Genomic DNA, 62,655 nt, shown 5'->3' with positions numbered 1-62,655 from the left:
CCGGTGGTGAGGAGAGGAGGGAGAGCAGGTGTTTCATTGAGAAGTTCAAAATGTCCTCTCTTGTGGTGGTTGGCTGGCGCTCCCATCTCTCCGGGGCACACTTCTCATTCGGAGACACTGACACAACTCTCGGTGCTCTGCTGAAATGCACCAAGACTCATCTTTCCCACGTCTCTGTCACTGACCGGGAGCCCATTGCAAAGCATTTCTCCAAGCAATAAAACAACTCCAAGAAAATCCTGCATTTTATTCAGCCTTTTTAATGCGTGCTCTGTGACAGCAGCAAGGCCAAAGCTCTATCGGATGAGAAGCATCTCCACACCGGGAGGCGAGTGTTATGACGTCTGCCACTGACACTGGTCCCCTTTAGTAAACATCATGAACATGAATGGAATGGTTATTCATTTTTTTTAACATCTACCCTTTAAGATATTATTTGTCTTTTGTGATTGAAAATGCACTCTTGCGTTACAAATGTTTATTATCCTGTAAACAAAATGCAGAAAAAGCTCAGTTGAAAGATTAAATATTAGCCTAACAAAACTCAAAAGAATTACATCTAAACAATACACCATAGCAAACATAAATCTGCATGTGAAAATAATGCCCAGCTGAATGAATTAATTATTTTGAGATTATACATTTCATTTTGCCTACTCTATTAAAGAAGGTTATAAAAAGTACCAGATAGATCTTGGCTAATTGTTTTCTAAAACACAATATCTTTTATTTGCAACATTATTATTATTCGTGGGAATCAACCTGAAACTTGCATATGTCTGATTGTTTTGTCAGTGTTCCATGATGACTGGAAAGCATCTTCCTTATGAATAAATTAAATGAAATGAAGTGAAGTCACATTTAGGCCTATTGTTTTAAAAATATAAATTGCAATTTGTATGCATGAGATTTCCGTACCTGGGTAGGGTTAGGGTGTCAACATGAATTATTGTTCACTACATTTGGAAAGAGTTCTGTGAGAAATACCTTCTCCTCAATACTCCCGTAAAAAGGTCGGGTTAAGATCGGGTCCCTTCGGGTCCTGAGCCTATAGGACTGCAATAAAAGTTCATTTTGAGAAAAATCTTCACCAACAATGAGAGAATGTTGCAATAAATCTGAATCATGGAGTATTTGGGTCCAACCAGAGAACCCGATTGGGCTCCATTACAGCTGCAGTGAAAGTCAGACGACCCCCGTCATCTATCTGTGCCTGCTCTGTGAAGGCTGTCGGGGCCGCTCAGAGCAGGGGCCCATCAGCAGGGGCCCAGAGCCCAATCAGCAGGGGGCCATCGGCAGGGTGCCATCAGAAGGTGCCCATCAGCAGGGCCCCATCAACAGGCTACCATTAGCAGAGTCCCATTAGCAGGGCCCATCAGCTGGAACCCATCAGCAGGTTTCTGGGGCCCCATCAGATGAGTACGATCAACTGCGCCCCATCAGCAGGGTCCCATCATATAATTATAGTGACTACCAGAGTGTTGTAGCAATACGGTTTTTGTGGATGTATTAAAGGACAAGCTATCCTGCGTGCCATGTTCTAAAAGGAGACTAAAGCATCTTTTCTTCCAAACAATTGTTTTTCCTATTCACAACTTGGGGAGGGGGTGCACTTTTGTTTGGAGCCGAGGTCTTTCCCTGCAAGGTTGTGAAGTTGTGAAGCACATTGCTTAATGCAGATTTTGGGGGTGCAGTACAATTTACGAAAATGCAGTAGGTGAAGATTCTTATTGCAAATCACGTGATGAGAACCAGCAGCTGTGCCGTATGGGTTCGGGTTCGAGGCTCTCTAGTTGGAAGCTGCCTGGAGTTATTGGCAGCAGAGTAGTGGATGTCAGCTCATTCATCTACATCAGGCGATCGAACCAGCAGCCAAACGAAGCGCGCGAGGGGAGAGAGAGAGAGAGAGAGAGAGGGGGGAAAGAAACTTGGCTTTCTTCATCCTCCTTGCGCCTTTGACCAATCTCCTCTCGTTGTATGCGTTCTTTCCCTGCCCAGCCCACCCTACCTCCATCTCCATCCGACCCTCCCTCGTCTCTTTCCCTCGTCCCTCCCCCCTAGAGCCAGAATCTCCCCCTGGTTGTGTCGCGGGCGCGCGCTATAAAGCTGACAGCTCCGCCACTTTCTTCAGATCGGAGGACTCCGACCTGCTGCGCGCGCCAAGCCGTCCTCCACTCCACTGACCCCTGGATTAACCGGCCAATTGCCGCCGCCTGTCGCCCCGCTGTCCCTCTACCTCCATCGGGTGCCCACAGCAGCAGCGTCCCCCCCCCCCTCCCCCCGGCCCAAGTCTCCAACTCTCACCTTTGTTCTGCAGCCATGGGGTGCGTGGTGTCCATTTCGCCGGGGCTGCTGTGAGGCGGATAGCGGGTGGATTTATGGTCCGGAGAGCCGCAGCGACCAGCCGAGGGACGTTAGCGGAACTTTGAGCTCCGAGAGGATGCGGGTGACGCGCTGGTGCGCCGTGCTCCTCCTGCCGCCTGCACTTTTCCTGGTGAGTCTCAGCCTTGCGCACTTAAAAACAACTTTTCTTCCACTTTGCTCTGTGCTGAAGAAATAGCCTTACAGCCATTTTCTCGCGTTAACACGACTCCAATATGCGCGTTTGGTGGCGCGCGCGTTGGTGAAGCGCGCCTCCTCAATGTGGAACAGCGGTGTTTTAAGTGTTTTGCAGTAAAAGTTCCCGCAGATCCGTTCATTGTTCCCGCTGCGTGTACAGTGGAGTCCTCTCTCTTGAGTGGGGTGTCCACGCACGGGAAACGTGATAAGACAAAGGAAAGACGGTTGTTTGAATGCTGAAACATCTGATACCTGAAAGCGGGGGGTCACTGGACGGCACCGGCAGTGAGACCGTCTCACGGGGGCGCCATAACAAACCGGAGAACTCAATCCACAGCACGTGAGAGCAGCTCCCCACGACGCACTCCACGCGAACCCGCCTGCCTTTCAATCGGGGAAGGACGCATGTGTATTAGATAGAAAACTTTTGGGTTTCGTTCAATACTAAAAATAGCCAGCTGATAGGAACAAGGGTTATTCCGAAAAGACGAAACGGAACATACACTCCAATAATACTTGGTTTAGCTGAAGTACGTTCTCATGTTTTAATTCACACATCTAATGTGACGCTTATTTTAGTCTGTTATTATTATTATTACGAAATATGATATCACTTTCTCACACAAACAGAGAGAATGATAATATTAAAAGAGAGGAAATGAATTAGTTTCTCTCTCTACTATTTAGATTTCAGGCCTGAAAGCCCCGATCTATCTCTTCTTTAATTAAGAATAGCCCATCAACATTAAAAAGTACAATACTTAAAAACAACATTTTATGTGTCTTACCTGTAGTTTAAACAGTAGCCTATGTATATTTTCTAATTGGAAAAAAATTAAAAAATGGGTTTCACCCCAATGCCTACAACTGTAATGCCTTATAAAATAGAGTTATTTTACGTTTTAAAATGAATAGTAATGCCTGTAAGAATTGTATTATTATGGAGATTCTATTAACGCCTTGTGTGTGGTTAGCAGGCCTAACAATTATACTATGTATTTCAATTCAAAACACATATTTAAATGAACAAAATGCGATAAAGTAATAGTTAAAGTTGCGCTGTACAACTGTCTGCCCAACTTTCTCAAGCATTTTTTTTACAACATTTCTTTTGTAATTCTCACTGACCACAGAAATGTGTTTGTGTGTTTTAATGCTGTGCAGTGGTGATGAAATCCACTTTATCCATTAACCGCCCCCCCCCCCCCCCCCCCATTTGCTCCCCGCCCAGAGTACACCGAGTTTACGTTGCTGCGGGGATTAGAGCTGAACTCTGGTGGTTTTATTCTCCGCTTAATCCTCTTGTCTAAGAGACGCGGCTTGACCCCAGTAGAGCGCGATACGGGAGGCACCGATCACCTGCCGGTTTACCGGCATCTCTCCGCTGTACCTCAATGCAACTCAGCTACATTTAATAGAGATGCACGTTCGGGGATAAACGGGCAACGGGGTCGGGTCTAATTCGGCTTGTTGTGTTATACGTCACACAGTTCAATGATCCACAATCAAAGTCTTTCAAATTGACTTCCATTTAATTGAATTTAATACCATATTATTAGGAATCTGGTATTTTCCTCATCCAAGTTGTCAGATATTTTAGTCATTCCGCAGTGTGTGAACATCTGGCTGAAGGAGGATAAGGAGACTTTTTTCTATTCTGAATTGCCGTTTTGATTTTTTTTTTTTGCCTAAAACTCCAGTATCATTAAATTATGTTTTTATTAATAATCTTATTTTTCCCATTTACCTTTTTTACGTGTCATTTTGTGTCGTCTATTAACAGTTGTGTATGTTTGGTGTGAATCTGCTAAATTATGTTGCTCTCCTTTATTTTGCTCTAATTCAAAGATTTGAGCCGTGCTGGCAACTTAAAAAAAAAAATTAAATCTATGTGGGCCTCGATGCGGCACTGTGACTTGAAGGTCCCCCCCCCCCCCCCCCCCTGGGATGCAGTGGACCACTGGAGACACATTAAAGTGTTATTATCACACGGTGCAAATGGGGCCTGCAGTGTCACGCAGTCCGCCCGGTGGGGGGGCAGAGAAAGTCCCACTGAGATCCCCACAGCACAGCTCACACAGTGTGACCCCCCCCCCCCTCCTCTTCCCAGTTTCAGTCCCTGAGCCCATAATAATAAAAAATACTAGTTGTTTCCGTTGAGTTCTTTGAAGCTGAAATCAACAACGGGCCCGCATTCATTCAAATCCCCCCCCCCCCGGAAGAAGTGCATTGTGTGTAGTCAGGTGATATGGGGGAAGAGCATTGAGAGGGTTGGGACTTTTTCTCTCAGCACAGATGTTCAACTAAGTGAACATTTCTCTCAATTGAGCCGCGTGCTGCTCAGCTTTTAGAGCAGCATGGAGGCGTCACTTTGGAGCTGTTCAAGAGCCGAGTACAAAAGGACCCGGAGTTCAGAGGGCCACACTTCAACCCCCCCCCACCCTCCTCTGCCCGGTTGCCCGCCTCTGTCCCCGACGCCGTTCCTTCCCGGTGACTCCCGCCTCCACGGGGCAGACATGAAATATGTAATATGCAAATGCAAATATGTACATGGGGGGTTTCAAAGGGGGGGGGGGGGGGGGGGTTTGAGTGGCCTTTAAGGTGGGGTCAAGAGATTTATTTATTGAAGATAAAATTACATGGTAAACAAAAAGTATGTAATTTACATGTGATGTATATAACTATTATAGATATTCATAATAAGGAGCAAAGTTATGTTTGATGTTTGAGATGAGAGCACCAACAAGATGATTTTCAAACTATTAACCAAGTAGGTGCTCAAATAGTGTCATGATATTTTTGTTTTAACCTCAGATATCGTCACCATCACCATCAAATCTAAATTCATTCATTTTTTTTTTAATTGCTCTAAAGCAGAATTCTGAGTAAATATTATAAGGCTTTCAAAAAGAAATATGTTTGAAACTGGGGTGTCTGGTGTGAACTTTGACCTCCAATCCGAGTGCTGCTGTGAGACTGCCCAGGAAGATTGATGGTGCACAACTTTGGAATACACGTGTGAAGGTGACCTGGTCTTCTTGCACTGCTTTATAATGTAACTGTAACCTATGTGATCCTGACTCTGTGAGTCCTGGCCCCCCCTTGATCTTGGCTCAGCCCCCCCCCCCCCCCCCCCCCCCCCATGCTCCCTCAAACAACCGGAACAGCACTTGACCTTGGTGTTTGGCCATAAAGTCAATGATAAAACCCCTAACTGTGGCGCCTGGAATGGGCACTTTGGGCTCCTGGTTATTTTTCTTCGCAGCATGCATCATTGCAGGGAGGCCTATTCGGGCGTGGGGGGGGTCAGGGAGGCTGTGCTAAGGAAAATCCACCCCGGATTTGGATCTTCCATATAGGGTTTAATTGGAATTGAATCTCTCTCAAATATTCCCAGAACAACACCCAGTCCGACTTTGCAGCCTGAATGTCAGCAGAATGTGTGTGTGTGTTTGTGTGTGTGTGTGTGTGTGTGTGGTGTGTGTTGGTTGTTTGTGCGCATGGACAGTAGGTTTGAGGTGGCATTTGTGATTAATGGCCTCAGCCTCCATTCTCTCCTCAACGAGCTGCTCCACATTTTCAATCGCATCACAGTTCAGAGGTCAAAGCTGCGGATCGCTGAAAGACGTTGTTCTCTGAGAAACCAGCCCCAGCCCGCGGCCCGGGTTTGATCCTGAGGGGAACTTCCCTCCCCCCTCTCATCTTCTCCCCTTCTTGATAGTGGCACTTTGAAGTAGAGAGGGAGAGAGAAATGTCTCTGAAGCGAGTAGATAACCTCGTCCGACCTGCTTTACATCTCCAGGAAGTCCTCCGGTTCCTCATGGCTGCATTGGTGGAACAGACCTCCCTGAAAATCACCTGCATTCTTTTTTTTCAGCTTGTTTTTTATTCACATTTTATACTTTAAATCAGGAAAATTGAAAATACAGTTGAACTATTGATCTGCTTTACAATAAGAATGATTTCAATGAATGTTTTTTTTTTAAGTTTCCATAACCTGGTGGGAAGAAAACCTCCAGATTACACATCCGGGTATATTTGACTACTTTGTCTACCCGTGTCTGTGGTGGTGATATCTTATTAGTATAATTATTATATTAGTTTAATTAGCCACCCTGTATACTTGGAGTTTTTACACAATGGGTCTTTAAAGGTGTTTATCTCTTCTACACTGAACTTTTTCCTCTTTCGTTCCAATCTACATCCCAATTCAATTCATTTTATTTTGTATAGCCCAAAATCGCAAATTACAAATTTGCCTCAGAGGGCTTCCCTATCCCAAGTGGATTGGTCTTATATTATTCACGGCCTGGTTTATTTATTTATTTCACTCTCATACATGGGATGATAGAAAGAGAAACCTCTGACTCTGACACGTCTGAAACATGTTTTTAACTGGGGGGGCTTTTACAATATATAAGCCCATTGTTTTGCCCCTGCCTTTACTGGGCTGGTACTATCTCAGCACTCTTGTCAACATTTAACCTTCAACTTGAGGAACAAAGCTCTAAAAATCCCCTGCACAGCAAAGGCCAAGCACCAAAGATCAGACGGACAGTTCATTACAGCAATGTTTTCACTAAGCTTTTCTCTCAGGACTACAATAGGCAGCAATAACACTGTGTCCAATTATTCTTTTGTTTGTGCATTTTAACAAATGTTCTCACACAACACAGGTTCCATTCTTTAAAAAATGACATGTTACATATCAGCTGTACAGCTGTTATTATCCAACATGTGAGAATGAGTGAGTGTAATGGGGACCATTTGGCATTGTTGGTCTAATCAGAGTCTGGTTCACTGACTCCACTCTAATGGTGCTCCATAAAATCTGCTCCACAGCTTCTCCCAAACGGTGACATTCTGGCAGCTTCTCTTTACAATTTCAGTCCAGTTTACCCCTTATGCCTCCAATTTGCTACCTCTGATAGACATGGCCCATACGTCTGGAGCCTGAAATAGATGCTGGAGATAGAAGAGCAGACAGCAAAGGACGCGAAAGAGAAAGGAGATGAAATGCAAGCACTTACATGGTTAATAATGCGCCACCAGATGCTTTGTATTATTTATACCTGATAATATAATTCAATTCCAATTGCCCACACAACCTAAACAACAAAGAGAAAGTCCCATATAATAAGTTATTTTATTTGTGTTGGCTTAATAGTGTTCCTATTTCATTCCCTGCAGGCAGCCATACAACTGTGAGGACAAGATGCCTCATTGCCTTACCTTTGCCAATTGTTTTTATTAAATGTAATGTGAGTTCAATTCAATTCATTTTGTAAAGTCCAAAATTTCACTCCACATACTGTATATTTGATGAGGAGAAAGTCTGCAAACAACACAAGCAAATAATAATAAATACACTTTAACAAAAAAGGGAGGGGAGAGGAAAAAAGCTGAAAGGCATAAAAAAAGGGACAATTCAGTATATGATAACACAAATCAATGAAATTCAAATTTTAGGCTATGCCCCAGAGTGGCTTCAGCCCCCCTAAAATAGGGTGCACACATCTTTTTGGGATTCCGTGTTTTAGCTGCAGCGGCTCCGGCTGAAGTTAATCATTAAGTAGACGTACTGTATGTGTGAGAAGGTTAACACAGGGCAGCTTTACAGCTGTTTAGTGATGTGCTGCCCTACTCTTTGATCTGATGACTAACTGGAACAGGGCCCACAAAGATGCTGCACTCTGAAATAGTGGAAATGGAAAGGCGGAGGGCGCCTCCCTCCTCTGTGTTGGATCTGCCATTGGAGCTCACATCCGACATTCACACCTCCCGCCGGTGGGAATTAGCAACCGTGTCAATTATCTCCTACTTTGGATCTCACCATCCCGTTACGTCACAATGAGCGGCCAAGCGGCCACTAACGCCCCACTTCAGAAATCACTCCAGAGTGCTGAACCATCCAAGGTCTAACGCATATACTGGGTGTCTTTACTGGAGTATTTCTGGAGCATTGCAGTGGAATGTGGAGGGATATTACTTATTGTTCTAAAACCTGTCATGAACCCAGCTGCAGACTGTCTAAAAAGCTATTAAATAATTCTATTATCTGTATTTCGCTGGGGAGGAACACATTAAAATATGGACCTGTCCATCACATTACTAAACTAAATTACTGAACTCTGGCGTCGTGAAACTTTCTTTTCTCATCCAAGACTTGCAATCCAGTTATAAATCTACAACTAGTTTTGTCAATCATTTAATAGTTACATCAGGGCTGCTGTATATGACTCACAAAACATGGTTATTTATTTTTAATGCTTAATTTCTCTCACACATATATTGCATTCTGAGCTGTTGCCATAGTAACTAATGCAGCAGCCCAACATGGAGTCTTTTGTTGAGGCCCTTTTGACTATCAAGGTTCTAATTGTATCATCAACAAAAATGGATTTTACATTATTAACGTATTAGTTTCAATCATATTACTCCTGTTTTGTGGTTGCAGTTGAATTACATCACTAATGCAACAGAACACATGGTCAACATTTTCAATAGACTTTATTATGGAGTATGCACTTAACATCAATGCTAATGTCAGCCATAAAAAGTAGTTTTTCTTACCCAATGTAAGATTTTTCTAGATCCTATTCAATTCCAGCGTTAAAACACTGAAATGACCTCGCCACCCCCCAAAAGGTTTTGGAGATATCAAGTTGCGCAACAATTTCCCTTATTTATTTGTTATTTTGTTGAACACTGCCGTTATCTATTTGCATCTGTTCTCCTTACACAATCTCAGTAATATAGATATCAATAAATAGCAGAGAACAGCAAAATCCTGACCTTCAATCTCCCAAGTGGCGACTCTTTCCTCACTTTATTGTGCAGAACCATGGATGAATGAAATGGGAGATGTGGAACAAAGGAGGGGTAGGAGCAGAGGAGGGAGGCGTTTATGAGTGACTTTTATGCTCAGCCTGCTTTACAAGTACACTGCTCCAATTTGTTGTCAACAGCCCCATGTCTGTGAAGCCGGGGCTTTTTGTGCGGTCGCCACTCCGAGCCAACAAGCTGATACGTACATGTAATGCAGCTGAGGAGAAGCACAGATAGAAGGATGCGTATTCTTGACACACATGGGTTTTTATTGACAAATAAATAAATAGTCTAGTCAGTCTCAACTGTTAAAGTCAGGCGGCAAACTCAGTTCTGCAGAGGGAAGCCAATGCGGAAGTGTTTTAAAACCTGCAAAATCTCTATTGACCAGCAGGGGTCAATCCTCTGGTTACAAATAGAAGTCTGATTGTATAGACGTTTATGGAAAAATGACTTGATTTATTCCCTCAGCAATCATTAAACACCCGTTTATGGTCTCAACTTCTAGTTTAAGGTCCTCTTCCATACAGTATGATGTTACTTTAGTAAATGATGGACCATTTAGAATCAAATAGAGCATAAAGACGGGTATGGTTAAAGGTAGGATTACTGTGATTGAGCAGTCAATGACGCTGTACAGGGCTGTATGATCTCTACCATCTACCATCTCCATACGTAACTTCTGTTTTTTCATTATAAAAATAGCATGGTAATCGCCATAATCCAACATTGCAACAACAAAATAAAAAATCTCAGTAGTCAACTCGATCTAGTCTAGTCGATTTTGCGTGTTTTGGGCTTTGGGTGTTAAAAAAAAGCGAGGCAATCATTATTTAGTTTGGAGGGAATTGTTGAAGTTGTTTTTTTAAATGTTGTCTTAGCATTATGTAAAGTAACATCAGATCAAATATAAGCTGAAATGACATATTTAGTCCATAATGTGTTTACCTGCTGCCAACATATATTCTATATTATTTTACAATAGTTTACCTACTTTACCTACTTAGATCTTTAATTTCCTTAGAGGTGTATATGTAGCATTCCATAATTTAAATTGTACTCAATATTTATGTATTTAGCTGCTGGGAGCTTTCACACACTGTTACACCTCCAACTTAGAAAGGAAGGGAAGATGCTCCAAGAAAAACATCACTTTCTTTTATGCACTACTCAATTTTGAGATTATGGCAAAATTGTTTCTAAATGATGTCCAAAAGACCCATTGAGGTGTTTATTTAAGTTATAATTATGTATATCTGTATCTCTCCATGGGGACCAAACAATTAGCTTATAAAGAATATGGAAAGGCACATTTTCGAACAAATCAATACATGTTTACCACATCTAGTTTGCAAGATTTTTAACATTACAAATTCACAACATTAACTGATTCAAACGTACAAATGACCAGGACCAGACGTATTGATTTCCATCAGGTAGTGAAATAAATGCATAAGTTTAGGTCTAAATTTAAATTAACATTTAAGAAGGAGACATGGCTCTCTTTTAACGTAGAAGGCACTAAAGAGAGTGGATGTTTATGCAAAACTATTCAGCCCCCCCTTCACAAACCTACATCTAGGTCCAAAGTAAGGATTGTCACTTGAATAATAACAAAATGAATTTTCTCCACCAACAGTCTTTAATGTAGCTTATCCTGGTTTTCTAATCAATACCTCACAACGTACACCTTTGTGTCCTTTTTTTTCTCTGAAGTGAGAGACGATGGAATGGATCGATCACGGCCCTTATCGGCTCCCCAAATGCTGCAAATGACAGGGCTTCCCTACAGATTGTGGGCACATCGATTTCCAGTGTTACAATTCTAGATATGTTTTTTTCACTGTGGATGTTTTCAGTCACAGCGGAGGGAAGGGGAAACAGCCAGGAGGAGTGGGTGTCAGCAGTCAATCACATGTCAGCCGAACGAGGCTCCTCTCGTGGAGAGGCGAGGACAAAGACCAGGAGAAGCCTGCCATTCCTCCCTTATCGCTCTTTCTCATTTACCGCTCCTCGTCTGGTTATCTCGCTCTCTCTGACTTCCATTCTCCAAACTCTATCCTCCAACTCACTTGAATGACTCCTCTTATCAAGCTGACCCCTGGACTTCAAACCCTCCCTTCCTTCCTCATAGGAATCACATGCACTCCTTTGCCATTTTGCTAGATTTCGTAGTCCTTCTTATCATCCCAATACCATAGCTGTGTGATTTCCTACCTCAGAGGGATGGCCTTCCATGCAGGGGCCGCGTTCAAACAACAGTGCAAACACGCTCACATGCATATCCCTGTTTACCGTCACCCCCCCCCCCCCCCCAGTTAAAAGAGATCCATGTTCTCAGATCCATGTTCCGAGGATGGATTAAAGCTGAAGGGAGGGGCACAGCGCTGCAGACAGCTAGTGTTCAGTAGCAGCTCCTGTGCTCCTGTGCACATCAAAGCCCATCAAGTTTTAGAATCAGACGGATACCCCATGCACATGTTTTTGCATTCCTTTGCTTTTAATTGGGTTGAACCTTCCTCCGTATTCATGTGAACAGAGCTGGATGAAGAGTGTTTACTTAGGTTTGACAAAAAAAACTCTCAAATGCCTCCTGATGCCTGTATGCCTGTAAGATTGTGGATTCATGTGTCCTTGTTCTTCATCGTAGTCTTCAGTGGCACAAGAGCAGATTCTGAGTAAAAGGTAGAACAGAACCTTCAGCTGAGACACACACCTACCTGCTGGACCCAACGGAGGGAAGGGAGCCAGCAAATAACTACAACCAGCACCCTGCTGCAGTAAAACGAGAGGTTTTGTAAAGGGACACACTCGTCTACACAGACCTACAAAGCCGACACACACTGAAAGTTCTCGTCAAAGCTTTAACTCGAGGCCCTTTCAGCGGGCGAGACAGTGTAATAACACTCAGCTGGGGGAAGGTACGATACCCTTTGGGTTTTTTATAAGCTTTGGGACTGCATTTGGTTGCCAGACCGGATGGTTCTTGGTACGAAATTAATCGTTCAAGCAAATACGAAGCAGAGACCCCTGAGGACATTCAAATTAATTAAATGAAAGAGAAAAGTGAATTGTTAATCAAAGGGGGAATCAGTGTGACGAAATGTGGATACTTTGTTTTGCCAAAATGGCCAGTGGTACGAATTTATTGAGTGAGATTTTTTTTCTCTCACTGTGCCACTTTTTCTTGCTTTTGAACTTAACTAAACAGATTAAAATAATTGTCTCAGAGCTACTTTACATTAGACTAAATGGTTATTTCCATGGAAACCCCCTGGGAAACTGGTAGGAAATGACAGCAGTAAAAAAACATCTCGTCTTTAGTGCAAAAAGGGGAGAATGTTTCTCTTGCAGCTGTTTGAACAACCTCCCAGTGGATCCCAGGGAGCCTAAGATTAATATAAAACCGTTTAGTACTGCAACATTTACTATAATCAATAACTATAAAATCATTATATTGTTCTTTCATTTCATTACTTTTCCTCTCTTTTACAACATTAATTTATTCCTTTTCTCACTGTTTGATAATTATTTACATGTGATTTACTTTAAACTGCACTAACATGCATCATACGTGCTATACCATGGATAGTATGAAATATTATTCATTGTATTACATTGTCTGTGCTATTTAAACAAGAAATGCTTTTTTAACACTTGCATTTTAAAAACATTTATCAGTACCATAATATTTTATTTCGTAAATATAATTGCAGCTGTATTCATAAAGTAATGCACATTGTTGCAAGAATAATAATTGTAAATATATCTATCTAGCTTGTATATTCACATTGCTACCGTATGTATAAATGAATCTGTATATACAGTATACTTTATATTTAGCACTCAGTAGGGAAGAGGATATGGAAAAAAACTACCTACCATTTTTACACCCGTCTTAACATTACAATATGAGCACATTAAAGAAAAGAAAAGAAAAGAAAAGCTGGTTGACATCTGGGTGTCACTGTTTTCCACATCTGCATGAGTTGATGAACTTGCTAAGACCTCTATATGTAAATGACCATTTAGTCACAGTGGTTCTCAGCTGGTCTCATTGGCTGCGGAACCCACCATCACAACTTAATGAAAAGCCACGAACCACATTGCTTATTATTATTTAGAAGTAAGAGCAGCAAAGATGCTGCAGTGAGTACAAATAAATTAACTGATGGATACCACTTTGAGAAATATCGCAGTAGAGTTAGAATGTCATGATCTACTGCTACCAAACGGTAATAAGAAGTAGAAAAAATTACTTTTTGAGTAATGAACCCAGCAGTAAATAGAGCTGGATCTGTTCTTGCAGAGTGTCTCCGGTTCGCACATTCACCAATATAACCCAAGTTTATATTTTCGACTCAGCTGAAAATTCCAAACCCTTTGGCTCCGAGTTTCAAGTTAATGGCTCCGGCAGTAAAGAAAGAAATGCAGTCGAGCTAATTTAATTTGTTGGCTTCTGCAGATTCCGTACAGTCAGCATAAATGTGTTTAAGCTGCATGAGCAGGAGGAGATGATGGGGCGGGACACCATGTAGTGACAGCGTGTCTGTGCCCGGATGCCGAGCAGTGATTGACAGGTGAAAGAGTCTTTAACGACTTGCTTGCTTGTCAGAGAAAGGCAGGATCTTCTTCCCTGTATTCAACCTGAGCATCACCTCTTAAACGCCCCTCGCCCTTCTGCTCTTAGTCACCCACGTGAAATTGTCAATCAGGAATCCCGTACAATCATTTGTAACACATTAGCATTAGCGTGTGTGTATTTGGCTGATTGTACACAAGGAAATGTTTTTAATAGGGCTGTCAAAAATAGCGTGCTAACAACGTTAATTAGTTGTTTTTTGTTGATTACGTCAATTTTTGTAACACATTTCACGCATGCGCAGTGTGACAAATTATTCAGGTCAGGAAAGTACCTCTTCCTCTACGGAATGCACTTCATCCTATACAACACATTACTGCCACCTGCAGGCATATGTCAGGCCGTCAGGTTCAGCAAGTCGTTTGCCCCAGTCCACACTAGCACCTGTGCGGGTGCCAGCGTGGGGTGCTCTACTGCGATATTTCTCAAAGTGGTATCCATCATTTAATTTATTTGTACTCACTGCAGCATCTTTGCTGCTCTTACTTCTAAATAATAATAAGCAATGTGGTTCGGGGTGCTAGCGGTTTTCTTTGCAGCGCCAGTCTCATCTTTTTCCGTTCTAATTGCCGCGCTCGACTTCAAGGTATAACCTTTATTATTGTTGGGTCTGAAACGGCGCGCCCAGTGACGGGTGGTGCAGCAATATTGTTGTTCGGGTGGATAATCGGGAGAAATTCGGGAGAAAGGTCGGTCCGGGAGATTTTCTGGAGGGGCTTTGAAATTCGGGAGTCTCTCGTAAAAAATATCGGGAGGGTTGACATGTCTGGTCACCGCAGCCCTGGACCATCAGGAGCACAAACTCGTTTTGCCGACCGCAGCAGAGTGGGATAAACTGCAGAGGCTCAAGACCCTTCTACAGCCATGCAGGGAAATCAGTCTGTAACTTATCAAATAACATTGATTTGATTATTTTCTGGAATGAATTAAACCAAGTCAAATATCAATAACATGTATTTATGTAAAAAATAATAATGATGATAATAATAATGATAATTATGTATCTGTGTCCTGTTATTTATCTTTAGTATGCATTTCAGAAAGAAAAAATTGTTAGCATTAAGGTGTAATTGCAAATAGTGATTAATCATGATTAATCCACTGAAAATTCTGATTAATTTGATTAACATTTTTAACCATTTGACAGCCCTAGTTTTTAATCATTAGCCTCAGGATCATGGCTAATGAATCATTGCAATCCAGTCGCTGCTTCATGGTTACACTGGAAGACGTATCCTAATGTTGGGAAAGGCAGGAGGTCGTATTTAGTTAATAAAGTTCACAAGTGTGAAACTTATTGATATCAATAGAAATATTAGATATGATATCAGATAAGATAGTAAGATAATTCTAACTGATATTCATATAACACACGGCAATCTAGTCTGACCAACCTGCCAAAGACAATGATGGTGCAGTTCTACACGGCCATCATCGAGTCCATCCTCTGCTCCTCCATCACCGTGTGGTACGCTGCAGCCACAGCCAAGGACAAGGGCAGGCTGCAGCGTGTCATCTGCTCTGCAGAGAGGGTGATTGGCTGAAATCTGCCGTCTCTCCAGGACGCTTCTAGGACTTTGAAGCGGGCCAGTAGGATGGTAGCCGACCCCTCTCACCCTGGACATAAACTGTTTGTGCCCCTTCCATCTGGCAGAAGGCTGAGGTCCATTAGGACTAAGACCTCCCGCTACACTAACAGTTTCTTCCCATCGGCAGTCATGCTCATCAACAGAGCCTGGGTCCCCTCTGACTGACTCTCACTTTCTACATGCACATAAACTATGTCACTTTCACTTGTCACTTTCTGTTGGCTGGTGCACTTTATTTTTATTTTTAACTCAACTAATCCATAGCTTTACATTACTAACCCATAGCATTATATTTTTATCTTATTCCTGCACTACGTCGTCTGTGCAACATTGTAGTGTCTCGATCTGTTGCTGGCCGCCGCCCTCAATGACACAAAACATTTCCTCCTCTTTCCTTCAGGCTCAAAGCTCATGATTCCGTTTCATTCCATGGCAACACAAAGTTGTTCCACTGAGGTGTAGTTCCTTTTCAGTTTATTAGTGAGCTTTTTACTTTTACTGAATACATTAATGCTTAAAATCTTAAAGGTTGTGTTCATTTGTGAAGATTATCTTGCCATTTAATTTAATTTTCATAATAATCTCAGATCAAAAGGAATAAACCCATTGTCTTTTTTTATGTTGACTCCCTGGCTAACCTTCAAATATACATTGGTGGTTCAGACTGGTCTCATGCAGGACTTGTAGCTATACCTAAGAAAAAATTGCCTGACTACTTTGAAGGAATCCCATAAAATAAAAGTTTATTTCAATACTCATATAATGGGTCCAAGTCATTGACAAGCATATAAACCCCCTACAGACTTTTATAACTTTTTGGTTTTCCATTCAATTAAATTCAGTTTATTCTGTGTAGACCAAAACCACAAAATACAAATTTCCTTTAGAGTGCTTTACAATCTTTACAGACCATCACATGGGCACAATAAAAACTACCCCGACATGATGAAACCGGAAAATTGCAAGAAATTGTGGATAGAAATGAGGGAACGCAGGAAGCACAACATTGTGTTGCATTGGATTCAATTATACACATTTTTCTCATGACCACCAAATTTAGTTATCTAAAAAATGAGATAACATTGCATGCCCATAATAACAAAGCACAGTAATGGATCATTTAGTCCAGGCAGGCACGGAGGTTACATGTTCCATACACTCGTGCATGGACATCTGTTTCAATAGGCAGTCCATACAGACATACAGACCATTGACGTCCATTCAGTCTGCAGCTGCAGTCTGATGCAGCTGCTGTACCAACACTGAGCTGCCTGCTGTTTGCTTTCAGAGATGTAACCCCCCCCCCCTCCCCCACACACACACACACACACATCCCCATGTTCCCCCTGGATTAACACTTAGTTTAATATGCATTTTGAATGGTTATAGAGTTCGGTGAGGTTCAATAAATGTAGCGTAGTGTCCAATATTACAGAGCTTTAACACAAGATATTTTTGAGACAACAATGAGAGAGACTGTTTATCAATAGTTTCTGACTTCCCCTCCACGGCTCTCAGCGCCAGCTCCATATGCTCTTTATGAAGATGTTTATCTCTAATACAAAGCCAACTTCCAGCAGTGGATTAATCCACTTGTTGTGCTCTAGTGAGCACACAGTGTTTGTGGTATGAAGTCAAAATAAAATGCAGGATCGATGGTAATGACGGAACTTATTGTGACCCAGTTGAACAGTGTTGATCATTATTGTGTTTTTAATAGTTTATGACAGTGGTCCTCCATGGCACAGAGGAACAAAGTATATCAGGTCTGTTTTGTTATTGACAAACCCATTCAGGTCACCCTCTCACACACACACACCAACATGCATTTACACCTTCCAACCTTCTCTTCTCTTTCGCAATTAAAACCAGCCTTTCCCATCAATCTGAACATGGCAGTCCGCTCCCCACCACCGTGATTAATGACACACGGCATTGGGCTGAAAGGCACACTGTGAAGACAATGCGCATTTTAAATGCCCATTACTACTACAAAAGTCCCACAGAGCTGCAGGACAATGAGCAAGGTCTTGACACAGTCAAAGTCAACCTCTGCAGCTTTTCTTTAAATACCAGTGCTTATTTTTGCTGAAAGGGCTGTACAGAAACATGGAAGATGTTGCAAATGGGTTTACGCATAGAAGGCCAAGTCATGCTGAAAATACGTCAAGTATGTCAAGGGCAACAGGGGCGTTGCACACATTCAAGATTAATTTTACACAGGCCAACACTTAGGTCAATTACACACTAATGTGGAAAACCAATGTCTGCATTCATATTTGTTGAAGTCTGCTCGTACAAGATTAAAGGACCATCCTATACGTTTGCCGGAAGGTGAAACCCTTTTGATTTGAGATACTTTTGACACTTTTAACAGTTCCCAATCTCCACCAGCAGTCTCCACCACCTCTTTTTTTGTGTGCAAAAAAAAGAGATGGGGAAAGCAAGGATCTAAATGATGCACACCTTTGAGCTCAACTGACAGGGGCTGCATGGAAGAGAGAGGAGTGAGAGTGAGGAAGGGGAGGGTAAACGCATTATCCAGTTTCTATGCTCAGACATTGAAATAAATTGCAACAAGAAAGAGACAACCAACACTCTCTCACATTATTGGAAGTTGGCGGATATCTTGGGCCGTCATACTACTTTGAATTTTGTTTTTCATTTGAATTGCTAGACACTTTGTCTAAGCATGGTTTGATTGATTAACAATACAACTAACTTTGCAATTCCTGTTTAATTGTTTAGTATTTTTTGGGGGCTTATGTTGCATTTTGTAGAATGGGTTAACCAGCTAGTCGGGTCAGTGTTCAAATGATGATTTTCCAAAAAACATGTTAGAATTGATATTTTTATCCCGTCTGACTGTTTTGTCTTTGTTATATTCATCCAAAATTTTTATTTTTGTAATAAGCAGTGGCCAGTGAACACGCTGACACTGCTTGGTGTCATTTAAGTATTTAAGTCCATTATATTGCACAGAGAACAACCCCTTTTTTTATGGGTTTTCTCTTGATTGACAATTATCTCAATTTATCCTCCTTTAAAAACCACACAACATTTGCTATTTCTCTCCTATGTATTTGGTTAGTCCCATTTGTCAAACTTTTTTTCAGTTGACATCTCGTCACAGTGGGAGCCTGTCCAATGATGTGCCCGACACACCTGCCAAGAGCTCTTGGTCTACCAAAACCGGGAGACCCAGAGCCCCGGTATGCAACGCTGTGATACGATGACGTTCGGTCACTCAGTCAGTTCAGAGCTTCTGAAGTGAGCACAGATCTGATATGGAATTAAAGGGCCAATTAGTCCTCAGGTAATGGATAACAGCTCATGTTCCTCTAATTCTCTGCTTTGATGATGCGAAGAGAGAAAGACAGACACGGCATTAAGTCCGGAGCGCGGCGTTCACTTAGCAGCCTCCCGCCTCGCTTCAGAGGCTACATGGGACTTTGATTTTCCCATTAGCAGCTGGGAAAGAGGAAGCGCTGTATAAACCTACCTGGCTTAGGATGTTCAAAAATGAGCAATGGATATAACCCCCCCCCCCCCCCCCCCCCCCCCACACACACACACACACACACACACACAAAGGGGCTTCAGTCAGCTTGATAAGGGCTAATCTCTGCCTGAGTGCTCTTCCTTTACACCTGAGCTTGCTCAGAATCCACACGGACGTAGCGTGGTGGGCCTTGTATACCCCCGTACGAGATGCAGGTCAGCACTTGGTTGGAGTCACTGGAATGAAAATGAACTCCCTCACCTCACAAGTGTGATTAAGAAGCGCAGCTTGGTAGGAAGCAGCCGGTGTGAATTTAATTGGAATTGAATATTAAGGCTTGCTAAAATCTATTGGCCGTCACTTTGATTCTATTAATCGAAAATGGCTCTGGAAAACTTTTAATTTTTGACTTCTGAGAAGTGATTTAAGGGCGTTTGTCTCCAGTTTTCATTATTAAATAATAATGTCTACCTCATCTGTTGTACCAGTCTACTTGTAATAATTTCTACTTTGCACACTATGACAGTGAACGACATGGTGCTGTTTTATCTGAAGGAATATTCATGAGCAGACAAATATGCTCAACATTAGTACTAGAATTAATCCTTTATTAGTTTTTTTTTTTAACCAGAATCTAATGATTTAAATATGACGATTTATTTGTGTTTTGTGCTGACAATGTACTCCCTATCAATTAATAATATTGCAGGTTGACAATTGAATCTATGCAAAGTTAGGGAGTTGTATAAGGCATTGGATCAAACTTGTCTTGGTCCCTGCCTGCATGACTGCAGGTCGACTCAAACAAAACGGCCTGCATTTCAATGCATCGGCTAGATGGATGTTAAAAGTTGCAAAAAAAGGTTCCAAAAAGTCTGCTTGTCTTGTGGATCGCCGGTGGGATCAGCTAACGGCTAAAATTAAATGACTTTCCTTTGGTCGATTTGAACACGGATGAATACAAACAAATGATCCTCGTCAGGAGGAAAGTGTCTTCTCAAGTCTTTTAGTGCTGTGCCATTGATTCAAGAAATTGATAATCACAGAAGCATGCGATTGAAAGTAATTGGACAACAAGTTATTGATTCCCGCCCCTACTCAATCCTGCTAGCTCAGTTTGCAGTAATTCTTCCTTCCTGTTTCGTGACTCTGGGGCTGAGGATGGAGCCAATGATCCTCTCGGCACACCTGGTGATCCGCTGTATTCTGTTCCTGTCCTGTTTAGTGTCAGATCCAAACCACACAGAGATGGAAGAACAGAGAACAGACTGGATGATGGCAAAGTAGAACAGGACAGGAAGCTCCTGAGCTGGCGCAGGAAGTACAACCTCTGCTGCGCCTTCTTCCTGATGGTGTCAATGTTGGAGGCCCACTTCAGGTCCCGGGAGATTGTGGATCCCAAAAACCTGAATTCAATTCAATTAATTTTATTTTGTACAGCCCAAAATCGCAAATTACAAATTTGCCTCAGAGGGCTTTACAGTCTGTACACATGCAACATCCTCTGTCCCGAAACCCTCACATCGGCACAAGAAAAACTCCCCAAAATATGAAAAAACCCTTCAATGGGGAAAAAAGGGAAAAAACCTTAGGGAGAACGTCAGAGGAGGGATCCCTCTGTCCAATGGACAGACTGCAATGGATGTCATGTGTACAGAATAAACAATGTAAAAGATGTACAATACATTCAATTCCTCTAACAGAAATGATACAAGTAATTGCAAGTAGCAGAACAAGTCAGTTCTGTGGAATGTATCCACAGCAGACACAAGCTATGTCTCAATGTCGGTTGGCTGCATCCTTGTAGCCTCCAGCCTTCAGCAGCCTTGGAGGTAGACCTGAGCTGGTCCTCCAACAAGCGCCTAGGCTGAACCGAGCAGCCTCTGAAATGGGACGGTCTGTCCATCGAGGGGACTTGCATCGTCAGCTTTACTTCCACTGCTCCCGTTGCCTGGCAACCTGCTGAGCTTGACAGTAAAAGCCTTAAAAGCCCCAAAAATCACAAAGTACAGATAAAGAAGATATAAGACTTATTTAATTTAATTTACGAAGACATGCTTTTCCTCTGGAGCATAATATATTTCAGGCTGAATCACTTGTTTTGGTTATTTTAAATTGAAATTTAATCAGTTAGGCCATGCACTTTCAGCTAAAAGTAATGATGCAATCTTAAGGCAGAGGAGATTCTATCAATACTGTCAATAAATATCACAACAGCAAACTCATTTATTCTGTAATGTTACTGACTTAGAAATTGATATTTCATGTTCATGACTTGACTGCCTGAGCTCACTTTGATCTATTTCTGTTCATAATATGAAGTATAAACTATATATATATTTCATGACCACGGAAGTCAGGGCTGTAGTCATTTCATTCTGGGATAGAGGGCTTCTTGGGGACTTCACACAGCTCCAGTGATTGGTTAACGATTGGCGTGAAGACGGGGGCCATCTGGTCAGCATGGACGCAACACCCCGTCTGTGCCTGGAGCCTGGTCTTCAGTATGTAAAAGAGGCCCCCGTCCTCTTTGCAGATTATCAGGGCCGGAGGGGGGGGCAGTTAGGAAAGGTGAGAAGGAGGCAGGGAGAGCTAGTAATTAGTTAGTAACACGTCCTGCGGTGAATATAAAAGTTTTGTAGTCAATTAAAAGAGGTCCCCTGTGATTCACCCAGCACTGTGACACCCGTACACCAACTTTCGTTAATATGAAAGCGGATTCCACCTCCGATCATTTTCCTTAAGCAGTGCCGTTGGACGGTCCGCTCGGAGGTCCGCTTCATCATGGGTTTGTCACAGCTTTGCAAGTACACAGCTGCCATCTGCTTCTGGTAACAAGGTCGATGAGAGCTGTGAAATGGTTTTGTAATAATATCACCCACCAGTATGTTTCTAATATAATATAATTTTTTGCCCTGGGACCCCTTTACAGGTTGATCCACACTGTTTTTATCTGCAGAGCAACCACTCCCTTTCACATAGGGCTTAATTTAGATTTAGAATTGCTGATTCATTATATAGTATGTGCATGCATGGCTTCTGCCTCTTCCTCTTCCTCGTCAATGTCCCTCAAAATCAATGATAGACAGAAGCAAACTACAAAGCGTTTCTGAAATGTAATTACAAGCAGCCAATACAATGCGCTGGAGTGACCCTGTAACTACATGTTTTGGCTTTAGCTGAGTTATTTATGCATCATGTTGATGAGAGCTTGTCCTAGCTTTGAGATGAGATTCTTGCCTCAGTGAAAGCCAAAAAAAGGCATTGCATTATAGGCTTAATTTGATTCCGGGCAACTACTCTGCTCCGTGATGAGATGTGGAGTTGTTACAGCGCTCCTGCCTCCTCTCTTTCTGATTCCCCATCACAGACAGACCCCAGGTCAGCTCCAGCGCACTCCCAATTAAGCTCTCAATGAGAGAAGGACAAACTTCAATATGTGTGTAAGAGCAAATCAAATAAAGCATCAGAACAGACTCCATCATATTGCTGAATTTATATTTAGAATATTTCAGGGTCTGAGTAGAAGTCTGGGATGTGTGTGAGTGTCCAAGCAAACTACCTTGATCAACCCAAGCCCATTCCTTGACATGCAAATCACAATTCTAAAAATACTATCCTTTTATGAAGTTGTAGGGCATGGAAATGTTGGATGTGGGGATGTGTGGGTTTCCTCTAACTGAGTCCAATAGATTCCAGGTGTTTGTACTCGGTGGATATTAAAAAGCAAGCGTTGTGTAATAAAGAGCGTGTGTTTGGGGTTAGGAGGGAACTCTCCGAACACTTTTCCCTGATGTACTGAACCGACTTGTGACTAAAGACTAATCACAATGATTACACTAAGCACACATAATTACTCATAGCAATGGACTTAGTGGAAAGCAAGCTGCATCCTTCCACTGTGAGCTGAGCTCAGACATTAAAAGAATACTACAAAGAATTCATATTAGTTCAAACTGTGATCTCAGCAGGGCCTTCGTCAACAACAAGGCCTTTCGTTGTTTTTGGTCTGTGGATTAATGAATGAATGAATAAAACTCAGATGTGGCACAACGGGCAAGGCATCCCAACTTCTCACAACACAATAATCTATTAAAGACTAATATAGAAATATTTAAGCACATAAAAGGCATCTATTTGATTACTTTATTCTCATTTTAATATTAGACATTGAAAGGTCCAGATTCGTACACTGAAACTTGTCCATTCATTATTGTAACTATGAACTTTAATATCTTAAAATGTTTTAGTACTTTATTTTATAATGAACATTTTCAAAACTTTCTGTCGTGCATTTTTCTTTTCAACTCCACCCTTTATTGTAATTGATTGTTTTTTTTTCATCAGACTATTTATTATTTATAACTCATCCATCTGACAATAAATATTGTCGAGATATTATTCCAGATTGATTTGACAGTCAGTTGTTGACTACATCCAGATGTTAATAAATCGGCAATGCTACTTCAGTTATTATGGTGCTGAATCCTAGACCAAGTTGGACATTACTGTATTGTGTACCGTAACTTGACGTGATCAAATGATCTCTAACTGGATCTTGGTTAAAACTAATTAAATGCCACTTATTACTTGTATTAATCCTGTTGGATTGGATTCTTTCTGGAGATCCACACAAGTAAAAATAGCAAATAATAGTACTACTACTAATATTAATATAATCAAAAGACTAAAAGTTAGTTCCTCTTTTAATTTGTATCAATATGCATAGTTATCTGATCTTCATGACTGTAAATGACTCGTTTTTGTCCTGAGAACTGCAGAATTAGCTCATCATGTTTAATAAAGCCAAGAACACCAAACATTATGCACATGTACTTTCAGCTGTGCGTTTTGCAGTGTGAAAAATTTAAATAATAATCCCCTATAATGCGTCTCCTACCAAGAGGAGGAATAGAGGGAAGGTGCAGAAGTTGCTTAAAAGCATTCAAGGCGATGGTGGGAATGGAGACGGTGGCGAGTGCTGGGGGAGTTATTGCTCCACTTACTTTACAAACTGAAAATCTCATTAAGTGTGACACTGAAGATTAGTTTAGAGGGACCAAAGTGGAAAGAGAATGAACTCACAAAGGGGCTGTGACGGGGGCTTTGGCTTTGTTTGCCATCATTAATTCAGCATTTCAACAGCTCAAGGGAAGCTCAGAGCCGCTGATCAGAAGAGCGGCGGATAGAACAGGCGAACAGGTGCCCTCTTTCCTCTCCAAACACTTTTCCCTTCTAGCTCCCCTCCTCGGGTCTTAATTGAGGTGAGTTGTGTATTTGGGCCATCTGCATGCTGACAAAATAAAGCCGGCTTTGATTTATGGTACCTCGGGACATATTAGCTTCTGAATATCCTCAGCCAGAATCTTAAGCTTGTAAACACCAAGACATTGGCAGTGAGAATGGATTTGAGGTTTTACTACAATTTATGAAGGCAATGTGAACCAAGACTGAAATACACGGTTTTTGTATAATAAAATGAATTATTCTCATTCCATGTTTCTCTGACTTACTATAGGTGTGTGTGTGTGTGTGTGTGTGTGTGTGTGCGTGTGCGTGTGAAGTTCAATTTAAACAGCTGATGTCCATAGAACAAATAAATGTTCTTGAATGTGGTTGTTGTTAGAGAAAATAATTCCCTGGCGGTCTAGCCTATTTGACAGCTTTTCCCTCATTCATTACAAAATGTCCAGTGAAAAGGGGAAAAGACCAACTGAAACAACTGCGGTGGAAGAATATTTTTGAGTAGCATTTCCAGAAGTATTGACACTTATTAATCATCCTGCTTCATCACTGACAACTCACACAAATAACACAAACAAGTCTTTAAGCTATGAAATGTGACACATTGCATTGTGGGATAGCCAGCAGAAGGATCCTAATAGATATTTGTGTTATATTTTGGAAGGGCACTTCACAATGTTTGACATTCATACTAAAAAGGTTAGCATTGGCATACAATGATGGATTGTAAATGTGGTTGCTAGCTGTAAGTAGAGGAGAGAGTTGGGATTCAGTCCCCTTCTTCTGCCTGACTGGAATGGGATTGGAGCATAAAGAGGCCTCACTTTTGTGTAACCTATAACTTATAAGTAACTTTAATGAAACTAATCAAAGCCAATACAGGTTATTACATACAATAATACGGTCAATTGTATTTTGTAAAAAGTCTACACAGCATTCTTTTATTTTTCGATAATTTATGTTAAATATTTTTTCAACAATAGATGCAGTCGCTCATTGCAAAGAAGATCAAAATGGATTTCAGCTGTGATTGTCTCTAACCATCAAGGCCTTGCTTGTGATTGGACCGTGCGGCAGATCACTGATGCAGACAGGGTGGAAGATCCCGCATTTGGCCTTTTTTGGCATAACGTCTGTACAGGGAGAGACAAGAGGTCTATCTATTGATGAAATCTATGGGAGGGCAGATCAGTTGCACTTTACAGCAGTGTGGCGCCAAGCAATAGTGGTTTATCTCACACTGTGTGCAGCATTAACAGCCGTTAGTGACCTCGTTTCATGGCTTATTCTCTGTGAACAACACTAGGTGCTGTGAACACAAGGACAGCAGACATCCTCGGTCATGCTCACGTCGTAACACCAAACGCTGGTGTGTGTACATATGTTTGAACGTACTGTATGTTTGTTGAACGTGCAAAGTCTGTCCTGGGCCGGGTGCAATGTAGGAACGAGGATGTATCACCGGCTCGGGGTACCCACACACACACAGCTAATGTTGCCCTTCATTTATCCAACATTTTTTTCAGATTCTGCAACTGTCTGCAGGACGTGAGTGACGATGGGGAGCATTTCAGTGCTGTTTTGTCGTCGAAGTTGAAATATTTTAACTTTCGCATTTACTGTGTTTGGTCGTTTGATAGCAATTTATATATAGATAAATATAAATATATAAGTCAATCTTATCTTAATTTAATAAGTGACTCTTCCTTGAGACAAGGCACTTGAAAGGATGGGTGTGAATGGGGACATAGTTTCCTTTCATCTCTATCTTGGTTCATTTTAGGATCTCTATCACGCAGATGAACCGGATGCTGTAAACATAATGTCACATGGAATGAATCATTGATTGTCACTTTTACTGAGCTCTCTGACGCTTTTAATTCCTTCTGCAACAACAGAGATGTGAATATGACCATTATTAGTCTCGACGGTAGTTAAATCTCATTGGATTTCTGATATTATACGACAACTTAAAGTCATCTGCATTCGAGGGCTTTTGGACTTTTGAAGGATGGTGACGGCCTGAGCCTCCCACTTTGACCTTGGCGATGGCTCAAAACCACGTCCATGGTGACTCCGATTCTACACAACTTATTTCATTTAGTCCAAAATCACAGTGGTCTCAGAGGGCTCTACGACGTGTACACGTGTGACATCCTCACATTAGTAGTGCAAAATATCCCCGAAATGAGGGAAGAAACCTTAGGGAGAGCAACAAAGGAATAAAGGGACATGATTAGAAGCCTTGCACTGTTCATCACACCGAGTTCTTTGTTCTCTTTGTAAGATTATACTTGGAAAGTGGGAACCTAGATAAAACATGTTGTTGAAATAGCCATTTTAAAAGGCCTTAATTTGCTGAATTGATGGATCGCGATCAATAAATGAAATTATATTCAGCATTTCTTTTATTCTGGCTGAAATGTTGCAGATTCAGTGATTATTTTGTAATTACTAAAGAAGTACATTTTTAGAAACACACTGAAATTAACATGCTTACAGGGTTTTGCAGGGTGTTCACTTGAGAGCTCGTTTTTTTTGTGCTTAGTCTGCTGAACTTCAGGTTAATTGTCTATATATTCAGGGTCAATCCTCCTCAGTCCTGTTCTCCCTCTATTGTAAAGCTAACATCCTGAAATTGTCCTTTTTTCTTTCTACCTTTCTCTATTCATTCTGTGGAGCTTTGGTGAGGATTCTTTCACACACCACATAGTGCTCAGGCTTTGCAACCCCCTTGGCTTGATTTTGTTGATTGGAAATGTTCAAAAGATACAGAATATCTGGAGCTCATCTCAGATCTTTTGTCTTGAGTGATCCAATTATTGTGCAGTAAAAAAAGACACGGCCACATTTTCTCATTAAGATCAATGAGATGTGTACAAAGGCTCGTACAGTATTTACTTTTACAATTTTACAATTTTCTTCTCCCGTCACTGAGTTACAAATTACCATAGAGCTCACAGCACAACATGGATTGCAATCCAAGCGCAATTTGATGTATTGCCGCATTCTTCAGCTCTTGGCAATAACAGCGCCACATCAATAATACCTGTGTGTTAAGCACAACGCGACAAGTCAATTAGAAGAACAAATGGGGAAAATTCCTTCTGAAGAGGGCACAGGTCAGAGCAGTGGTTCCAACACGCAGGGTCGCCATCACCAACCCATTTTCAGGGTGCGGTTTGGCAATGTCTCTGGCAGAAAAAGTTTGGGAACCACTGGTTTAGGGCACCAAGGGTAAATGTATGTGGATGACTCTTTGTGTATCCAAATCAAACATCAAAAGTTCTTGAAGGTAGGATTCTATGTTTTGTTCCAGTTGTCATTGGTTACAACTTGCTGCAGAGTCACAGAAAAAAATAGTTTTAAGGGGCATCTTTATTTTGGTAGGTGGAAAGCCAGTGATCTTTTACTTGTAGGAGCTTTTTATGTTTTGTGAAGTTTGATGTTTTAAGTTTGAGGTTTAAATGTAAATACAAATCAGTTTTTCTTTCATTCAAAGCTTAACACGATTGTTGTTGCTGCAAAAATCCTTGTTAATGGGAAAATTTAAATATTCACAGAACTACATTAAGTTTTGTAACGCTGTCAAAATTTTGGGAATACTTGACCCGATAAAATACACCCGATAGGAAACACTTTTTATCAAATATAATAATAATAAGTATTACATGGCAAATTTAAGAATTCCTATTTTATGTTCCTGTATACAAGGGAGTCTCCTGAATTGAGGAAGTTTTACCTTCTATCCCTGTGAAAATCACCCAATTGGGTGCCTGTTGAAAAAAACAGGGATGGGATCAGGGACACACGCCTACCTTCAGGGACATGAAGCTACCCAAGGAGCCACGCAACCCAGACAGCAGCAACACAATGAAATCAAGTCAACACAACTGCATCAAACATCTGATCATGGGGTTGATTTCTTGGGTCACAAAAGAATTGTGACACTCCAAGTAATGCAGATTGGTTAGTATATTTAAGATTTGTAGTACCACCTTGTTCCCTTACCAAAGTTCAATGTGCCTGAAGTTGTGGAAAGCCTTTTGAGGCTCCAGAGGGAGCTGTGGAGAGCCTTTAAAGAATTGCGTCAAGGGAGCCATTGTCCGTTGGGGCTGAGTACGACACGCGTGTGGTCGTTTGAATGAAATTAGTTTACCAGAACCTCTGTTGCCCTCTCATCTGTGCTGTAAGCTGAAGGCTCCAGGCTCCATTAGGACCTTTACGCATCAGAACCTCATCTGACGGGTCGTATTGTGTAAAATGTAGGCTCATTGATTTGGTGAGGTCGAACAGTGTGTGGAATAACAACAATAACAAAACGGATTCTGCTGCATTAATGTGGATTTTCTTTAGAACTTACGAGTTTGTCACAAAAACGTATAGAAGTGCAATGGGTAGTGGAGTACTTGTAATGTTGGGATCGACTTCTCATTCAGGACATATCGATTGATTAAATTACTGTTTTATAATAGAGGGGAAAAATACACTGCTTTGCTGCAGTTAGTGAAGGGAACATGGATATAATGCATTTTGTATACAACTGTACTTTTTCTTTTTTCTTTTGCATTCACGCTTAAAAAAAACAGAATCGTAAACGTCTGACAACAAAATGATTTTCTGCAATAATCTAGAATCCGAGGGTAAAATGCCATTGGCTTTTGTGAAGGAAACCAGTGGCATCCTAACTTCGGAAGTTAGCAGTATGAGTCATTAATTGGGGTACGCGTGTGTTAGCCCTGACACGCATGCACAGCACACAAGTGCAACAAATTGAAAAGAAATACCATGTTGAATATTTCATTATATTTAATTTCCTAGATCTTACCAGAGCAACGTGCCCTCTCTATTGACTACAAGCCCTCATGTTGTAAACCCATATTTACTTAATGGGGGATCATAATTGACATGTTGTTGGTCTTGCTCGTTTAAACATGATAATCTCTATGAGTGACTGATTTAAAGCCTGTAGCCAGTGTGTGAAAGCATTTGCATAATGTTGTACTGAACCAATACACACCTACATTACATTCAACTCCACAGGATTCTTAAATAAGTAAGTAAATAATACACATTCATGCCTTGTATAACGCTCTTTTATTTTTTATTCCGCTGAGAAGTACAGACGTAATTACAAAATAATTATTTTTACATACACTAATATTGCATCCGGCGGGTTATCCTGATTTGTATTTCTCTACTGATCAGTGTGGACAGCTCGTGCCTCACAGAACATGTTGTATGCATCACAAACACTGTGATACACCCTCTACCTCAGACGTGTTTAACTCGCGGCCATTTGTCTCTTATGACTGGCCCGCCACTCAATAGGGCGCATAGAGTACAGGCTGATGCTAAAAGTCCCAGAAGGCAGTGCAAAAGCTACTAGTGACCAATCTAACCTCTCTGCTGTTGTGAATCTACAAGCACGTCCCATCCTCTGTCACTGACGTAACAGACCAAAGTACTCAGAGACGCTAGTCTCACAGCTTACGACCTCTCAGGTAGCTCCCTGCCTCACAGAAACACGGACTGAAAATACCTCCGGTACGATGGTGATTAACAATGGGGTCCATAGCGAGAAATGGCCTATTTCAATGGCAAAATCAAAACAAGAAAAAAGAAACAATAGAAAATACATTTGAACCTTTTTTTACTCACTTTTTGCTATTATGCAAATGAGACTTTTGGGACAGCCAATAGCTATTTTCCTTACTGAGGAGTTGGCAACACCACCCAGCTGCACCTTCAGGCTGATAAACATGTATTCTTTTGCACTTTGTCCGATATCCCTTCTGTCTTTTTGGCCCTCAACGTGGTCCCTGTTTTGGATTTTGGCCCCGTCTGTGATTGAGTTTGACACTCCTGCTCTATCCAATGACCTGTGACTGGAAAATAGCTAAGGTATCGAAATGACCACTTTAAAGTGTTTCAGCTCAAGCCCAGCTCAGGCCAAGAGGTCAAGGGTTATGAAAAGAATAGGAGAAAATGAAGTGTCTGGCTAACACGTTTTTTTCCCTCCGCGAAGAAAGAAATTTAAAAAACATTAAAACTTAAGCATTGCAGTCATTAGATTTCTAGACAGGGTAACCTCGGGTTCTGCTATTCACATAAAATACTTTGAAACAATTGTACTAATGATCACATTGATCTACACAAAGAAAAACATCAATACCAAGGCGACAAACTTAATATTATTTTCATTTGATTTCATATGGGTCCAGCTCAGAACAATTCCCGTGATTCTAATATTTGAATGTATGTATGATTTATTTGACACGTTCAGATCAGTACAGACGTACCAACTGAAGACTGCAGAATTATTAAAACAAGTCTCTGAAGGATTTGACCAAACAAGTCGTTTAGCACAGTGAGGTAAAAAGGATTAGTTTTTCTCCATTGGTTTGCTTTTTCTTTGACCGGCTTTATTTACAGCACTGTAGGCTGCATATAATTTTCATTGGTTTTTGTTTCTGTGTTTATTTTACAGTATATTTTGCTGTACACATTTTATTTATACTCTGATGTGTGGTAGTTATTTTATGTTTGTGAATGATAATTGCAATTAGAATAAATTACAATTTCTGGTAGTATGATTGCAATGTGTGACCCTAAAATCCTATTTCCTTTCATTTTTTTTATACACAATTGTATTCTGTTAGCTAGACAAAAAAACATTGTCAATAAAGAACTGGGCTAAGACTGGTGGACATGAGGGATTTCAATGGTCCTCTGCCATAGTGACAAAACAACTAAACACATGCCAAAGGGACAAAGCAGTTTTGGGGCACTGACTGTTTAAACGAGAAAAAAATGTAGTATTGACACATGAGTGAACTGTTTTGGGAGAGTAATGTGCTTTTGCAAGTGAGCATTAGTGTTGTGCAGAACTGTAAGACTATTTTTCCAAATGATCTTAGAGTTTTGAGACTGTAATTTTTGTTTCAAAAAATGAGCCAAACCAATGGAGAAAAACTGTAACGAAGACGGGCCTGTTGCTGAATGAACCAGGATTGGGTTGCACGCTTCATTGGGAAGTTTTCACTAGAGCAGACGGAGGCGGTGCTGCTTGCCTGGCCCAGCAGTCTTCCTTGCCTGAGGGGGGGGGGGGGGGGTGAACGACTGGCCGCCTGGCCGGTAGTCCGGTACCTGCGAGTCCTCCGCTGGCCGCGGTGCACCGTTCCCTCGGCTGAGCCCAAGACAGCTGGCAGCTCCAGGATCCAGCCACCCCGCTAGCCCTTGGCCCCGAAACATGCTGAATGATGCCCGGGCCAGAGAACTGCAATGACAAACATGTGTGTATTTGCTACATATAGAGCCCACCCACGGGAAACAACAACTAACAGCCATGCTCTCTGATTGTTGTATGTTATTACTGCAGAGTTTGTATGAGGACACCCTCATTCTTAAATGCAGTGACATTATTCATTATTAATACATCACTATCAGTGGCTCTAGGGACAGACTGGTGGGAATTGACAGAACATCAGTGATGTCATTCCTGCACAGTATTACGCCCAAGAGCCTAACAGCTACCCTGGAACAAAATTGGACAGAATGCTTAAATTTGATGAATTTACTTTGAAAGCCTTAAAGTGGCGGTGTTGAATATTTTTATTTAAAACAAATGTCCATTTGAGTCACCACCAATCACTGAATGAGGTACCACCGGTGCTAGAGCCCATAGCCCGCCGATGAGAATATTGCGATATTTATATAATCGTAGTATCGTAAACTGTGCGTCTCTGTTGATATCCCTGAAAAACATTCAATATTAGTTTTTCTCCACATAAAAAATGAAAAATATACAGATAATTATTGAAAGTCTATTTTGAAGTGTGCACATTTTTTTAAATTTAATTTAATTGTTTCTTTCCCAGTTTAAGAATTCAGAACGCTGTGTGGCACTACACACATCGCATGCAAATGAGCGGCCACGCATGACGCCAAAACACCCAGCAGCGTTTGACCAGTGGCCGTGTGGCAACAGGGAATCTATAAATCAATACATTGATCTGCAAATCAATTCATTCATAGCCATTCAAAATAACCGCATGGTCAAGCTCAATTTTGTATAATCCTGTTACATACAATTATATCCCATTTTCTTGAGAATTTAATCCAAAGGCACAGTGCATTTATATGTAATATGATAGGAATAATTAAATATTAGTCATTTATATTCACAAAGGGGACATCAAATGTAATATACATTAAAGACATCTGCTTCATGCATTTTATAGGGAAGGTGGTAAAATTAAGGCTTATTATAATTTACACACACACATCTCGGTCTGAATCCACTGCATGAATGCCGCTTGTAGATGCTCACAGATTATTTTATATTCCGTTTAGCTGTGGTTGGCTGTAGAGAGTTGTTTTGCAGATTTAAGTCTTCATTTTTTTGCAATGATGCAATGAAACAAAATGGAAAATAAGTGTACAGCAGTGCCCACCTTTAATCGCCCCACATGTAAACCCTGATACGTCTGCCAGCACATTTGACATATCTTGTACCCTTAGCACGGTTATCTACACACTGCCAGCCCAGTCGTGTCCATGTGGAGAGCCGTTGACAGGCAATCAAAAGGCTCTATTTATACTCACTTGATAGAAGACTGGAGTACAGTATCTTCAATCATCTGCCACTGCTGTTAGTATCAAAAGAAATATTGTCTCATGCTGCTTGTCTCAGTGTTGATGTTGGTTTTTTTCTCCGAGCTGGAAGATGGAGAAGAAAATGACTAGCTCCTTCAAAGCAACTGCATCTGAACCACTTTGTCTTCAGTATTTTATTTTTTTATTTTATTACCATAGATCTTTATCAACATAACCCTCACACCCCACTGTCCTCTGGTATTCTTCAGTATGAGAAGACCACCTCACCTATTTGAATAGGAAATGATTGCTGAGTGTGTGTGCCTCACGCAGCAAAGGGCCCTCTGAGTCAAACCCTTGAGGCTAAAGATAGATCCCCTGAGACCCTCTTCAGCTCCACTGAGTGGGCTGTTAACTTCAGTCAGCTTCTGTTTGTGTCTACCCTTTTTTTCCTCAACTCTAATGTAGTTCACAATCTCCGAGGTGGGGGAATTACTATTTTAGTCTACTTAGTCCACAATTAGGTCTGGGTGTAATACATTTAATTTACTATTACAGTTTTCCAGATTAAGTTGGAATTAATTGATTTGGAACTGGGAACTCATAAGCGTGAGTTGCTAATGCTAATTTGGTCATTTGATTTAATTATAGTAATTTATGGTGGTTACTGCGTTACCAGAATGCAAATTTAGTTTAATGGCAGGTAAGCTTATGAATGCCAATATTTCTGAACCTCATAATCGGCACAAGGAATCTGGACAGTTATTGTTATTGAGATGGGTTTTTTTTAGCTACAAATGGTAACCTTTTGATATTATGAGATGAAAATTTATCCCACAGGATTTATTATCAGAGAACCATACATTTCTTTAAAGGAATTTGCATGGACAGGTCAATTCAATTCAATTCAATTCATTTTATTTTGTATAGCCCAAAATCGCAAATTACAAATTTGCCTCAGAGGGCTTTACAGTCTGTACACATGCAACATCCTCTGTCCCGAAACCCTCACATCGGCACAGGAAAAACTCCCCAAAATATGAAAAAACCCTTCAATGGGGAAAAAAGGGAAGAAACCTTAGGGAGAACGTCAGAGGAGGGATCCCTCTCCCGGGATGGACAGACTGCAATGGATGTCATGTGTACAGAATCAACAATGTAAAAGATGTACAATACATTCAATTTCTCTAACTGAAATGATACAAGTAATTGCAAGTAGCAGAAGAGGTGTACGGCAGGACCACTGCAGGGACAACCTCCATCAGATCGAACCACCATCCACAGAGGCTTCTGTGGGGAGGGAGAGCAGAAAGATCTTGGTTTTTGATGACAGTAATATGAATCATATTTAAAGTAATGATGATGGCAGCAGCAGGTGTCAGCAGAGCCATGAGCCAGGAGTCAGAACCGGGGTCCGCACGAAACTATGATCCACGGAGACCTGCTAGGCGAGAAAGCACAAAAAACTCCCGGAAAGAAGCTTAATTAGTGATGTACATTAATAAAGCATGGATGATTGTGGGAGGAGAGAGTGAGAGTGAGAGAGGGGCTCGGTGTGTCCTAAGAAGTCCCCCGGCAGTCTAAGCCTAGAGCAGCTTAACTAAGGGCTGGTCCAGGCTAACCTGAGCCAGCCCTAACTATTAGCAATATCAAAGAGGAACGTTTTAAGCTTTATCTTAAATGAACTGACCGAGTCTGCCCCCCGGACTGAAAGTGGAAGCTGGTTCCACAAAAGAGGAGCTTGATAACTGAAGGCTCTGGCCCCCATCCTACTTTTTAAAACTCTAGGAACCACAAGTAGCCCAGCATCTATGGAGCATCTATGGATAAAGGACATTCCTGTTACAATTTGAGCCAGAAGCCAAAGTATTTTAACACAATCACTGTTCATTTAAAATGTATGATTCGTCAGTTTTCATCTTACGGTACACCCCTTGCTGTTAAGAAACTCACTGTGAGGCAATTCAATCCTAACTGATTGGTAGCAAAACCTTATTTTACAAGTATCGATCTGGTGGGGAAGCCACAAAATGCAAAAACCTCAGAAAGACATATCTGCTGTCACGTCTTACAGTAGAAATCAGGCAATCAATGTCACATAAGTCCACTGGGCCTGTATCAGCTTCATTCCACTCATCGCCACTAAATGGTGAAAACCCTAGGTTTCATCAATCTTCCATTCAAGGAGCACTCTTTAGTTAATAGTCCACTCTTTAACCCCTGAACAAGCACTGCATATATCTGGGAGCCACACACTGCTTCTCATGTCGCAGGGAAGATATGGGAAGCATAGGTCTCACTTTAAATGCTGCATTCTATTTCTAGGTCAGCTTGCTTCACTATAATTCCCAATTAGGAGCTGTCGTTTGTCACCATTTATACATTGAACCTTTTAGAAATTATTGATCTGGGCAACCCCCCATGGAAAACCTTTGATTGGTCAATCTAGAGGAACATGACATGCCTCAATGTGAAGGTCAATATTTCCTGAATTGATATAGAAAATACAGAGAAGGAATTAATCTCATGACACACCCTTACACATCTATATTGGTTTTTAAACTGAGACCTCCTTCCAACCCGACCTGCTTGAAAATTAACACAGCTATTCAACATTGTACTAAACATTGTGGAAGGTGTGGCTTACTAAAGAGGCCACCATTATCTACCCCTTAGTAATAATAGACAATTCACCTAGTCAGTGAGGACTCAATCCTTGATATTACATGTGACGTGAGGTCTAATTCCCAAAACAGGCACTTTTAGTCACATAAGTACTTAAAGTAGTCCTTGACTTAGGTCGAGGCAACAAACAACGTGCTAACAAGCCCAAAGTGTCGCCAAGGGTCCAAGCGCCCGTGTGTGACTAGTTGGAAATGCGAAAGGGTCGGTATATGAGGTGTAAGGCCATTTGGGGATTTGAAGTGGTTTTTGCTTTGTCTAACAATTTCAAAAAGTATTCCTTAAAGGATGTTCCACCTATAGTATGTGATTAGACTTTTGCACAGGTTGATTGTTGGAGGAGCTATGATGAGAAGTACACTACAGAGAAACGTCAGGGTCTTAGAGAGACCTGTGTGTTGTACTCATCTAAAACCCAAACAAGGATGCACATGAATGCACACAAAATAACGCACAGTCATACCCTTTTATGCTGTTTCACTTATGCAACATAGTAACACAGTAAGGTACCAGCAACTGGAATTATAGAGTCCAATACATCTAACTCTAATTCATTCCTTGATCATTTCATGGCCAGTAAAGAAGACCTGTAAAAATTGAGAAAATATTTACTGATGATTTTGAATCCTTCAACATATTAGAAACTTGAATACAAATGCAATATTTTCTATATTCTGCTGTCCTGTTGGCGAAAAATGGTGACGATGTATAGAAATTGATGAATTACAACTACAATATCTTAATTTCACCTGTATTTAATACCAAATTAAAATTCCAGAAAAAGTTCAAGTTGAAGAGAAATGTAGCAAACCAGAATTGTTTTTTTCTCCACAGGTTACAACTGTCCACGCCTCAAAGTCGGACGTTGTCAAGTCAGGAAGCCCCAAATCCACACTCAAGCATATATGGACAGGAAGCAGTAAGGACATGTCCATCAGTAGGCTGCTGTCACAGACTCTACATGGAAAAGAGAACAGCACAGCCTTGGACCTCCGCTATGATACTCCAGAGCCCTACTCCGAGCAGGACCTGTGGGACTGGCTGAGGAACACCACGGACTTGCAGGACTCGCGGCCCCGGGCCAAACGACGGCCAATGGTTAAGACGGGAAAGTTCAAGAAGATGTTTGGCTGGGGGGACTTTCACTCTAACATCAAAACAGTCAAACTCAACCTGCTCATCACCGGTAAGATTGTGGATCACGGCAATGGCACCTTCAGTGTCTACTTCCGCCATAACTCCACAGGCCAGGGCAACGTGTCCGTTAGCCTGGTACCTCCCACCAAGATAGTGGAGTTTGATGTGGCTGCACAGCAGTCCGTCATCGACGCAAAGGACTCAAAGTCCTTCAACTGCCGCATTGAGTACGAGAAGGTGGAGAAGGGTGCCAAAAACACACTCTGCAACTTCGACCCATCCAAGACCTGCTACCAGGAGCAGACCCAGAGCCACGTCTCCTGGCTCTGCTCCAAACCTTTCAAAGTCATCTGCATCTTCATTTCCTTCTATAGCACCGACTACAAACTGGTGCAGAAAGTTTGCCCAGACTATAACTACCACAGTGACACGCCCTACTTCCCCTCCGGCTGATCGTCCCATATTGTTGTCTCATATAAACCGAAAACTGGACAAGTGGAGCACAGACTGGGGCTTCTCCCCATCCCAGAGAAATGTGTATGTTAGCCTTACTGTCCCTTACCATTTCCATGTCACAGAGTCAGCCATCCTAACTGCTTCCGCAACTTCAATGTTCAGAATTTTGCAGAGAGTTCATTCATTTTTAAGTTAAAAGGTGGTATATAACACTGTCAAGTGCTTAAAATGACCCCAAAAACTCTGTGATTACAATCATAATTAGCAGTTTTCCTCAGTTATTTTTTGTCACTGTTGTGTAAAAAGCAGCATTTTTGTATCCTTTTGGGATGACTTTTGAACTCTGCCCTTTGATGTATGCTTTATTTTTACAAACACACTTCTAGATGTTTCTAACTTTGTTTTCCTCTTTTAGTATAGAAGCCTGGACAACAACGTATAAAGTGTTCATTCCTGCTGTGCTGTTTACGCTCTGCAGTTTATCCTTTATAACTGGAAAACAAAATGAAATTCCTCATCTAAGAAGAATAAAAAAACCCTCCTTTTTATTCAACCTGCAAGGCAGCTGACGGGAGGAATTTGATGGGCGCCTCATGCTTTTGGCGATATAAGGTGGTCTTACCTTGCTAGGGGTGAGCCGGATCTGACCAGGATTCCTTCTCAGGTTTGGAGAGAAAACGAATTAATGCGCTCAGTCACTGTCACACTCTCAATCTTCAGCTGATTCCAGTGTTCCTGATCTTACAGGTTGATGTTTGTTAGGTGATTGGCTCATTCTCAGCTGATTGAATATCTGGTTACCTGTTTGATTGATCTGCAGGTCATTTGTGGGGGATGGGGCTTGCTCATTGTCCCTTAATATATAAAATGTAATGTTATGAATTCTCTATCTTAGAGCCTAATTTGTATGGTTTGTATTGTACATAGAATATTGCCCTGCTTCTGTACATACCCCCATGAGCTGTGTGTTCACTCCTTACCTGCTAAGTCCTCTTGTACACTCCATTTATGCTTGTTCTTGGTTCCTCTAACAAAGAAAATGATGTTGCTGCCCTAGTTGTGAGTTCCTTGAAATCAGCAATCATGTACAGAAGCTGTAAACTGACTAAATATATTAAAAGTATTAAATTAAATTTTATTTGTTGTGGGTGGGGTTGTGGGTTGGGGAGATTTGGAGATATGGTACATATGAATTAAAGAACAATTTTATCAATTGAATGCTGGTATGTGTGGTTTCTTTCATTTTGTAGGGTGTAGTGAGTAAGTAATAAAGTTCAGTTACATACTTAACGAACACCAGATATGTAAGCCAACTTACCAACATTTATTTTAAGCCAAGCCATGAATTTTTCCTAACCTGAACATAATCAAGTTTTGTACACTACACTTTATCTCTCATTCAATTTTCAACATGTTTGTTTTCCACCCTTCAATGTGGCAGGTACAGTTTCGCCCATCATAACGCATTAACTACCGATTGAGAAACTACAATGAGAAACCCGGCAAACATTTTTGGTTTCTAAAATACATGACAATATCAGTGCCATACTAACAGTAAAATACCATAGTTATGGGAAATGAATAAAGTTTATGGTGCAGTTAGTGTAATGCCGCTAAAATGGTGGTAGGAGTACAAGGGAAAGATTGTTCCTTTTGGTAAGTGCAACAGGCACAGATTAACCCTCACGGTTTGGCACGCATGGGTTCCAAGGATCCATTACACATTTTAATCTGTCAAATAAAGTGGTAAGCAGCACCGCTTTAAGCCCTTGACATTCCATTCAGTTATTTTAGGATACGTTAAGGCTAGCCATGTTTTGGAGGGAAATTATATTTTTTCACATATGATCTCATAAAATGTAGTGTTTCTGAGAAACTTGAATAATTAAGAAGATTATTTCCACCTACATACAGAAAACTGGTATTGGGGATGAGTATGGTGATCCTATCCAATATATGATATATCCAATATTGTTTATCAATGATCACAAGTTACTAGTGATAATTGATGATCACTAGTAATAAGGTATATTTCCTTGCTTTTTGGTTTTGTGCTGATTGGATCTGTGATGGGATGCACAAATAATGGTAAATAAGTTAAACTTGAAAGTAAAACAACAAAATATCTTATGCACGTGATGGGATTCAAAAAAAGGCTTCCTGCTTTTTTTTCAGAAAATGCCATGTAGTGGTTTGGTTGCAGATTGGAAACAGCTGAACCCTAGTCCTCCCTCCGTCATACCCTTCACCTTTTTCAGAGGCCATCCTTAAAAAAGAAATACATCAACATCCCATTCTGCTTTCTTGCTGCTTTTTCCATTCACAGAATAAAAGGGTGTAAGACTTTCACCTCACAGAAGTGCTGAAGAGGACAAGGAAATGAGGGGGTCATTCTGGATCTACTGTAACGCAACATGCACAAAATGACTTTGCCCTTCCACTCTGCTGCTACTCCATCAAGCTGTCAGAGCTACCATGAAACCTCACCATCACTAACTGAATAGTTTCTGATTTGACAGACAAAACGGTTTAAACCAGGCCATGTCAAATAACTGCATTGAAAATAGGTTAAAAATGAAAAGAAAGAAGCTAAAGCACACAGATTACAGTAATGAAAAAGTACTTTTCTTTGGCGCTGGAGTTGAAGTGAATGAACATAAGAGAAAATACTGTTATTAGGCTCTTTATTCACTGCAATCATTAAAAAGAAAATCAGCATGTTTAGCAACTCACTGGTTTGAAAAGCTAGTAGCATAGACTTAGACTAATGTAAATGTAAAATAGTCTACTCTATTCTATATACTTTGTAATACTTTTGCACTTTTTATTCTATTGCGTTTCAAATGGTTTTCAATTGTCCAATGAACTGATGCTAATGATTTGGTTAATTAACTGGTATAACTCGTTTTTACCACAATATGACAATTTTGTTTTCTCGATGGTGAGAATTGTTTTAATGTGTCAGCCTCCATATTTCTCTTATTGTGTAAACAAAGTGTAGGTAAATCATCTTTGGAAAGCATGTTGCCTGACTGATTAAGCTGATTTCCTAATAATCGAATGTGCCAGAAAGTTGGACACGTAGTGGTGTAGTTGTAGTTGTAGACCCTCGGAGTTCTGGAGATTGGGACGCAAGACTGATAGCGTCTGTTCAGGGACTTCACAGTGGCACCTGCCATTGAATCCTCCGACTCGGCAGTTAGGATCAGCAGTCGGCTTTAAACAGATTAGGGGCTCTGGGGGAGGGAAATCCACTGCCTTTAGCTGGCTCACAACTTATCAGTAATTAAAGTGGATGCCAGGTTTGTGTGTGTGGTCCGCAGGGTGCTTTCAGAGCTGTCCTCATTAAGGAGCTGCCTTCAAAGGTTTGCCCCCAATGCTGAATTCCAACAAGCCCGCAGAGGTTCCATGGTATATGGATAAATAGCATCAGCGTAAAAGCAAACATATAACAAAACAATGCCAGTCAATTATAAAAGTGATAAAGATGAAGACGTTTCTTTCGAGCTTACAGTCTTGAAGGACAGACCGTCCTGGTGAGGACACCAGGCATCAGCTTTGGTTGAAATGTTTATCTCTTTAAAATGTATGTTCTGTTTAGAGTTTAGGTAGTTTGCTTGTCAGGAGAATCAGTTGCTTTAAAAAAATGTTTTGTCTTCTTAAATATGATAAACCACATTCAGGACCTAGATCTCTTTCAGAGGTCTACGTCTGTTAAAGCCATCTACTGCCGATCGGACAAGACCCGGGTTACCTGGATTATTGCAGAAAAATTCTGAAATGGAGTAAAAACCTTGATCTCACCTGGAAAAGAATAACCATGAACTCACTTGGACAAGGGACATCATTTGGAACACACAAACTTGAGTGCCAGCGTTCAAAGGCCATTCTCTTGAATGCATCATCACTACAAACAAACAACTCTGGTGTGAATAAAACAGAATCTTAAACGCATTCCTAATAGCTTTAAACTTCGTTTCCTTTTAGTCATTACATGTGGGACGCAAAAATCTATGAAAGGTCAACGTAAGGTAGCAAATCATTTTGGGTGAAGTATGCAGGTCCTATCCCTGAGCTTAATGTATTGATGACAGACGGACAACATAGGGTGTGTGAAAATAAGGAGGAATTAAACTACTATATAGTCGAGGGATGTTCCGGAAATTGCCAGACATAGGGGAATTTACTTTATTTTGGACTGGTTTCAGTCTATCGAGTTTGCAGGAAGCATTAGGACTGTCGGTAATCGAAAGGTTCACTGTTGCATTGAAATGTGGTTATTTAGACTACAGAAGTATCATTTTGGTTAAACAACCATTTAAATAATAATATTAAAACTGTTTTTTAGAAACCTGATTGGTTAATTTTAAACTTTATCAATCGCTAAACTCACATCGGGGAAACTCATTTGCCCCCCAAAAACCCTAAACTAATTACAATAAACACATTTCCTTATCAGGGATCTCGAGCTGCGTAAAGACGCTGTGGGAACGCCCCTGCGTGACCGCGTCATGAAGCACGTGTGAAAATTAACCAATGGCGAGCTGGTACGTCATAGCGGGGACGCCGGACCAGGGCGTTATAAAGGGACCCGAAGGGCAGGACTATTCATCTCTGTGCCTTCATCTAGTGCGTGTGAAGTTTTCCACTTAGATAGAAATGGCTGAGCGGTTCGTCCAATGTGTTCCCCCTTGCACCCGATTTATTACGGGCAGAGACTCACACGACCTGTGTGACCTGTGCTTAGGCATGGAGCACGCCCAGCTAGCCCTTGAGGGGGCTGGCTGTGCAGACTGTGAGCATTTGCTGTGGCAATCTCGCGTCTCCCGTCGAGCTCTCTTCAATGAGGACGGCTCGACGAGGCGTGCTCCCCGCGGCTCCGCTTCGGCTCATGCCGAGCCCCGGGTGCCTTCCTGGGGATCACAAATGGATCTCACTGAGGATTCCGGGACGGCTGACGCCTTTTCGGAAGGATGCCGGCCGCGGAGGGGGCCCTGGCGAGCCATGTTTCCCCTGCGGCCGTGCCGTTGAGGACACCGGTACTGCCCACCAAGCCTTTAAGGAGTACCTCGGTTCTGGTGGGCAGGGCTTACACGGCGGCGGGGCAAGCGGCGTGCTGCCTGCATACGATGGCGCTTATCCAGGTGTATCAGGCAGAGCTGCTGGCCAATGTGGCCGAGGGGACGGAACTAACGCAGGAGGCAGTGCGTGAGCTGAGGCACACGGCTGACGTCGCGTTAAGAGCCACGAAGGAGACGGCGAAGTCCGTCGGCCGCTCCATGGCAGCCATGGTGGCTACGGAGCGGCTCCCATGGCTGAGCCACTCCGCATTGCAGGAGAAGGACAAGTCCTTCCTCCTGGATGCCCCTCTCTCCCCCACTACCCTCTTTGGAGGTGCCATTGGGGCTGTGGCGGATAAACTCCGCGCCGAGAGGTGGCAGGCGGAGGCGCTCGATTCTTTCGTTCCCCGACGACGCCACGTCTGCGGGGCCGCTCGAGGGCGACGAGCTCTCACCACCTGCTGCAGCAGGAGAGCGTCACGCTGCGCGCACAGTTTAGGTGGGGCCGCCTCGTTTTCGGGGCGTACTACCCACGGTGGTAGACCCCGGCAGGCTCTGGTGTTGAAACAAGAAGTACAGACCCTGCTGCGGAAGGGAGCCGTAGAACGAGTTATCCCCCCAGACAGAGAGTCAGGTACTTCATCGTTCCAAAGAAGGATGGGGGTTTGTGTCCGATTCTGGATCTCTGCCGTTTGAACCGCGCTGTTGCGAAGTTGAGCTTCAAGATGCTCACTCTCAAACAGATCACACAAATCAGGTCCGAGGACTGGTTTGTCACGGTAGATCTCCAGGACGCTTACTTTCATATTCCCATCCTCCCTCGACACAGGAAGTAATTTGGGATTCGACCACGATGCGGGCACACCTGTCTCCCGCTCGGGTAGATTCGATCCTCTCTGATGTTCAGCAGGCTAGGCTAGGCCAGCCACTCACTAAAACAGTTTCAGAGACTGCTAGGTCTCCTGGCAGCGGCATCCAATGTGATACCTCGCGGCCTGTTACACTTGAAACTGTTGCAGTGGTGGCTCAAGACCAAGGGGTTCTCCCCAAGGGGGAACCAGCACCGCCTGATCAGAGTCACTCGGCGCTGCCTGAGGGCTTTGGTCATATGGAGGCACCCTGGGTTTCTAACCCAAGGGCCCGTTTTAGGGGCGATCTGTCGTCGGGTCATCCTCACGACAGACGCTTCCCTCACGGGCTGGGGTGCGATCATGAGTGGTCAATTAGCCTCGGGGCTGTGGCAGCATCATATCCAGTCCTGACACATAAACCAGCTGGAGATGCTGGCGGTGTTTCAGGCGCTGAAACACTTCCGCCCAGCCCTGACGGACCAGCATGTGCTTGTCCGGACTGACAACACATCAGTGGTTTTCTAAATCAACCATCAGGGAGGCCTGCGCTCTCGGCCGCTGAACAAGCTAGCCAGATCCTCCTATGTGTGGAAGCTCCGTTCGTTAAGAGCGGCTTATATCACGGGCGTCTTGAACCAAGGGGCAGACACCCTGTCGAAGCAGGGGCCGAGGCCCGGGGACTGGAGACTCCACCGAGAGGCGGTGGAGTTCTTTTGGGGTCACTTCGGCCGCGCCGATGTGGACCTATTTGCCTCCGTAGAGACAACTCATTGTCCTCGGTGGTTCTCCCTCACGCACCCCGCCCCTCTCGGCTTGGATGCTTTGGGACAGGCATCGCCAAAAAGCATGCGCCTGTACGCTTTTCCCCCGGTTGCTCTGCTCCCAGGGGTTCTGGATAGGGTCCGTCAGAACGGCGTCAGCCTACTGTTAGTAGCCCCATTCTGGCCGGCCCGCGTATGGTTTGCGGACCTAATATCGCTTCTCGCAAGCCCCCCGGTGGAGATCCCCATCAGGTCGGACCTGCTGTCTCAGGCGTCGGGGTCCATAGTTCACCCCCGCCCCGAGCTTTGGAAGCTATGGGCGTGGCCCTTGAAAGGGCGCAGCTTTGAAGGTCCAGTCACTCGACTGAGGTCGTAGAGACCACCTCCTACTCCAGAGCCCCGCCACTAGGAGGGCGTATGCCGGTAGATGGTGCCACCTGCTGTAGGAACAACTGCGGACCCAGTTAACTGCCCGGTTGGTTCAGTACTGGAGGTCCGGCTATGTTTTCCACAGGTCTTCCCGTCTGCCTTTGGGGCCATTTCTCTTCTTTTGTGGCACCCTGTCCTCCGTTCCTGACATCGGACCAGGCATATAACAGAGCCGCAGCAAGTGAATGGTTAGGGCCATGACACTTGCTTTTGAATCGGCCGGTCAGCCGGCATCTCGGCTGCCCGGGCCCATTCTATCGGGGTATGGCGGCTGCAGAAGCCCTCCTGTCAGGGACAGACCCTCGCCTTGAGCACCGGTGCTCTCGTCGAGTGTGCGTTTTTAAAAACTTCACACCACGGTCACCTGCACGTATGGTGAGTGGGTATAAGTGTTCCCACAGCGTCTTTACGCAGCTTGAGTTCCCTGATAGGGAACGTCTCTCGGTTATGTATGTAACCTTCGTTCCCTGAAGGGAACGAGACGCTGCGTAAACGTTCTGCCATACTCCAGGCCTGCCCGTGGCACTCGCTTCGGCCTTTCAGAGATGAATGGTCCTGCCCTTCGGGTCCCTTTATAGCGCCCTGGTCCGGCGTCCCCGCTATGACGTACCAGCTCGCCATTGGTTAATTTTCACACGTGCTTCATGACGCGGTCACGCAGAGGCGTTCCCACAGCGTCTTTACGCAGCGTCTCGTTCCCTTCAGGGAACGAAGGTTACATACGTAACCGAGAGACGTTTACTGTGCATGACAGACAAGAACAAATGACAAATGATAGTGTCAAGTTGTGACAAGTGCTTGTGGCTGGGTGCCAACCACAGACCCCTTTCCAACAAGTGTTTTCAAGACACTGGTTTACAATAGATCAAAATGTTGATTGGATAACTTGCATATACTAAAATTAGCAACGTTTTGTAAACGTTACCTGAGATGCAATTGAAGGCCTTCATGAAAACTGAGATGAAACCAGCCTTATGGTCTGGTAAAATAGAATGGCCTTTGACAAGATCGTAGCCGAGAAAAGCGGCGTTTAAATATTGCTTGGGTCTGCTTGTTGTACTTTTATCCCTAACAATGCAGCCACGGACGGTTCAGTAATTAAAGCCCTGGTCAGACTGACAGCTCTAAGCCAGGGACCTGCAGACCTCTTGTAAACTGGTTTGACAGTATGATTGAAAAATGGAGAAATGTATTTGTGGTGGCGGGCGTGGTTTCAGCTCGGCTGCAGGTGTGGGAGAGAGGGGGAGCGGCTCAGGGAACAGTGCCAGGTGAGAGCGCTGTACAATCAGCCGCCGGTAATTGATGTGTGTGTCCTCTCCTCCCTATTTAAACAGTGAGGCGAGCGAGTGTGGGGGTGTGTGTACGAGCGAGAGGAACGCCGGCGCGTTAACAAACGAGAGAAATAAAAACCCGTTGAGAACTCTTCACCCTGTTTACGTCTCTTTGTCAGGAGCCAGAGCAACCCACCCCGTACAGTGGCGCCCAACGCGGCGGAGGATGGCAGACGAGGGACAGCAGGCAATGCCGGCACAACCAGCGCTCGCACTGGGCCAGATGATCGGAGAGCTAGCGGCCATCCAGCGAGACCAAGCCGAGGCTAACCGGCAGTTCCTGGGGGCGCTCCAGGCCCAGGCGCTGGAGCTATTGGTGGCGCGGTGGGGACCCACGCTTCCACCACCGGGCCCGACAGCAATGGCGAGCCCGACCCTCCACCGCATGACGGCGGAGGACGACGCCCAGTCCTTCCTGGAGGCCTTCGAGGTGACGGCGGAGGCATGCGGCTGGCCGGCGGAAGAGTGGCCGGTCAGGCCGGTGCCCCTCCTGACCGGGGAGGCGCAGACGGCGGCCATGGGGCTCCCCCCGGCGGCCCGGAGAGACTACGCGGCCGTACAGAAGGCCGTGGTGGACAGGCTGGGGCTGCTGCCCGAGGACCACCGCCGGAGATTCCGGGGGGCCAGGCTGGGACCGAAGGACACGCCGTTCGCCTACGGCCAGCGGCTCCGGGACGCCGCCGCCAGGTGGCTCCGGCCGACGGGGGTGGAAACGGCGGCAGAGGTCCTGGAAGCGATGACGCTGGAGCAGTTCGTGGAGGGGCTCCCGGCCCGGACGGCGCTGTGGGTCCGATATCACCGGCCACCACCCTGGCCGAGGACCACCTGGCGGTGCACCGCAGCGGGCAAGGCGGCCGGGAGGGCGCGCCGTCGTCGACGCAGCCAGCAGCAGCGCCAACCGGAGGGAGCCCGCAGCGGACCGCGGGACGGCCCACACCGGCCCCACGTCGGGACCGACGTACGGCCGACAGCCGTACATCGGGACCGTCCGACCGCAGCAAACTCTGGCACCCTTCCTGACCCACCGGGAGATTCTCAGACGCCAGGGCAGGAGTGCTGGAAGTGCGGGCGGCCCGCTGATGGAGGTGGGGCAGGTGATCCGGGTCGCCGGCACTCCATCACCCTCCCCCGGCCCGGAAGCGACGTACCGCGTTCCGGTAAGAATCCAGAGGGGGGCCACGCCAGGCGATGGTGGATTCGGGCTGCTCGCAGTCCATGATACACCAGAGCCTGGTTCGGCCAGGGGCATTGGTAGAAGCGTCGCGGGTGAAAATTAGGTGTGTGCACGGGGACATTCATGAGTATCCCATAGTGTCCGTCGAACTTAGGTTCAAGGGGAAAAAATATAGAATAAAAGTCGCGGTTAGCTCCCACCTGACGCACCCAGTAATTTTGGGAACGGATTGGGAGGGATTTAACACGCTAATGGGAGAGGCTGCGGGGGTGCGTTCACGACCGACAGGGAGATGCGGTATTTGTGCTGTGCTCAGCGGTGACGCGAGGTCGTCCGACGCCGCCGGGGGAGAGGGGGAACCGGCGGAGCCTCCCGTGGAGACTCCGGCGGTTCCCGAGTTCCGCTCCATGGAAGATTTTCCACTCGAGCAGTCTCGGGACGATACTCTACGCTCAGCCTACGACCAAGTGATAAGAATTGATGGTCATTTGGTGCGCCCTGACGCAGCACAGTCGTACCCGCACTTCTCATTGATTAGGGACAGACTGTATAGAGTGAGTCGTGACACTCGAACGGGGCAGGAAAACACCCAGTTGCTGGTGCCGAAAAGCCGCCGGGAAATGATTTTCCAGGCGGCTCACTATAATCCGATGGCGGGTCACATGGGATACGGGAAAACACTAGACCGGATAATGGCCCGATTTTATTGGCCAGGCATCCGGGCGGACGCGCGCCGGTGGTGTGCGTCCTGCCCGGAGTGTCAGTTAGTCAATGCACCAGCCATCCTGCGTGCCCCGCTGCGGCCTCTACCGCTGGTGGAGGTCCCGTTCGAGCGCATTGGCATGGATCTAATCGGGCCATTTCACCGGAGCGCACGCGGATACCGCTTTGTGCTAGTCCTCATGGATTACGCAACCCGGTATCCGGAGGCGGTGCCATTGCGCAATATCTCTGCAAAGAGCGTCGCGCAAGCACTGTTTCAGGTCATCTCCCGGGTTGGAATCCCGAAAGAGATTCTAACAGACCAGGGCACCTCGTTCACACCGGGAGAACTTTACGGGTTACTGGGCATTAAGTCCGTCCGCACCAGCGTTTACCATCCCCAGACTGACGGCTTGGTGGAGCGGATGAATAGGACGCTGAAGTCCATGATTCGTAAATTTATTAGCGACGATGAACGTAATTGGGATAAATGGCTTGACCCGCTGTTGTTTGCAGTCCGGGAGGTTCCCCAGGCCTCCACCGGGTTTTCCCCCTTTGAGCTTCTGTTTGGCAGATCACCAAGAGGGGTGCTGGACCTTATTAAAGAAAGCTGGGAGGAAGGTCCGAGCCCCGGGAAAAACGAGATCCAGTACGTCCTGGACCTGCGAGCAAAGCTCCACACACTGGGTAGGATGTCACGGGAGAATTTGCTCCAGGCCCAGGAACGACAACAGCGGCTGTACAACAGAGGAGCCAAGCTGCGAGAATTCACACCGGGAGAAAAGGTACTTGTATTACTTCCTTCTTCCAACTCAAAACTCCTGGCTAAGTGGCAAGGGCCTATCGAGGTCACACGCCAGGTGGGGGATGTTGATTATGAGGTGGTGCGGTCTGACAGGGGCGGGGCTACACAAATATACCACCTCAACCTCCTGAAACCCTGGAGAGAGGCGGAGTCTGTTTCTCTGATTTCCACAGTATCTGAAAGAGAGGACCTGGGGCCGGAGGTGCCAAAAGCGGCTAATCCCACCCCGCTCCCGTGTGAGGGTCATCTCTCTGAGGACCAGAGAGCAGACATTGCCCAGTTGCAGGAGCGGTTTGCTGATGTGTTCTCCCCCCGGCCAGGCCGCACCGACCTGATAGTGCACCGAATCGAGACACCCCCGGGGGTGACGGTGAGGTCACGACCCTACAGACTACCCAAACACAAAAGAAAAGTGGTTCGGGAGGAATTGGCGGCTATGTTGGGGATGGGGGTAATAGAAGAGTCCAACAGCGCCTGGTGCAGCCCCATCGTTCTGGTGGCCAAGAAGGATGGGACTGTGCGGTTCTGCGTGAACTACCGCAAGGTAAACGACGTGTCACGATTCGACGCCTACCCAATGCCCCGGGTTGACGAACTCCTGGACCGGCTGGGCACTGCACGTTTTTTTACGACCCAGGGTGCTGCAACCCTGGGCGCAGCACCCTGTCCTCATGGACAGGGTGCTGCGCCCGCATGCCGCGTATGCAGCCGCCTACCTGGATGATGTCATTATCCACAGCACCACCTGGGGGGAGCATGTGCGGCTGGTGGACGCGGTGCTGGAGACGCTGAGGCGGACCGGGCTCACTGCCAACCCGGGGAAGTGTGCAGTTGGACGGAGGGAGGTACGGTATTTGGGGTACCACTTGGGGGGGGGGGGGGCAGGTGCGTCCCCAGGTAGACAAGACAGCGGTAATTGCAGCCTGCCCGCACCCCAAGACGAAAAAGGAGGTGAGGCGGTTTTTGGGGCTGGCAGGTTACTACAGACGGTTCATCGCTGGGTTTGCGGACCTCACCAGCCCCTTGACCGACCTGACCTGGAAAGGTGCGTCAGATCCGGTCCAGTGGTCGGAGCAGTGCCAGCGGGCGTTTGAGAAGGTAAAACAGACAACCCACCCCGTACAGTATTCTTGTCCATAATAACCACTTGTTGTGTTGTCACCACAGTCTTAATCCTATATGGGTGCTCTATCCCAAGGTCTCCTGAAAAGATTTATAGATACACCCGTTTAGCTAGTGGGGACCTAGGCAGGCCAGTGATTGAACAAAGGCTTTGTGGTTGGGATACCCATGACAGCTCCCTGAAACATGTAGTTGTTTCTCTAGGTTTTAGAAAATGCACTATTAATAGTGATCAAGGGGGAATTTGTGAAAACATTTTTTCTTAAAAGCACTCCTAGTACCCATAAACGGCCTTCGGCCTCCACGGAAAACATTTTTACGTGATAACATTTCTGACTTCACTCTTTTGTTAAAGAATAAACATCCTTAATTTAACCTATTCAAAATGATGGTTGTGTGCAGAAGTCCAAAACAAACATTAAGTAGTAAAAATGATTCATATTTAAATGAATTTGTAATTGAAATTATATTAATATCAAAAATGTAACTCAATAATTATTTAAATAATTATAGTTTATATCAAATTACCTATACCAAATTAGAATGTTTTAATTAGTTCCGCATTAAGTCAAAACTTGCTTCTATAAAAAATTAAATATAATTTTTGACAAATTGAAAACATTGTATCAAAGAAAAAGATCAAAATTTTGACTGGAATTTCATCAAAACTGGTTAAAACAAAATAAAAAATATAATTTTAGAAAAACAAATGCATTTAGATTTTTTAAACTTCTCTAAGATGGTCCCCAACATCATTTTAATCAGTTTATCCTTATTTCAACAAACATGATATATATTGGAATAATTCGTTTTTTAATTTCTCTTATCAAATGGATCTTGCATACAAATCATTGTGTTCTACAGTAGAGGGGGGTATTTGGGTAAGAAAAAAATAATGAGTTTGCTTATTGTGACCTTGGAAACAAATTTGTCCTCAGTCCTCTGATAATTCCATTATCTATATATATTTTTTTAGGCCAAAAAGCAAAGAAACCAACATGTGATTCGGTCTGAGCAGCAGGCAGTCATTGGACTCACATCAGCCTCTGGGTCACTGTGGACCACAGAGCCAGCCGTTAGGCAACTCACCTCATGACACAATATACTGGAGTGAAGACTTTATAACCCCCACTCAGAAGACATCTAATCTATAATCCCTTTAATACGCTTTTTCCTTTTCCCGATTGATCCTTTTCCAACTGGAACAGCAGCACCAGGGGCTACATTAATCCTGTTATTGAAAGCCTGAAGTGTGGCTCTGGAAAACCAAATAGCTCTTTTACCCTTTTCACCCACGCACCCCACCAATCGGGTCCTGTGTTATTGTCTGTAATTGATGATCCCATCAGAATGAAACAAAAGGAACACCAGACAACCAGAAAAAAAAATGTGTCTGTTTAGTATCCGTTGAAAAATCTTTCCTTTTCAGGGAGCGTTATATTGCAGTCAATGAATCAAAACACTCCACCAATCATTCCATTGAAGCACATGTAAGGAGACCCTTTAATAATATATGGTACGGGTACTGTATGAAAAAAATATAGAGGAGCAGTTTGAATGCTTCCAGAGGAGAAGGTCAAAAAGTCAAGGCTAGGAAAGGATGTGACAAAAAGGGGTGTGTTTTTCAGCAGTTAATTAATTTTCACACATTATAATAGTTCTTGTTTCATTAGACATTTTCCAAAGCCCCAGGGCAGCTCCCTTTTAAACAATCATTACAAATTAAATTGTTTTTCCTTAGCGTTATTGAACTTTTAATAAGGATAAAAAACACCCGTTGAGAGGCCTGTTCATGTCAGAGCTGCAGGAGGTTAAGTAAGTTTTAATCATTTATTCAAGATTGCAGTTTTATTCAATCACCAAGTCTCCCTCTTGTTCTAGGTGTCTTTACTGCCAGCCCTCATGTCTTCCCAGTGTGCTAATTACAAGTGTCTTAACTATTGTGTCCACCTGTTTCTGCTTGACTCACAGAAACGCAGGGTGGTAGAGGGCACGTGTAGTTTATTTCCAACAAACAAAACTCTCGTGAACAAAACCGAGAGAATCCAAAACCAAAAAAACACCCAGAGGACTGCGGCAGACAATGAAATCTGGAGACTGGCCCGGTGCTCCTAGTTGTGCTGACAAGACAGGACAAAGGGACAAGGACACACATACAACACGCACAACAAGCACACGGCAGGCCCTGCTTGAAACCAAAAAGGGCCGTCACACCTGTGTGTACTTAAATTGCACGCTCAGTATTGTTTGTTGTCAGCTCGGATGGTACTGCTGTCAAACGTCCCAGCACTTTTTTTCCCAGTCCTCTTAATTTTTGAACAAAGTTTACAACCTCGTTACGTTTTTGGATCCCGTCTTTGCCTAACCCTTTTCTTCCTTTTCCATCCACCTATTTTGCTGTAGCCTTGCCTGTCCTTGACCACGTCTCAAGAACAAAACCCATCTGAAACTTTGACATCCGTTTTCGAGCCGTGTGCTAGATGCCTCTGGATGCTCTCCTTGACATTATAGTCCTCTGGGAAATGTGAATCATTTAATATGAGTGTAACCTCTCTCTTGTTTGAGACTCACTGATGCAGGTCTAATGGAATTTGGGAATGGTAGTGTGATGGTGATAAGGTTAAAAGTTTTATAAAGTTTGTATGCATCATATGCATAATGACTGTCAAAAGGTGGTTAACACTTGGGATTTAGGTAATACTAATGATCAAGTACTGTGAAAACCCACACATCCGCACAAAACAAATCGATATAATAAAAACACAACGAGGTTCTGATCTGTCAGAAGTGACTGTGCATGCATGGGGACCTTTCTATAATTCTCACAATAGCAGTGTCATCCGGTGGGCTGCACTGAACGCCCTGGCAGGCTGGGATTGGCATGTGGGCCGCGAGTTTGGCAGATGTGCTTTAGAGGTTGAATATCTTACTAAGACTGTGTTATGTGCACACAGACCCAAATGCAGACACAGGACAACCAATATCTCTCTTAATCCAACAGGTGAGTTTTATTCTCTTATAAAGAAAAAAGGGAAACACTAGACAAACTTTAAAGTCAGATCGGAGTGGCAGAAGAGCCAACAGACAGGGGAATGACATCAACATGAGGAGAGAATATTGGGGAAACAGAGGGAAAACACCAAGGTAAAACAGGAGTCCTTACAGTACCCCTCCATCCATCCAAGACCCTCCCGCCCTCTGCCAGGCTTATCAGGGTGCTAGAGGTAAAAAAAATAATCCGGGAGCATGGAACCCAGCATCTTTCCTCTAAGACATACTACTCCCAATCTACAAAGTATTGGTAACCTCTGCTTCTCCGGCTGACCTCTAGGAGATGGTTGAGAGTGTATACCGGACCACCGTTGATGAGCCGTAGGCTGTCGGTTGTTCCTTGACACGACCAGGAGAGAAGGGCACGTCCGATGAGTTATGTGAGTCAGTGAACTTCCATCCAGAGCATTTGGGGCATTCAAATGCCTCCAATGGGATCCTATGAGCGAGGGCTATTGAAGAGTCAATGAGCGCCAAGACTGGAATCGAACCGGACGGGTGCCGGAACCCTGTAAATCTGCTCTCTCCAACGCTCACGCATCCGAGCATCCAGTCGGATGATGAGAGCAACAAGGTGACTGGGCCTCTCCCAGAATGGCTAGCTCGTACTTCAATCCATCCTCAAGGCTGGTGAGGTCAACCCTCTTCAGCGCTCTCTCCACCCAACCGAACTTTGCAGCCAATATACGAAAGCCTAGGAATGTTCAGCAGCGCTGGCGAACCCCTGGCGGAGGTGGAGGAGGTGATGCACAGTGTCCTGAGTGTGCAAAGGATGGTCAAAAGCTCTCTTAAATGCATCCTGGAATAGTCAAAAACATATTGTATCCGACGGGTTTTGGGTAAACCAGGCCTGTGGACCAAGATAAACATTTTTATTTAGCACTAAGAACTGGATCATCCAAAAACATTCACGAAGTGACAAAAGTCTGGAATGGCCAGTGTCTTAATTATGAAGATGATTAATAACAAATTATTTCATGCCAATTAAAATGACTAAAGCTGAAGGGCTTTTCGCGTTTAGTCTAAAATGCTGAAGGAATGGGGTGGCAATAAAGCTGGGAAGCAAATTGCATTAGTAAGTTGAGGAGAACTGTATTAAAATGCAAATGTACAGCTGTTAATAGTTCTTCAAAAACCAATAATCCCCCACAGTCAGTCATGTGTCAAAGTGGTTAATGGAAAAATATCCCAGCGGCATGCAAGGTCCAATTTCCATTCCGGTTTTGATTATAACAGAAATTCTGTTTGGGCAAAAGCTGGGTTTAGGTCAGAATGGGATTGGCAAAGATGTAGACAGGATCCCCAAATCGTTGTTCTGAAGTCCTGATTTCACTGATATGTCTTCCGATGGGAGGACCCTTTATTGCGCCAGACTGCATATCAGATCTGCACTTATTGCAAGCAGCAGCTGAGTGGAACACAACCCGTGCTGGTAAACAAGGACATGAAAGATGTTATGTACTGCTGAACTGAGAGGAGGGGGGTTCGAATATTTGAGTGGCACAACCAATACTAAAGACATGATTGTTTTGATTATACTTCTTGATGCTAAAGAATATGAACAAAACAAGCAATAAGAGACAGTTTGTTCATAGTCTACTTTTACGCAGATTACATTTCAAGATTATTTATTTGGAGAAGAGTAATACTAGTGGATAAACTGAGTTATATCATTTTCAGTAACAATAGTTGGAAGAGTTATATTTTGACCTGATGGAAAAATTAGGATATCCAATTATGTAATGTATATTTTCTTATCACGCATGCAAGGTCCGCAATCAGAACATTTAAAAAAGTTAAGAAAAAATAATTTACACCTGAATCTGCATTAAAAAAAACAAACATAAGGAATCTTAGAAAAGCAATTCCTTTTAATTTTAGGATCTTTTTTGTGTCTGCCATGGGATGTACTGACAGTGGACTTTGAGCCGGTCTTGCACCAGACTGATACACAGTGTTGTGCCTGAACGCGTTCATTGAACGATCAGGACAAGTACCCCAACATCAGGAATAAAATATGAACGAGTTCATGAACTTGTTCATATTTTAGTCGAACGTGAACTGAATGTACTGTATTAATGCCCGATGAACATTACTGTGAACTCGTTCTTGGGGTGCCAGATATCTATAGAAAACACACCGTAAACGCGCCTTAATAAGTAGCGGAAAAAACACCCAATCTGGCAACACCAGCCACCAGCGTCGCACCGCGCATTTGTCCTAAAAAAAAAAGAAATCCACGGAGGCGACAGCTGCGTGTTGCAAAGAGGCGGCGTATAATAATTTAAATGGGTTTTATGAAGTTACTGACAAGGTCGGTGAGGATGGGAGGAATCTGACCTTTCTTTGCAAACATTTGCACCTTAATGATAACTGTTGTGTTTTTATTCCTTATTTAAAAAAGACCATTCAAGCAGCATGTGTTTGAGAATGTACTGTAGGGGTGAACGCTGCAGCTGCTGCTAGTGTGGAGTGAATGGACAGCAACATTAAAGCAACAAAGGGGAAATGCTGTCCCCTCAATGCTAATGTAAACCCTGGTTGGATAAGGATTCAAAATTGGATATGAAGATTAAATCTGATGCATAGCTTCAGTGTTAAAACTGATAAAATAATTGCTGTCTGTGGTTCTATATGGGCTGTGGAAATTTGAAAAATAATAAGCAACATATGGAAACTGAACTAGTTGGAACTGTGAACTTAGTTCAAATATTTTGAAGTTTGAACTATGAACTGAACTAGTTCATGTAGAAAGTGAACTTTCCCAACACTGCTGATACATTGGGAGAACTGTAATAGAAATCTGATGGGAATTTGGGATATTTCGCTAAACTCATGTTAAACATGCAAAGAATCATGCAGTTTAACACTAACATTGCGACATTGTGATGGTAGCATTCGGATCAAAGCACATTTGTGCCTCTGTAGAATACCAGCCTTTCCAGATGGGTAATGACTTGTCATTATGACATGACTTCCTCCTGCAGTTGATGAGAACTACTCCTGTAAAATACAATAACTGGAAGGTCTTTGAGCCTAGCCGAGGAAATAGTAAAAGGGTGCAGAGTGGAAGAGATGTTATTAATGCAGAGGTATGGAATCTGTGCCATCGGGGGTTGAAATAAAAAGGTGATTGAAATGATGTACTTTGTGCTTTTACATCCATCTTTTTGTGTCTCCCTAAAACTCCCAGACCAGGTAGCTCTGCTTTGATAAGATGTCCTTAGCAATTTCCAATGATCAGCAATTTAACGTCTACCCCCAGCGGCTTCCAGGGTTGTGTATCTTCACATATAAATCAATATGAACATATACTTAACAGGCTTTATGACGCAAGATTTTTTCAACTGAAACCTTTTCACACATCCTTGTGTCATAAAACTGACACCAACCAGAAAAAAATACTGCTGGATGTTTCCTTGAACCTGCAGTTTTCAAGGACCAGTGTTTATATCTTGAGCCACTTATTTACTGCAGAGATCATTCCGAGCAGGTTTGACAGCAGAAAAGGGGGTTAGGGTTAGGGTTAGGGTCAGCACGGGTGGGTCTTGGGCACGGATGGAGGACTCAGATGCAGAGTATTCAAAATAAAAGGACTTAAATAGTCAAAAGTCAAAATCACTCTAACAAAAAAAGGGCGAGAAGGAGGTGAAAACAATACCGACAAAAAAAGGGACCTGGACTTGGAGACTTACTTGACATGACACGTAACGACGCGACAAGAGACGAGAGACTCACAGGGCATAGACAAGGGAGGTGCAGGTGATTGAACACAGCTGGAAACAATCAGGCATGGCAGACAATCACAGGGGAAGACAGGACAAGGCAGGAAGTAAAGTTACCCATGAACACAAGAGACATGAAACTATAAAATAAAACAAGACAAGAACCCAAACCGTGACAATCTAAAAATGCATGGCAATACTTTTAAATATTGGTTCATTTATATATTAATAAAACAATTAACCAACATTTTCTGTGATAGTTATTTTAGCTTGTTGCCCCAGCATATTGCAGCCAGACTGGAGGAACTTTTTCTGCATCATGTTGTAGATGCTGACGCCTCTGAGCTGTCGCACGAAGTAGAATTGGCTCTGGTTCTTGGTTCTAGAGGGCACATGGGCCTCTAGCCCATTCTAGTCTGCTGTCCAGGTGCACAAGACTCACCTCGACATCCTCCCCTTGGATGGACACAAAAGTCTGACTAGGTTTGGTGCTTCACCTCACTAATGATCAGCTGCAGATGGCCATCCACCAGCCCTATGTATTCGGGTACACTAATATTAGTACACTAATACATCTCACAATGTTTATAGGTTTGTCCTCACAGAATGCCTTTTCGGCTAAAAGTAGAAGTGAGGCAGGAACTGAACTGTATCCAATCTCTATAGATTTCTGGCCTTTGCAGCCCTGTGTCGTAGTATTGGTGAAAATCTCAAGGAACAAATGGACTTCTTCATTGGTTGTGACAGCTGTGTGGGATTTGACGGACAGGAACTAATTTTTCAATCATCCACAAATACAAACGAAAGGAGAGAGAATAAGTGGCTTATTAGAAGCAGGTGTTGAGCAAACTCTATGCATGTAAATATCAGTTAGCCTGCTTCATTTCTATCATAATGCAAACATATCTGGCATATTTGAAATATGCTATTTCTTTCTGGAATGTTTTACCTGTAGGCTTTTTCGGCATCGCTGTTTTGAATTTTGTTGCGCTCAGTAACATGAATAAAAGTTAAATCCATTAATGATGTGTTTACCAAAATAATTGGATCATTCAAATAATATAAAGATACATTCATGTGTTCATATACTATCTACTAAAGAAGGACCACAAAGCTGATAAAAAATGAGAAAACCAATGTTTTCAGATATTCACTTCATGTAATAGAGCTAATAGCCACATTGGTTTTTTAGAATAGCATGGATTATATTGTGGTTTATTTGGTACATTTCACCTATCATGTTTCTGTAACTATCTTCTCCCCAACCAAACTAAGTAGTTTTGTAACCTACATTATCCGTGTGAAGGTGGAATTCATTTTGAAAAGATTGTAGGCATGTACCAAACAGTAACACACTAATGTTTCTGACTAGAAGCAGGAAAAAAGATGAATAACAACTCGTAACTGTTACTAAGAATAACAGCTGTACGTTGTGTATGAGGAAGTTAGTTTGAGTTGATTGGCAGTATACATTTTTTTTGTGTTGTCCATCATCAGTAGTAAATTTCAAATTCTTAATATTATCCATTTTTAAGATTGAAGACTATTTGTATGTATGCATCTTTTTCAGTTCCTTAGTTCTACTGTTTATTTGAAACAGAAGTAAAAAAAAAGAAAAAAGAATGACATTGCTAATACTGGCTCACGGACTAATGCAAGTGACGTTTGTTATCAGTCATTATTAATGTGTTATACTATTATTATTTTCATTTGGATTTTCTGTAAAAACACAGCTTCATCTTAGTGAGACTACATGATTAAACAGAGAATAAATGTTAATTATATGTAGTATTACCCTGACGTTGTGTCATGGAAATCCCCAGGCTCAGTGTACGGCAGCCTGTTTGTGTTCACAAACCCATGTTTCACAGTGCCAATGCTTTTTTTTCTTTCTTTTGCTGGAGCACATTACTCATCATTTGAAAAGGCAGTCATGCTTGACACACCAAAACAAAACTATTAGGCTGTTCTGCAGAAGGTTCAGTCCTGCTTTACACTAGGATACTATACACATACAGCTCTCGCGTGGATGAAAGAACAGGATATTGAGCACGACAGAGTAGGTCCAATCTGTTATTATATAGATTTAGGTTGTAGGAACATATTAACATTTTTAATCAAAATTAGTCATATGAATCTCCTACTTGCATGGGATCTAGTTTTTGTTCTTGTCTTGCTGGACCTCAGTGCTGCATTCGACACCATTGATCGTTGTATCCTGTTGCAGAGACTAGAACTCAGCTGGTTTAAGTCGTATTTACCAAGTCGATCCTAGTTTGTGTTTGTAAACGGTGAATCTTCGATGACCACCAATGTTGGTAACAAAGTCCCACAAGTTTCTGTTCTTCGACTGATTTAATTTACCCTGTAAATGCTTCCTCTGTGCGACATTATCAGAAAACACTGCATAAACTTCCATTGTTATGCAGACGATACTCAATTGTATCTGTCACGGTGTGGGGTTGTTTCCTGTTTTATTTTGTAGTTTCATGCCTCATTGTAACAGGGTTAATTTTTCTTCCTGCCCTGTTGTGCCATCCCCTGCGATTGTCTCCGGTGCGTTTTGCACCTAGGCATTTTAGATTTTGCGGGTCCCCCTCTCCTGCTGCGTACTGCGCCAACAACTACATACTGGTCTATCTTCTTTCCTCTTTGTCCAAAACTCTGGGAATGGGTATTTTTAACCAACTCCACTGTATCAACCTCCTTGACCCCCACCAGTTAGGCTTCAAGGCAAGCCATTCCACAAAGACTGCTCTCCTTGCTGTCTCATACTCCACACTGCTAGAGGCGCCTGTCTCTCATCTATCTTCAACCGAAAAAGACAGAACTACTTCTCCTTCTGTGAATAGGTTCTCCCACCCAGGACCTGACTTTTAACTTTGCCAACTCAGTGTTAACGCCCACTGTGACTGCTGGGAACCTCGGTGTGACACTTGACAGCCAACTCTCCCTCACTCCTAACATTACAGTGACAATATGATCCTGTAGATACACGCTTTATAACATCAGGAGAATACGACCCCTTCTCACTCAGAAGGTGGCGCAGCTAATGATTCAGGCTCATGTCATCTCCCACCTTGACTATTGTAACTCTCTCCTGGCTCTATAGCTAGTTGTAAATCGGCTTAATTGATGGAATTGCACTTTCTTTTTCTTAGTTTGTATCCTCATTGTTGAAATGCACTCAATGTAAGTTGCTTTGTATGAAAGCGTCAGCTAAACAACATGTAATCAATGTATGTCCCTTGTCTGTGTGTACCTGGTCTGCAGTTTTCCCCTATGCATTTTTGATTTTGGTAATTAAAGAATTTTTGTCCTCGAGTCTGTGTTTGAGTCCTTCTTCCGTCACCCCAGTGTGAGAGATCAAGCCAGATGCGACCGACAAGGTTGTTTGACTTCAAGAATGTCTTGGAGACATCAAAACTTCGTTTTCTTAATAGGCCAAAAACGTCCTGCTGTCTGGGATATAGTTTTGTTGGATGGAATTGCTCTGATATCCAGCAGCAGTGTAAATAATTTTTTTATTCTCCTTGACCAGGATGTTTCCTTTGACTCTAACTTAAAGGATTGCCCTACTAGACCCTCTTATAGTTAGAGCTGGCTTAGACTAGCCTGGACCAGCCCTTAGTTAAGCTGCTATAGGCCTAGACCAGGGGTGCTAAACTCTTTTTACGTAGGGGGCCACATACTGTCCACTTGGATTTCACAGTAAATTCATAGGCGATGGTCCAGTCGAACGCATTTATCTCCCTGGTCTAACACATGAGCTGACTCACTGAGTCCAACCCCCAGTGGACTTTTTAGGAGTAGAGCTACTTTTATCGAAATGCAATTCATGTCTTTCTGTAATTTTTCACACTTAGCAAAGTCATCCGGCGGGCCGCACTGGACCCCCCGGTGGGCCAGATCCGGTTTGACACCGCTGGCCTAGACTGCCCGGGGACTTCTTAGGACACGCTGAGCCCCTTTCTCTCTCTCTCTTACTCTAACCCTCTTTCTCTTTTCATGCTTACTTGCCTCACCATTTGTATTACTGTCCACATTCACATGATTCACATCACTAACTTTGTTTCTTCCATGGAGTATTTGTGCTTTCTCGCCTCACAGGTTTTTGTGGATCATGGTTCTATCTGGATCCTGTTTCTGCCTCCTGCCATGATCCTCCTGACAACTGCTGCTGCTATAATCATTATTATTATTATAAATATTAATTATATTACTATTACCGTCATTATAACAAACATTCATTTTCCGTCCCCACAGAAACTTCTGTGGATGGAGATTGTGTCTGATAGGGGTTGTCCGTTCAGTGCTCCTGCCGTACACCTGGCTTAATACTCATAATATTTTAATCATTTCTGTCATAGAAAGTGAATGTATTGTACATCTTTTACATTGTTAAATCTGTACACATGACATTTATTTATTCTCCTCTTATGTTCTCCCTAAGGTTTTCTTCCCTTGTGTCTACAGATTTATATAGCAATTTATTCACACACACACCGAAATGATTGGTTGAACGCACATGAACGATTTGCATTTTTTAATTTTTCTATTATATACATTACATTATTAGATTACATGTCATTTAGCTGACGCTTTCATCCAAAGCGACTTACAATAAGTGCATTTCAACCATAAGGATACAAACTCAAAAGAACAAGAAACAAAATATGAAATATGCCGATTTACAACATGTTAGAGAGCTCACTCCAGTGGTGTAGTCTATGTGATACGCAGGTGTCCCTACTAGGAAAAGTCAAGGAATTCCGTATACCCACCAACAAAAGCACAATGATACGTAACAACATAACACAATGAGCCGCGATCTTGTCGAGTGTTTTGCTCTCAGTGAGGGAGGAACAAGCAGTTTGGCAGATGAAGAGCGGAGTGTGCGGATTGGGATGAATAATGAATATATACAGCTTATATCCACGCTCAAATAGATGATTGATTTGGAGTAACATTCTTCCCCCACATATTGTCCAACTGCAGTGTCTTTTGCTTCATAACCATCTTTTCATGCCACTGCAACAATTCAAAAGCCAGGATTAGACTTTTTATTGAATCGTTTAGTTGACTAGTCAGTCTCACCATAACTTTTAATACAAAATTAATTCAGTATAAGTTTTCATCACTACAGTAGATTTCTTGCTATTACTCCGGTTTGAATTGAGTGTTAGTGGCCCATAGTCGGAGTGTAGAGCTTGCTCAGGGCATAAATTATAGAGTAATTGGAATGCGGCAAATATGTGAAACGATTCAGTGAGAAATTCCTAAGGTGATTACACTCAACGAGTTCAAAGCACTTATCTCAGGACCATTAAAACAGCCATTACAGCTGCACAGATGACACCTGAGATGTTAAAAAAAGACCGGAGAATGGGGATAAGGTGTGTGTGTGTGTGCACTGACTGTGGAGCATGGTGGGTGGTGGATCCGAGAAAGCACTGAACAGATTTTTTAAAGACGTATTAAATCACTTTACTTGTTAGCTGTCCCAAATAGGAATACGTGAATTTATACAGGCTTTGGTTCAGTGATGTCAGACTTTGGTGATGTCAAAGAAAAATGAAGTGTACTTTGATGAACTCTAAAGTCTGTACATAATATTCAAACCCAGAATTAAATAAAAAATTACTCCTAATTCAATTCTAAGGGTCCTTGAAAGAAAGACGTGCATTTACTATTTCTTATTTACACATTTAGTTGTCTTCTCAGTTATATTGTTTTGGTATTTTATTATCCATTTAGTTACACTGTTGTTATTACTATTACAACTATTCATTTATTAAGATGCATTTTCAAATTTTCTGCTTTTGTTCATGGTAATTACCAAAAATCTTTGTTTGAGTACAAATGTGGATGTGTATATTTGTAAAAATAACAGAATTAGGAATTTTTGACATTTATGCCGATTCTAGATTCAGTAAGTGTCACGGTTTGGTTCTGCTTCATGTCTTATTTTGTAGTTTTCATGTCTCTTTTGTCGCTGGGTAACTTCACTTTCTGCCTTGTCCTGTGATTGCCTGATTGTTTCCACCTGTGTCCAATCACCTGCACCTCCCTAGTGTATTTAAGCCCTGTGTGCCTGTTGTCCCTTGTCGCGTCATTGTCTATGTCAGTCATCGTTGGTGCACGTCCTTCCTCGGTTTTGCATTCAATAAAGAGCAGCTGTTTGCGAAGCCTGCGTTTGAGTCCTGCCTCCTTCAGCCTGCACCAGCACCGCTTCCTGACAGTAAGAGTACCAAGAATCGAACATGAGAGGTTTTGGATTCTCTTAGAATTAGTTTTTTCCCAATATTAGGTCTCCTCAGTCCAATAACGTGGTCTTGACAAGTTCCTAGCCTGCATAATCACTCCTGTCACAGCAGACCAAGAGGAGACCATGAAAAATTTCCTCT

General features: G+C 43.1%; 1 protein-coding gene and 1 long non-coding RNA gene across 2 annotated transcripts in view; both read left to right on the top strand.

Moving 5' to 3' along the window:
* Positions 1-1,952: 1,952 nt before the first annotated feature.
* Positions 1,953-37,633, top strand: nxph1 (neurexophilin 1). Its single transcript, XM_037474766.2, has 2 exons — positions 1,953-2,494; positions 36,479-37,633. The coding sequence occupies exons 1-2, from the start codon at positions 2,441-2,443 to the stop codon at positions 37,232-37,234; spliced, it is 810 nt and encodes a 269-aa protein (XP_037330663.1). The 5' UTR covers positions 1,953-2,440; the 3' UTR covers positions 37,235-37,633.
* Positions 37,634-62,244: 24,611 nt separating this feature from the next.
* LOC134107098 (uncharacterized) overlaps positions 62,245-62,655 on the top strand; it is a 3,421-nt gene continuing 3,010 nt past the window's right edge. The window contains exon 1 of the long non-coding RNA XR_009942605.1: positions 62,245-62,489. This is a non-coding gene — a long non-coding RNA (uncharacterized LOC134107098). The remainder of the gene's footprint in view (positions 62,490-62,655) is intronic.

The sequence above is a fragment of the Pungitius pungitius genome, chromosome 17 (genome assembly GCF_949316345.1).
Source record: "Pungitius pungitius chromosome 17, fPunPun2.1, whole genome shotgun sequence".
NCBI classification, from domain to species: Eukaryota; Metazoa; Chordata; class Actinopteri; order Perciformes; family Gasterosteidae; genus Pungitius; species Pungitius pungitius.
Note: the sequence above shows the minus strand (reverse complement) of the source record. Positions and strands in the feature narration are given on the sequence as shown.

What these genes read in the sequence shown, in the direction of transcription:
- nxph1 (XM_037474766.2), top strand. Translation starts at nt 2,441, where the DNA reads ATGCGGGTGACGCGCTGGTGCGCCGTGCTCCTCCTGCCGCCTGCACTT. An exon ending in TGCCGCCTGCACTTTTCCTG is followed by an intron (nt 2,495 to 36,478) that starts GTGAGTCTCAGC and finishes TTTTCTCCACAG; the next exon opens with GTTACAACTGTCCACGCCTC.